The sequence below is a fragment of the Adelges cooleyi genome, unplaced genomic scaffold, assembly GCF_023614345.1.
Source record: "Adelges cooleyi isolate 19-005CV unplaced genomic scaffold, UGA_ACOO_1.1 ACOO_flye_CR_arks_rails_tigmint_CR_PRNA_26, whole genome shotgun sequence".
Lineage (NCBI taxonomy): Eukaryota > Metazoa > Arthropoda > Insecta > Hemiptera > Adelgidae > Adelges > Adelges cooleyi.
In genome coordinates this window covers 388,628-459,998 of record NW_026095926.1, presented here as the reverse complement: position 1 = coordinate 459,998, position 71,371 = coordinate 388,628, and the positions used below count along the sequence as shown (strand labels likewise).

Below are 71,371 nucleotides of genomic sequence, written 5' to 3'. Positions count from 1 at the left end.
CAAGATACATTTCTAGTGGAAAGAACCAAATAGAAAGTTAGCCCAACTAATGATTACAAGAACAAATGTGAATTAGTTATTTCAACTACATGTTTATTGTGATCCTTTAATAAACAGACTTTTAGTTGGACCTACTTTGTATTTTAGGAGGAATTACTTATTTACTTAAATTTACAGCTCTGAAAAGGTACATCTTGTGCCTAATATACTTTGATATTTGAACGGGTTGCTTTTTAAGAAACTTATTTATTAATGATACTCTGACTTGAGGATCTGTATAATAATATATTTAATATTTTAACTCATTACGATCTAATATTATGAGAAATATTCAAAGATTGGACAAATATTTTGTACAACGCTAACCAAAATTGTTTTTAACTAGAGATATATTTTACCCGGCTATAGTGTTTTTTAGAAAAATGAACGGTCTGTTACTATACAAATAACATTGCCATTTGCGACATACTTTAATAAAACGTTTTCTATGAAGTTTAAATAATATTTGTAAAATATTTTCCTACTTAACATATGGGAGAATACAGGAACAAGATAAATTTCAAGCGAAAAGAACAAAATAAGTAGTTGGCTCAACTAATGATGACAGGACCAAATGTGAATTAGTTTTTTTAAAAACAAATTTGTTGTGACCCTTTAATAAACGGACTTGAAGTTTGACCAACTTAGTATTTTAGGAGAAGTAACTTATTTATTTAAATTTACAGCTCTGAAAAGGTACATCTTGTACTTCATATACTTTGATATTTGAATGGGTTTCTTTTTAAGAAACTTATTCACTAATGACACTCTGACTTGAGGATCTGTATAATAATATATTTAATATTTTGACTCATTACGATCTAATATTATGAGAAATATTTAAAGATTGGACAAATATTTTGTACAACGCTAACCAAAATTGTTTTTTACTAGAGATATATTTTACCCGGCTATAGTGTTTTTTAGAAAAATGAACGGTCTGTTATTATACAAATAACTTTGCCATTTGCGTCACACTTTAATAAAACATTTTCTATGAAGTTCGAATAATATTTGTTAAATATTTTCCTACTAAACATATGAGATAATACAGGGACAAGACAAAAATCTAGCGGAAAGAACTAAATAAATAGTTGGCCCAACAAATGATTACAGGAACAAATGTGAATTAGTTATATCTACCACAAATATATTGTGATCCTTTAATAAACAAACTTTTAGTTGGACCTACTTAGTATTTTAGGAGGAGTTACTTATTTATTTAAATTTATAGTTCTCATAAGATACAAGTTGTGCCTAATATGGTTTGATATTTGAATGGGTTTCTTTTTATGAAACTTATTCATTAATGACACTCTGTCTTGAGGATCTGTATAATAATATATTTAATATTTTGACTCATTACGATCTAATAATATGAGATATATTCAAAGATTGGACAAATTTTTTTTACAACGCTAACCAAAATTGTTTTTTAATAGAGATATATTTTACCCGGCTATAGTGTTTTTTAGAAACATGAACGGTCTGTCATTATACAAATAACATTGCCATTTGCGACATACTTTAATAAAACGTTTTCTATGAAGTTTGAATAATATTTGTAAAATATTTTCCTACTTAACATATGGGATAATACAGGGACAAGATACAATTCTAGCGGAAAGAACTAAATAAAAATAATTGGCCCAACTAATGATTACAGTACCAAATGTGAATTAGTTATATCTGCTACAAATTTAATGTGACCCTTTAATAAATCGACTTTGAGTTGGACCTACTTAGTATTTTAGGAGGAGTTACTTATTTATTTAAATATTCAGCTCTCAAAAGGTACATCTTGTACTTTATATACTTTTAAATTTGTACGAGTTTCTTTTTAAGAAACTTATTCAAAAACGATACTCTGACTTGAGGCAATGTATAATTATATATTTAACATTTTGACTTATTACAATCTTATAGTAAGGGAAATATTTCAAAGGTTGGACAAATATTTTGTACAACGCTAACCAAAATTGTTTTTTACTTAAGATATATTTTACCCGGCTATAGTGTTTTTTAGCAATATGAACGGTTGTTTATTATACATATAACATTGCCATTTGCGTCATACTTTAATAAAACGTTTTCTATGGAGTTTGAATAATATTTGTTAAATATTTTCCTACTTATTTAGCAGCTGTTACGGTTTATTTAACATTTTGAACACGTATTTATACATTTTCAAACACGTATGAAAACCTCTTTAATATATTTGACAATTTTAATAGGAATCGTTCAGCGTTAATGTATGTACCTTTTTCATTGATATCACACTAAAATATTATAGTTTTCGCTAACTATGTTGCATTCCAACATATCATTGTGTATTATTATTGCTGTGCTTACAAACGCGGTTATAGGGCCACGAAACTTTAATAGAGAAGACACGGAGGTGGTCTTAGCTGAGCTGAACGAGATTAAACAACTCGATATGGGTTTCGTAAAAGATTTCGTCATGCATGAAAGACGGGTTAAGAATGGTAGAGAGTACGAAAGGATGATAGATTACTCGACAAATCATATTAAGCATATTTACCAGCAGCTCGAGTGCAGTTATGCATTGTTTGCGATGCGTTACATGCGATTAATCAAAGCAATCTTGGCGGACCCCATGGATTTGGTGAAAGAGGACGTTTTGGAAAAGGTTTTGTTCGACGACGAAGCTGCGGCAATGTTGGCCACCTCTATAGATATGCCAAAAATAAATGCCGTTAAGAACACCATGTGGGCGTTCTGGTTGTTTGCGGACAGACTGCACAGGTTCTTAGATGAAACCAAAAAATTTGGAACTGTCGACGAGAAAAACTATTCGGCCATCTTAGCCGCTCACCGGACCGTTAGCGTTGTGCTAGATCGGTTTTTGAATAGGGATCAGTGCGTTTTCCACGAAGCTGAAATTAAATCAAATGAGTTGGCCAGACTAATCGCTGAACTACTAAATGTGCCGAACAAATCAAAACAGTTCGTATGGTACCTTTTGAATAATAAGCACGTGTTTGATAGACAAAAGTCGGCCAACGCTCTTTTTGGGGTAAATACGTTCCGCCAACAACGAATTTCCATGACAACGTTAAACCTAGACGGCTTACTTGGGATCCAAACATTTGTGGTGCACAGCAAGGGCGCTGAATTTTGGCAAACCATAGAAAGCAAGCTAAGTGATGTATACAACACTGCTATGGAATTGGGCACGACACTAACCCAACAGACCGAGTCAGTATGCATTTTTCAAAAAGAGTTAACCGATATCGCTAAAAAAGTTTCGCTTGGCGTTGACATCAAAATCTTCGAGTCATTTAAGGAATACACGTCTTCCGATGAATGTCAACGCGTCGCTGAACTTGATAATATACAAAATGTCTAAACAATTATTATTATAAATGAAATACTTGTGAAGTCAATAAATTGCTATTAACCTATAGTCTTACGGGTGTATGTGATTTTTGTTCTACAATTGTACATGTTACTACTATGTTTAGAGTTCGACCATCAGTGTAGAATAACAACATGTAGTTAAATAATAATATGTCTTCAGACAAGACTTTTGAAAAATTTGAAAACTTGATAGGTAAAGTGATTTGATTTTCAGAAGTATACAAGCATACAATTGTGCCGAGGATTAAATAAGAAATTAGAATGAGTACAATGGTATGGGATGTGTCATACGATTAAAATTTAATAGATTATAATATATTTATTTCTTATTTGGGCAAGCTAAACCCACACGTATTTTATGGTGTTAATAAATGTATAACATACATTTAAAGCACACAAAGTAGCTTCAGGACTTTAGGAGTAAGTGGTATATTAAAAGGCGCTGTCTCACAGATGTAAATCTTATCTTATTCTTAACATTGTCCAGTTTCATTTCTGGGACATTTTTTATTTTAATGCATCAAGTACCTATATTATTCTATAAAAAACTCGAGCAATTTATGGTTAAAATTTTATTATATAATAGATAAGTTAATTTACATCCATATTTTTAATTTAACTGAGAAAGTTAAATCGGCCAGTATGGTGGGGTCGGGGCATGGTGGGGACAATGAGGTCACAGGTTAACACGAATTATTACAACTGAAAGTGATTCTCATTATCGTGTCCGGTGCTGGACTTTATTGATATTAATAATAGCTGTAATACATTAAATAGACATTAAAATAAAATATAAAGTGTTTAGAAAAATACATTTTTTTAATTTATTTAAATATTTTATTTAAGCCAATGGGTGGCTACTGATATAGCAATTGTATTAGCAAGCTCCAAGTCGTCAATTGTGCATCATGGCGGAGCAAGGACGCATTGTAGTAGGTGTTCATCGGATTGGCTCTCACCACATTCACATAGGTCCGGTCCTTCTTGGTATCCCCATTTCACCATATTGAATATTGTCTTAGCTACTCTAGCTCCTATTTATCGTTTTCCATATGGACCAAGGTAGGTTCACGCCTGGTGGTGGGCGTTCATCAGGAGGAACAGGTGTTGCATTTTGCATCTCTTCTCCCCATTTACGTAGTAAGAGCTGGTTGGGGGGTCCTATATCACATTTGTATTGGCAATACAATTTCTTTTTGATTTAAGTCTTCTTTGGGGTTCTAAGTATAACCATACAGAGAATGCCTTTCGTCTATAGCTTGTTTTATTCTTTCAATGCATGTGGCCACATAAATATACTGGTTGTTCTATGTTTTTCAGTAGTTTTCCAAGACACTCAACTTTGAGCTCCCTTTTTGCCTCACTATTTCAGAGGTGGGTAAAAGATTTCTAATATCTAATGCTCACCCAATAATCCCACATGACATTATCACAGAAAACCTAATTATAGAAGGCATTAAAACAGTGTCACCTATAACATTTATAAAAGCCGGTTTCCATGACGAACTCGCACACATCAGCAGTTTTCGTCGGCAGGTGTATATACACCCGGATGATATTGCCAATGTACCCGGATCTTTATTAATTAAATACGACAACACAGATTTCAGAATACTTTTAACTGACGACACGCTAACTTGTTTTATATGCAAACAAACCGGTCATACCTCCAATTTTTGCAAAAAACATTTAGAAAATACAAACCTTACAAACCAAACAGCACAAAGTACAAAAACAGTTGAAATTAACTCCAATGATACACAAAAAATCAACCTAAAACAACCCCATTCAGCCAACCTATTATTAGCACTATTATACCTAATGAGCAAACTAAAAGACCGTTACCATTATCGAACTGCCCTACATCACCAACATTTTCGTCAGAATTACTAGAAGATCTAGACGACGCTAAATTTGAACAGCCCAAAAAATATAAGAGAAAAACTATTAGAATCTAATAAAATAAAGGAAAAACCATCAGGCCCAAAGAAATTAAAAAAAAAGTAATTCACTGGAAAATATTTGCCAAAAATTCAACGATAAAATTCAAAATGTAGAAGGTATATTTGTAGATAAAGAAACCCATATATATCTCTCTTACCCAGTTCAAATATATAATTGAGAACTTTACAAATAAAGCAGTAAACATACACTCTCTGGACGCATGTAAAATCATGGAAAATACTATCACGGACTGTACGATTTCGAAAAGTAATTTTACGGACCGTACTAACGCGGAAAAAACCAAACCGTAAAACCACAGGCCGTACTTCTACGGAATCTTAAATGACACTGACCGTATTAGCGCGGACCGTACGACTTCGGAAAAAATAATGCTACGGACAGTAAAGTGGCAGACCGTACTTTTACGGAATCCATAAACACTCTGACCGTATTGTTACGGACCGTACAGATACGGAATCTACAGGGTAGCATGTAGTCATATGGCCGATTTTTAAATGTTTATGATATTTCAACTTGTACGTACAATTATACACTTTTACAAACATGTTTTTTAAATTGTTATTTTAATATTTTTTTAAACATATTAAAAATGTTATTCCTATTAGAGTTGTGAACTGTGACCTTACGCCGTTCTTATTGGAAAAATAACAATAAAAAAATATCGATAAATTTGAAATGGGTCAAGATGGCACCGGTACATAATGCTAAGACTAAAAAAGTCATATTGAACATTTGCTGGATTTTGAGGCCTTTTAAACTTTGTCTTAGAACTTCCTTGTTAATTTTTCTGTACTTTTAACTTTAAAAATGTTTTTATGAATTTGCTAGTTCATTGTTTACAGTTTCTAGACCTTCTAAATTGTGTACATAAACTATTTTACTGCTGTTGAAATTATACTTTAATATTGTTGGAATTAAATATTTGAACTTCATTTAAACCTTAATGTTAATCAATTTAAATTTTATCAAGATTTAACGTTTAAGTAATATTATTATTACGAAAATTCAAATCCTCCAGAACAAATGTTTATTGACAAGTCTAAATGGTTTCATGGTTATTGAGACACAGGCACACTAGAGATGGGATAAATGAATCATACAAAATGATTCGAATCATTTGAATCGATTCACTAAAACGATTTGTTCTCAAGATTCGTTCACCGACTCATTTCATTCGCTGATTCGGCGATCTTCCGCGTTGATTATGAGTCTTCTGTCTTGTTCGAATCAATGAATCGTTTTAACCCTTAACTGGGCACTGTATCTTTTTGGATACTTATAAGGAAGCGCAACAACAAGATGATCAACAATATCAAAACATCGATATTTTTGTTATGAAACGATATCATGTTATGCAGGCTGCACTAGGAATGGGCGTACAGTTCAAATGTATTGATAATTTAATATCGATACCATCCAGTTGTTATATAGTTATTAATATTATATTTTATACTTATCGATTTTTAGATATATCGTTATAGTTTTATCAAAATTTTAAATATATACATGAGTATCTAGTATTTTTAATTTTAATACTAATTATACATTTTGCTGTCGAGGTTTGTATTTCTGAGGAATGTAAAATAACTATTGATAACATATTGATCGGGTCCTAGTAATATAGACATTGACATTCAAAATTAAAAACTGCCTTGTTTTCACTTTACTAATATCTTACTTTACGAGAAAAACAATAATTTATTTTATTTCGTTGTATTTGGACTTTGGTAGTTAACAAAATTTGTTTCTTAGTATACTAGTTTATACTTAATACTGTGCAAAATTTATATTATGTAATTTTTAAATATATTATTATACAAAAAATTAAAAAAATCGAAAAATAGTGTTTTATTTTTATTACTTTACAATCAAGAAAAGAAGAACAATTTTATAAAGCTTAAGATACAAAAAACAAAATGAGTAAAATAAAAAAATAATATCTGGGTCATCCTTATCATGTAGGTCATGCTTAATGAAAATGGAATAAATAAAAATATGAAATTCATTAATAATAGTATTTATTTAATAAAACTAAATCGTTTGTCTTAAACAAACTGAGATATTATATCCCTACCTACTAATTACTAGAGAGCTTTAGTTGTAGATGCAATTAATTGCAAATTTGTGAGTAGCTGGGTCACAGTGTTACACCGCAAACGGCAACCAATTCTGCTGTGTGAAATCCTCCACTAAAGCAGATGTTCTAGAAGTGTGTCCAGAAACAAAACCGTTAACTTCAAAAAAATCTTTTAAAATTAAAAAAAAACTACTATTCAATTATTATGTTTCTTACATAAATAATATATTATGATAATCCTGTACACTTTGTTTTTGATAAAAATGAAATTGTTTGAATTACTTGTTTTACTTTGATATTATGGATTTTTGAAAACTTCAAAATCATTGAATTAAATCATTTTTGAAATATATTTTGGCGGCGTTTAGGCTAACGTACACCCGATTTTTTTGAGTACTAAATATTGGTATTAATATTTAAACAATCAAAAGATAACATTTTGGATACGATGTCATATCTCATTTTGAAAATAATAATGTGAAAAAAGTTATAGCTATTTTAAAAAAGTAAAAAATTGGTATTTACTAGTTTAATAATATGCTAAATACTATAGGTTTATCAAATAAAAGCATATGACATTCTCTACAATATATTGTCATGTTTCTTTTTTGTTAATGTAATTTTGCTCTAAATCAACATGAAGCGAGTCCTGCTTAAGTATAATTTGTACTTATAAGACTATTGTATAATAGATTGACAGAGTGACAGGCTTCCCGGTGGAGGAACTTATACAGATTTAATTAAAGATATTATTTACATTTTTTTTCTATTGAATTAGCAGGTCACAAAACCACCCCTTCTTAATCTTTTTTGGGGTTCCGTTTTTTTAATAAATATTGTCACTCGATATTTTAAATGGACAAGATTCGAGCAATGCGCTCTTTTCAAATTCTGGTTTATCCAGGGATAGGGTATAGTGTAGCTGTAGGCTACTAGTGTCTATTGTAGACCTAACTATAAACAAACGAGAAGAATAACACATTGGGTATTGTATTAAGAAAACGGTGTATATATATTATATATATATACTTAAAACATTAATCTAATCGATAATATTACAAAAGAGCTAAGACGAAATATAAAGACTTCTTTTTAGGTAAAAATAACGTTAAAAATTATTGGGTGGTAATGATTTAATATATTCTTTATTTTTTTCATTTTGGATAATCGCTTTTTATTTTTTGGAATACTTTCTATTTTAACATATATAAACTTAACTGATATATAACCTATGGTATACACTTTACACAAAAGTTGTGACAACATAAATGTACGAACTACGACTTGCAGCATAGTACTGTAGCGTGTTTGTACTATTTCATGGGACTTATTGTACTTATAAGTACAGAGTATATTTACATTCCCCCGGACTTTTGAGACAACTATTATTTATAAAACTAGAGACACAGATAAAAATGTCTAGAGGTCAGTCGGCTAAATGTCTGTTATGGTTTACCTTTGTGAAACAAAATTTGTTCAAACGTAGTATGTTATATGTCAGTACACAGCGGTTCTGAGGGGGGTGCCCGGCTACGCCGGCCATGGTGTCGTGACATATTTTATATATAATAGATAAATTAATAATACATTCATATTTTTTTGATCCATATAATTAAATCCATAAATTGATATTTTTTTAGATGGCTAACCAACAGTTCATCCTACTAAATGATCATAATTAAAAATGTTTAAATACTTTTCATTTTCATTATGTAGTATTAATTTTAAAAAATATAGCAAAATCTATAGTTTTAACTTTTTTAGGGTGGAGTGAGTACTTATATTATACTTCTATAAATAATAAAATAATAAATTAAATGTTGATGTTAACTACAAATTTATTGTGACTCTTTAATTAACAGATATTTAGTTGGACCTACTTTGTATATTGGGAGAAGTTACTTGTTTACTTAAGTTTATAGCTTTCATTAGGTATATTTTGTGCCTAATTTATTTTGAAATTAAAACGGGGTTCTTTTTAAAAAACATGTTCACTAATGATACTCTGACTTGAGGCAATGTATAATAATATAATTAATATTTTGACTCATTACGATCTAATAATATGAAAAATATTCAAAGATTGGACAAATATTTTGTACAACGCTAACCAAAATTGTTTTTTACTAGAGATTTATTTTACCCGGCTATAGAGTTTTTTAGTAACATGTACGATCTGTTATTATACAAATAACAATGCCATTTGCGTCATGCTTTAATAAAACGTTTTCTATGAAGTTTGAATAATATTTGTTAAATATTTGGGATAATACAGGGACAAGATAAAATCCTAGCGGAAAGAATTAAATAAAAATAGTTGGCCCAACTAATGATTACAGGACTAAATGTGAATTAGTTATTTCAACTACAAATTTATTGTGACCCTTTAATAAACAGACTTTTAGTTGGACCTACATAGTTATTTTGAAGGAGTTACTTATTTTTTAAAATTTACATTTCTGAATAGGTACATCTTGTACTTAATATACTGTGATATTTGAATGGGTTTATTTTTAAGAAACTTGTTCACTTATGTTACTCTGGCTTGAGGAGCTGTATAATAATATATGAAACATTTTGACTTAATACAATCTAATAATATGGGAAATATTTCAAAGATTGCACAAATGTTTTGTACAACGCTAACCAAAATTGTTTTTTGCTAGATATTTATTTTACCTGGCTATAGAGGTTTTAGTAACATGTACGGTCTGTTATTATACAAATAACTTTACCATTTGCGTCATACTATAATAAAATGTTTTCTATGAGTTTTGAATATCTTCTGTTTTATATTGTTCATCTTAAAATATGGGATAATTTAGGGACAAGATAAATTTCTAGCGAAAAGAACTAAATAAATAGTTGCCCCAACTAAAGATTACAGAAATAAATGTGAATTAGTTATTGCAACTACAAATTTATTGTGACCCTTTAATAAACAGAATTTTAGTTGAACCTACTTTGTATAATGGGAGTAGTTACTTGTTTACCTAAATTTAGAGCTTTCATTAGGTACATTTTGTGCCTAATTTATTTTGATATTTAAACGGGGGTCTTTTTAAAAAACTTGTTCACTAATGATACTCTGGCTTGAGGAGCTGTATAATAATATATGAAACATTTTGACTTATTACAATTATATAGTAAGGGAAATATTTCAAAGATTGGATAAATATTTTGTACAACGCTAACCAAAATTGTTATTTACTAGAGATATATTTTACCCGTCTCAGGTGTTTTTAAACAATATGAACGGTCTGTTATTATACAAATAACAATTTAATATGACCCTTTAATAAACCGACTTTGAGTTGGACCTACTTAGTATTTTAGGAGGTGTTACTTATTTATTTAAATTTACAGCTCTGAAAAGAAATAAATAAATAGGTGGCCCAACTAAAGATTACAGAAACAAATGTGAATTAGTTATATCTACTACAAATTTAATGTGACCCTTTAATAAACCGACTTTGAGTTGGACCTACTTAGTATTTTTTAAGGAGTTACTTATTTATTTAAATTTACAGCTCTGAAAAGGTACATCTTGTACTTAATATACTTTAATATTTGCACGGGTTTTTTTTTAAGAAACTTATTCACTAAAGATACTTTAACTTGAGGCTATGTATAATAATATATTTAATATTTTGACTTCTTACGATCTAATAATATGAGAATTGTTCAAAGATTAGACAAATATATTGTACAACGCTAACCAAAATTGTTTTTTACTTAAGATATATTTTACCCGGCTATAGTGTTTTTTAGCAATATGAACGGTCGTTTATTATACAAATAACATTGCCATTTGCGTCATACTTAAATAAAACGTTTTCTATGGAGTTTGAATAATATTTGTTAAATATTTTCCTACTTATTTAGCAGCTGTTACGGTTTATTCAACATTTTTAACACGTATTTATACATTTTCAAACACGTATTAAAACCTCTTTAATATATTTGACAATTTTAAAAGGAAACGTTGAGCGTTAATGTATGTATCTTTTTCATTGATATCACACTAAAATATTATAGTTTTCGCTAACTATGTTGCAATCCAACATATCATTGTGTTTTATTATTGCTGTGCTTACAAACGCGGTTATAGGGCCACGAAACTTTAATAGAGAAGACACGGATGTGGTTTTGGCCGAGCTGAACAAGATTAAACAACTCGATATGGGTTTCTTAGAAGAATTCGTCATGCGTGAAAGACGGGTTAAGCATAATAGCGAGTACGAAAGGTTGATAGATTACCTTAATAATCATATTGAGCATATTTACCAGCAGCTCGAGTGCAGTTATGCATTGTTTGCGATGCGTTACATGCGATTAATCGGAGCAATCTTGGCGGACCCCATGGATTTGGTGAAAGAAGATGTTTTGGAAAAGGTTTTGTTCGACGACGAAGCTGCGGAAATGTTGGCCACCTCCATAGATGTGCCAAAAATAAATGTTGTTAAGAACACCATGTGGGCGTTCTGGTTGTTCGCGGACAGACTGCACAGGTTCTTAGATGAAACCAAAAAATTTGGAACTGTCGACGAGAAAAACCATTCGGCCATCTTAGCCGCTCACCGGACCGTTCGCTCTGTGCTCGATCGGTTTTTGAATAGGGATCAGTGCGTTTTCCACAAAGCTGAAATGAAATCAAATGAATTGGCCAGACTAATCGACGAACTAAATGTGCCGGACAAGTCAAAACAGCTCGTATGGTACCTTTTGAATAATAAGCACGTGTTTGATAGACAAAAGTCGGCCAACGCTCTTTTTGGAATAAATACGTTCCGCCAACAACGAATTTCCATGACAACGTTAAACCTAGACGGCTTACTTGGGATCCAAACATTTGTGGTGCACAGCAAGGGCGTTGAATTTTGGCAAACCATAGAAAGCAAGCTAAGTGATGTGTACAACACCGCTATGGAATTGGGCACGACACTAACCCAACAGACCGAGTCAGTATGCGTTTTTCAAAAAGAGTTAACCGATATCTCTAAAAGAGTTTCGCTTGGCGTTGACGTCAAAATCGTCGAGTCATTTAAGGAATACACGTCTTCCGTTGAATGTCAACGCGTCGCTGCACTTGATAATGTATAAGATGTCTAAACAATTATTATTATAAATGAAATACTTGTGAAGTCAATAAAGTGCTAATAACCTATAGTCTTACGGATGTATGTGATTTTTGTTCTACAATTGTACATGTTAATACTATGTTTAGAGTTCAACCATCAGTGTAGAATAATGACATGTAGTTAAATAATAATATGTCTTGAGACAAGACTTTTGAAAAATTAGAAAACTTGATAGGTATAAGGATTTTATTTTCAGAAGTATACGAGCATACACTTGTGCCGAGGTTAAAAATAAAATTGGGACGAGTACAATGGTAAGATGTTAATTGATTATAGTATATTTATTTCTTATTAGGACAAGCTGAACCCACACATATTTAAAGCACACAAAGCAGCTTCAGGTTTTTAAGAGTAACTGGAATATTAAAAGGCGCTGTCTCGCAAATCTTTTATCAATGTAAATCTAATAAGGCTTCTTAGCACTGTCCAGTTTCAGATATGGGACATTTTTTATTCAATGCATCAAATACATATATTATTCTATAAAAAACTCGAGACACTTATGGTTATAATTATATAAAATATACTTAATAATATAATATAATAGATAAATTAGTTTACATCAATATTTTTAATTTAACCATGAATGTTAAAACGGCCCGTTACACGAATTTTTACAACTGAAAATGATTCTTATTATCGTGTCCGGCGCTGGGCTTTATTGATATTAATAAAAGATGACATACATTAGTAAAGGAAAACACAAAAAAAAAAAAAAAATACAAATGTGTTTAGAAAAAGAAAAAAGAATTAGTTATTTCTACTACAAATGTATTGTGACCTTTTTATAAACAGACTTTTAGTTGGTCCTACTTAGTAGTTTAGGAGGAGTTACTTTTTTACTTAAACTTATTGCTCTCACGAGGTACATCTTGTGCCTAAAGAATTTTGTTTTTTACAATCTAATAATATGGGAAATATTTCAAAGATTGGATAAATATTTTGTACAACGCTAACCAAAATTGTTTTTTACTAGAGATATATTTTACCCGTCTTAGGTGTTTTTTAGCAATATGAACGGTCGTTTATCTTACAAATAACATTGCCATTTGCGTCATACTTTAATAAAACTTTTTCCATGAATTTTGAATAATTTTTGTTAAATATTGTTGTTTACAACGCGACCGCGTTGCTCGTTGCCGTAACCGGTTTTCTCTCCCTCTGTTTCTCCGTCCAATGCGTCGCACACCTGTTAATCTTAATAATTCACTACACTGTACCTATTCTCTTTGCCTTCTAAAACATACTGTATTATCACCCATATCGTATCTTGTTTTTTTTTTTGTATATATGTTCGTTCTGTTCTAGTCTTGTGTGTGCACGTTGTTACTACACACTCAAGAAAAATATAAATCGTTTTTGTTTTCATTTATATCAAATCTCTCTTTATTTTTCTTGCCGTTACGGCCGTTAAACTGTGCAGACAACGGCGTAAATATCTGTAACAGCACATTGTACACAAACGGTGTATTGTATTTGACCCCGTGACATTGCGTCCGGGTTAGCCCAAGTCTCAGTCGACAGTGCGTCGTGTTGCTACTCCTGTTGGCCGTCACTACGACGCTGGCATCAGTCAACCGCGATCACCGCCTTCGCCCGAGGTCCAGTTTGGTGCTGTAATCCCGCGTAGGTCCGCCAGCAACAGTGCGTTGTGTGAGAGGCCGCCTAGGTCGTCCAGTTCCCAGTCACCAGGCAGCGCAATCAGCAACAAGACCAGCAGCTCACCGTCCACAAAAAAAACTTAAGTTATCGTTAAGGTCCCTATTGTAATTGTACCCTGTGGTCATTGCACCAAAACCGAACCGGCCACAGGGCCCCCTGGTCCCATAATTAACCTGTACGATCTTCTTTCCCAGTGTATAAATTCATTCCCGTTCCTTCACTTTCCTCTCTCTCTACCAAGCCGACATCGTGGTCGCAGCGCGGGCTCCGTCTCGAGCAGGACCAAGCACGTTAGGTTGCCTATCCATTTCCGAGTTAGGCGCATTGGGTGCGTGCCTGATTGGTTGCCGATTCATCGCACCATCAGGAACAAGGGTATTTTTTTTTGTCGAGTCGATCTCAACTCTTCCACATACCGTTTGTTTTCGCGACAATTGTCCTTCTTAAAATATGGGATTATATAGGGAAAAGATAAATTTCTAGTGAAAAGAACTAAATAACAAATGTGAATTAGTTATATCTACTACAAATTTAATGTGACCCTTTAATAAACCGACTTTGAGTTGGACCTACTTAGTATTTTAGGAGGAGTTACTTATTTATTTAAATTTACAGCTCTGAAAAGGTACATCTTGTACTTGTACACTTTGTTTTTGATAAAAATGAAATTGTTTGAATTACTTGTTTTACTTTGATATTATGGATTTTTGAAAACTTCAAAATCATTGAATTAAATCATTTTTGAAATATATTTTGGCGGCGTTTAGGCTAACGTACACCCGATTTTTTTGAGTACTAAATATTGGTATTAATATTTAAACAATCAAAAGATAACATTTTGGATACAATGTCATATCTCATTTTGAAAATAATAATGTGAAAAAAGTTATAGCTATTTTAAAAAAGTAAAAAATTGGTATTTACTAGTTTAATAATATGCTAAATACTATAGGTTTATCAAATAAAAGCATATGACATTCTCTACAATATATTGTCATGTTTCTTTTTTGTTAATGTAATTTTGCTCTAAATCAACATGAAGCGAGTCCTGCTTAAGTATAATTTGTACTTATAAGACTATTGTATAATAGATTGACAGAGTGACAGGCTTCCCGGTGGAGGAACTTATACAGATTTAATTAAAGATATTATTTACATTTTTTTTCTATTGAATTAGCAGGTCACAAAACCACCCCTTCTTAATCTTTTTTGGGGTTCCGTTTTTTTAATAAATATTGTCACTCGATATTTTAGATGGACAAGATTCGAGCAATGCGCTCTTTTCAAATTCTGGTTTATCCAGGGATAGGGTATAGTGTAGCTGTAGGCTACTAGTGTCTATTGTAGACCTAACTATAAACAAACGAGAAGAATAACACATTGGGTATTGTATTAAGAAAACGGTGTATATATATTATATATATATACTTAAAACATTAATCTAATCGATAATATTACAAAAGAGCTAAGACGAAATATATAGACTTCTTTTTAGGTAAAAATAACGTTAAAAATTATTGGGTGGTAATGATTTAATATATTCTTTATTTTTTTCATTTTGGATAATCGCTTTTTATTTTTTGGAATACTTTCTATTTTAACATATATAAACTTAACTGATATATAACCTATGGTATACACTTTACACAAAAGTTGTGACAACATAAATGTACGAACTACGACTTGCAGCAAAGTACTGTAGCGTGTTTGTACTATTTCATGGGACTTATTGTACATATAAGTACAGAGTATATTTACATTCCCCCGGACTCTTGAGACAACTATTATTTATAAAACTAGAGACACAGATAAAAATGTCTATTATATATAATAGATAAATTAATAATACATTCATACTTTTTTGATCCATATATTTAAATCCATAAATTTATATTTTTTTAGATGGCTAACCAACAGTTCATCCTACTAAATGATCATAATTAAAAATGTTTAAATACTTTTCATTTTCATTATGTAGTATTAATTTTAAAAAATATAGCAAAATCTATAGTTTTAACTTTTTTAGGGTGGAGCGAATACTTATATTATACTTCTATAAATAATAAAATAATAAGTTAAATGTTGATGTTGAATTTCAATATAAATTTAAAAATGCATTGTTCTTATTTTTGCTATTTTTATTCAGTGCTTCAGATATTATAATATTAATCATTTATTAAATGAAAATTATAGTATCAATAAAAATGATAATATTTTAATAATAATAATAATATTTTTTTTTTTATGTTTTAATAATGCCCAATGTCTAAAATCACACCATATTAAAAAAAAAAAAAATAAGTCAATATTCATAAGTGTCTAATTTAGTTCCATCCATAAAAAAATAGAAAATATTGCAAATCAAATATAACACAAAATACAAAAAAATAAGTTTTTTAAATTTAAAAGAACGTTTAATTCGCGTGACGTCATTGGGCCGAGCTCAATATGTAAATAATGCTCAATAATCAGTATGAGCTCTATGTGTAAATGAAATATCAATAATGAAATGTACTTCTTTACTCGTGTAAGATAGACAATTATGGCGAGCTCGGCCCAATGACGTCACACGGCTATTCTAAATATCCTAATATCTCCTTAAATAATCATTTTTTTTTTGCATCGGATTTGGAACAAATCATTTTTAATAGTTCTGACTACAATAATTTAACATTTAATTAAAATTTAAAACAATTGTTTTTTTGTGTTGTGTGCTTCTTTAAAGAAAGTGAAAAAGCGCCAATGTGATACACCCTGTAGATTCCGAATTCGTACGGTCCGTGCTAATACGGTCAGTGTCATTTAAGATTCCGTAGAAGTACGGCCCGTGGTTTTACGGTTTGGTTTTTTCCGCGTTAGTACGGTCCGTAACAATACGGTTCGAGTGTTTATGGATTCCGTAAAAGTACGGTCCGCCACATTACTGTCCGCAGCATTATTTTTTCCGAATTCGTACGGTCCATGACAATACTTTTTTTTTCCGTATTTGTACGGTCCGTGACAATATTTTCTGTGACTTTACGTCCTCCCCACTCTCTTTGCAACGAAGTCGAAGTAGATATAACTAAGTTGACAGAAACCATAGATAAAATTAGACCAAAAATCATCGACCGCACCATGAAATCCAAACTTACTAAATTATCAAATCTCTTATTTCAAGCTGCACCACGTTAAATAATTATACACACTTACTAAGAAATACATATAACCGATGAACATGAAACAACATAAGTCCCCGAAGAGCTAGCAGAAATAAATAGTTGGCCCAACTAAAGATTACAGAAACAAATGTGAATAAGTTATTTCAATTACATGTTTATTGTGACCCTTTAATAAACAGACTTTTAGTTGGACCTACTTTGTATTTTAGGAGGAGTTACTTATTTATTTAAATTTACAGCTCTGAATAGGTACATCTTGTACTTAATATACTGTGATATTTGAAAGGTTTCTTTTTAAAAAACTGGTTCACTAATGATACTCTGGATTGAGGATTTGTATAATTATATATGAAACATTTTGACTTATTACAATTATATAGTAAGGGAAATATTCAAAGATTGGATAAATATTTTGTACAACGCTAACCAAAATTGTTTTTTACTAGAGATATATTTTACCCGTCTCAGGTGTTTTTAAGCAATATGAACGGTCGTTTATTATACAAATATCATTGCCATTTGCGTCATACTATAATAAAACGTTTACTATGAGTTTTGAATATCTTCTGTTAAATATTGACCATCTTAAAATATGGGGTAGTATATGGACAAGATAAATTTCTAGCGAAAAAAACTAAAGAAATAGTTGGCCCAACTAAAGATTACAGAAAGAAATGTGAATTACTTATTTCAACTACATGTTTATTGTGACCCTTTAATAAACAGACTTTTAGTTGGACCTACTTTGTATATTGGGAGTAGTTACTTGTTTACTTAAGTTTAGAGCTTTCATTAGGTACATCTTGTGCCCAATTTATTCTGATATTTAACGGGGTTCTTTTTACAAAACTTGTTCACTAACGATTCTCTGGCTTGACGCAATGTATGTTTATATATTTAACATTTTGACTTATTACAATCTTATAGTAAGGGAAATATTCAAATATTGGATAAATATTTTGTACAACGCTAACCAAAATAATTTTTTTTCTAAATATATTATATCCGTTTCAGGTGTTTTTAAGCAATATGAACGGTCGTTTATTATACAAATATCATTGCCATTTGCGTCATACTATAATAAAACGTTTACTATGAGTTTTGAATATCTTCTGTTAAATATTGTCCATCTTAAAATATGGGGTAGTGGGACAAGATAAATTTCTAGCGAAAATAACTAAATAAATAGTTGGCCCAACTAATAATTACTGAAACAAATGTGAATTAGTTATTTCAACAACAAATTTATTGTGACCCTTTAATAAACAGACTTTTAGTAGGACCTACTTTGTATATTGGGAGTAGTTACTTGTTTACCTAAGTTCAGAGCTTTCATTAGGAACATTTTGTGCCTAATTTATTTTGATATTTAAACGGGTTTTTTTTTATAAAACTTGTTTTAATATCCATTTGCTTCATACTTCAACATAACTTTTTCTACGGAGTTCAAATAATATTTGTTAAATATTTTCCTACTTATTTAGCAGCTGTTACGGTTTATTCAACATTTTGAACACGTATTAATACATGTTCAAACACGTATTAAAACTTCTTTAATATAGTCAACAATTTTCAATAGGAAACGTTCAGCGTACATATATTAATGTGCCTTTTTCATTGATTTCACACTAAAATATTATAGTTTTCGCTAACTATGCTGCATTCCAACATATCATTGTGCATTATTATTGCTGTGCTTACAAACGTGGTGATAGGGCCAAAAAACTTTAATAAAAAAAAAAAGAATGAGCTATTAGCCGAGCTGACCAAGATCAAACCACTTGATATGGGTTTCTTAGAAGCTTTCGTCATGCGTGAAAGACGGGTTAAGCATAATAGCGAGTACGAAACGTTGATAGATTACCTTAAAAATCATATTGAGAAAATTTACCAGCAGTTCGAGTGTAGTTATGCATTGTTTGCGATGCGTTACATGCGATTAATCGGAGCAATCTTGGCAGACCCCATGGATTTGGTGAAAGAAGACGTTTTGGAAAAGGTTTTGTTCGACGACGAAGCTGCGGCAATGGTGGCCGCCTCTATAGATATGCCAAAAATAAATGCCGTTAAGAACACCATGTGGGCGTTCTGGTTGTTTGCGGACAGACTGCACAGGTTCTTAGATGAAACCAAAAAAATTGGAACTGTCGACGAGAAAAACCATTCGGCCATCTTAGCCGCTCACCGGACCGTTAGCGATGTGCTAGATCGGTTTTTGAATAGGGATCAGTGCGTTTTCCACGAAGCTGAAATTAAATCAAATGAGTTGGCCCGACTAATCGACGAACTAAATGTGCCGAACAAGTCAAAACGCCTCGTAAGTTTCCTTCAGAATAATAAGAATGTGTTTGATAGACAAAAGTCAGACAACGCTGATTTTGGTGTAAATACGTTCCGCCAACAACGAATTTCCATGACAACGTTAAACCTAGACGGCTTACTTGGGATCCAAACATTTGTGGTGCGCAGCAAGGGCGCTGAATTTTGGCAAACCATAGAAAGCAAGCTAAGTGATGTGTACAACACCGCTATGGAATTGGGCACGACACTATCCCAACAGACCGAGTCAGTATGCATTTTTCAAAAAGAGTTAACCGATATTGCTAAAAAAGTTTCGCTTGGCGTTGACGTCAACATTTTCGAGTCATTTAAGGAATACACGTCTTCCGAAGAATGTCAACGCGTCGCTGAACTTGATAATATACAAAATGTCTAAACAATTATTATTATAAATGAAATACTTGTGAAGTCAATAAATTGCTAATAACCTATAGTCTTACGGGTGTATGTGATTTTTGTTCTACAATTGTACATGTTAATACTATGTTTAGAGTTCAACCATCAGTATAGAATAACGACATGTAGTTAAATAATAATATGTCTTGAGACAAGTCTTTTGAAAAATTTGAAAACTTGATAGGTATAAGGATTTCATTTTCAGAAGTATACGAGCATACACTTGTGCCGAGGATTAAAAATAAAATTGGGACAAATACAATGGTAAGATGTTAATTGATTATAGTATATTTATTTCTTATTAAGGCAATCTGAACCCACACATATTTAAAGCACACAAAGCAGCTTCAGGTTTTTAAGAGTAACTGGTATATTAAAAGGCGCTGTCTCACAGATCTTTTATCAATGTAAATCTTATAAGATTTCTTAGCACTTTCCAGTTTCAGATATGGGACATTTTTTATTCAATGCATCAAATACCTTTATTATTCTATAAAAAACTCGAGCAACTTATGATTAAAACTATATAAAATATACTTAATAATATAATATAATAGATAAATTAGTTTACATCAATATTTTTAATTTAACCATGAATGTTAAAACGGCCCGTTACACGAATTTTTACAACTGAAAATGATTCTTATTATCGTGTCCGGCGCTGGACTTTATTGATATTAATAATTGATGACATACATTAATAAAGGAATACACAAAAAAAAAAAATACAAATGTGCTTAGAAAAAGAAAAAAGAATTAGTTATTTCAACTACAAATGTATTGTGACTCTTTAATAACCAGACATATAGTTCGACCAACTTTGTATTTTAGGAGGAGTTACTTATTTACTTAAATTTATAGCTCTCACAAGGTACATCTCTAATATATGTTGTTGTTTGAACGGGTTTCTATTTAAGACACTTATTCATTCATGATACTCTGACTTGAGGATCTGTATAATAATATATTTAATATTTTGACTTATTACGATCTAATAATATGGGAAATATTTCAATTATTTGACAAATATTTTGTATAACGCTAACCAAAATTGTTTTTTACTAGAGATATATTTTACCCGTCTCAGGTATTTTTTAAAAACATGAACGGTCTCTTATTACACAAATAACATTGCCATTTGCGTCATAGTTTAATGAATTGTTTCTATGAAGTTTGAATAATATTTGTTAAATGTTGTATATTATTCGTAAAGAGAGTTTCCACGGAATTTAACTTGTTAGCTCCTTTAAAATCTTTGTACTGTGCTCTTGTTCGATCTGTTCTAGAGTATGCTGTGGTTATATGGGACTTTAATACCGTAATTACTAAATACCAGATAGAGAGGATCCAACGGAAATTCTTGTATTTTGCTGCCAGGGTACTCCATATTGCTCACCGACCACACGACCATGAGCCAGTATTAAATAAACTTGGGTTAGCAACACTAGCTGATAGGCGTATTTTTGCTAGTCAAGACTTTTTGAGAAAGCTTATGGATGGATCTATTGATTGTCCTGGTTATTTAAGTGAACTCAACTTCAAAGTCCCTAACTTCCATTTTAGATCACCATATCCTTTCTTTGTACCGATTTGCACCAATAATTATTCATATAATAGATCTATTTTCAGGATAATGCACATTGCAAATGAGAACATCTCCACCTTCACTTTTGTATAGCTTGTTAGTTTAAATAATTATATATGTATTTCTGTGTCTACAAAATTTGTACTGTGGGCCTCGGCCTGTTTTGAAAAATAAATAAATTTAGGTATTTTTTAATAAAATCATTATATCCATTTTAATGTTATTCGACACATAATAGTTTCCAAACCAATTAATTTTTAAAGTTTTAAAAAAAAAAAACTAAAAATTACAATTATTTAAAAAAAAATATATTTTTTTTTAATTCCAATCATTACGACCATCTATTTTTTTTATTTTTACATTTTCCTTTGTGCTATTGGCGAACAGTTCTTTTATTTCTTGTATTCTTCAAATTCTGAAGAATCCACTTTAATGGGTTTTTACTTCTTACTCGATGCTTCCTATTCTTTGAACATTTTAAAGAACATTTAGCTATTACTAATTTGTGATCACTGCCAATTCCCGCACCTGGGTAGCTATGACACGATTTCATTAAGTTGTTGGAACTAGATTTTGTTAAGATATAGTCTACTTGGTATCGGTTTGTCTATCCCGGAGAGATCCACGTGTACCTCCTTCTTTTTGGTACTTCGAACATTGTGTTTTGTGCTACTAAATTGTACTGATTGCAGAAATCAATTAATCTTTCTCCCCTTTAATTCCTGGATCCTAAACCGAACTTTCCTGATCCCCTGTCAAAATAATCTTCGCTGATTATTTCAGTAAAATCTCCCATAATTACTAATCTATCGTCTGTCCTAGTAAGTTTCAAGGTATCTTCAATTTGCTCGTACATACTTTCTAATTCTTCTTCTGTGCTATTTGATGGTGGGAAATAAACTTACAGTATTATTAAACTACCTGTCTGAGTTTTTATCTTTATAAACAATATTCTATCATTCATATGTAGAGTGTTAACAATATTCTCTGCCCATTTTTTCTTCATTAATATAGCTACACCTTTCTGTCGTTCTAACGACCTGGTGAGCGGCAAAAACGGCCGAATAGCTTTGGTTGTCGACCTTACCCGATTCTTTGGTTGCCCGATTCATTAAAATCACACCATATTAAAAAAAATAAGTCAATATTAATAAGTGTCTAATTTAGTTCCATCCATAAAAAAATAGAAAATATTGCAAATCAAATATAACACAAAATACAAAAAATAAGTTTTTTAAATTTAAAAGAACGTTTAATTCGCGTGACGTCATTGGGCCGAGCTCAATATGTAAATAATGCTCAATAATCAGTATGAGCTCTATGTGTAAATGAAATATCAATAATGAAATGTACTTCTTTACTCGTGTAAGATAGGCAATTATGGCGAGCTCGGCCCAATGACGTCACACGGCTATTCTAAGTATCCTAATATCTCCTTAAATAATCATTTTTTTTTTTTTGCATCGGATTTGGAACAAATCATTTTTAATAGTTCTGACTACAATAATTTAACATTTAATTAAAATTTAAAACAATTGTTTTTCTGTGTTGTGTGCTTCTTTAAAGAAAGTGAAAAAGCGCCAATGTGATACACCCTGTAGATTCCGAATTCGTACGGTCCGTGCTAATACGGTCAGTGTCATTCAAGATTCCGTAGAAGTACGGCCCGTGGTTTTACGGTTTGGTTTTTTCCGCGTTAGTACGGTCCGTAACAATACGGTTCGAGTGTTTATGGATTCCGTAAAAGTACGGTCCGCCACATTACTGTCCGCAGCATTATTTTTTAGCGTTAATATTATTATCACAGTATCATTATAATATGGTATGAGTAAAACCATAATTGTCAAACGACAAACAACGTGTACTCGTGATTTGTGAACAGTTTTTTTTTATATATAAAGAAGAAACTAGTATAGTATTTTAAAAGATCTAATTTTGGTTAGTGACATACATTTTACAATTTATTTTGAAACTGTAATGAATGTAATGATTTCATAAATATAATTTAGTTCTCATTAGTAATAGTGAAATTTGTATTTAAGACTTGAAAAACTCAACATAACAACCAAGTTATACAATATACCTACTGATTTATTGAATAATATACGTAATATAATATTATTATATGGCCAATTAACAGTTGTTAATTATAGTTTAACTGGAATAAATGTTGATGACTAACCGCAGGAAAGCTGTAAGTACAATGTATTAAATACTAAAATTTTAATTTATAAAATTTTAATTTGTATTTTTTAGCAGGACATTTTTTAAGAAGATTACTGAAAAGATAATGATGTGTTGAAACCTTATTGTACAATTTGTCACTGATTACAATAGTCAGTATTGGTTTATCAAGCTACATATCAATATGTCATTTATGATTATTCAGTTACTAGTTAGGTATGTTTCAAATATCAATATGCACTAGAGTCTAGATGTGCAATATTTTAGTATTGAAAAACTGTATATTGTGAATAATATATATTACACTATTACTATTAGTAAATTGTTACTTTGTTTATTTTCAGTTGTGTCAACGTCTTCATTTTGAAGTCGTCTTTTGTAGATATAACCGAAAAATGTACAAAACAAAAATAATATTGTTACCTCCCCAATCTCTTTGCAACGAAGTCGAAGTAGATATAACTAAGTTGACAGAAACCATAGATAAAATTAGACCAAAAATCATCGACCGCACCATGAAATCCAAACTTACTAAATTATCAAATCTCTTATTTCAAGCTGCACCACGTTAAATAATTATACACACTTACTAAGAAATACATATAACCGATGAACATGAAACAACATCAGTCCCCGAAGAGCTAGCAGAAATAAATAGTTGGCCCAACTAAAGATTACAGAAACAAATGTGAATAAGTTATTTCAACTACATGTTTATTGTGACCCTTTAATAAACAGACTTTTAGTTGGACCTACTTTGTATTTTAGGAGGAGTTACTTATTTATTTAAATTTACAGCTCTGAATAGGTACATCTTGTACTTAATATACTGTGATATTTGAAAGGTTTCTTTTTAAAAAACTTGTTCACTAATGATACTCTGGCTTGAGGATTTGTATAATAATATATGAAACATTATTACTTATTAAAATCTAATAATATAGGAAATATCTCAAAGATTGGACAAATATTTCGTACAACGCTAACCAAAATTGTTTTTAACTAGAGATATATTTTACCCGTCTCAGGTGTTTTTAAGCAATATGAACGGTCGTTTATTATACAAATATCATTGCTATTTGCGTCATACTATAATAAAACGTTTTCTTAGAGTTTTGAATATCTTTTGTTAATAATTGTCCATCTTAAAATATGGAGTAATATAGGGACAAGAAAAATTTCTAGCGAAAATAACTAAATAAATAGTTGGCCCAACTAAAGATTACAGAAATAAACGTGAATTAGTTATTTAATCTACAAATTTAAAAACTTGTTCACTAATGATACTCTAGCTTGACGCAATGTATGATTATATATTTAACATTTTGACTTATTACAATTATATAGTAAGGGAAATATTCAAAGATTGGATAAATATTTTGTACAACCCTAACCAAAATGGGTTTTTACTAAATATATTTTATCCGTCTCAGGTGTTTTTAAGCAATATGAACGGTCGTTTATTATACAAATCTCATTGCCATTTGCGTCATACTATAATAAAACGTTTTCTATGAGTTTTGAATATCTTCTGTTAAATATTGACCATCTTAAAATATGGGGTAGTATAGGGACAAGATAAATTTCTAGCGAAAATAACTAAATAAATAGTTGGCCCAACTAATAATTACAGAAATAAATGTGAAATAGTTATTTCAACAACAAATTTATTGTGACCCTTTAATAAACAGACTTTAGTTGGACCTACTTTGTATATTGGGAGTAGTTACTTGTTTACTTAAGTTTATAGCTTTCATCAGGTACATCTTGTGCCTAATATATTTTGATATTTAAACGAGATTCTTTTTAAAAAACTTGTTCACTAATGATACTCTGGCTTTAGGATTTGTATAATAATATATGAAACATTTTTACTTATTACATTCTCATAGTAAGGGAAATATTTCAAAGATTGGATAAATATTTTGTACAACGCTAACCAAAATTGTTTTTTACTAAATATATTTTATCCGTTTCGGTGTTTTTAAGCAATATGAACGGTCGTTTATTATACAAATATCATTGCCATTTGCGTCATACTATAATAAAACGTTTACTATGAGTTTTGAATATCTTCTGTTAAATATTGTCCATCTTAAAATATGGGGTAGTGTAGGGACAAGATAAATTTCTAGCGAAAATAACTAAATAAATAGTTGGCCCAACTAATAATTACAGGACCAAATGTGAATTAGTTATATCTACTACAATATTGTTGGACCCTTTAATAAACAGACTTTTAGTTGGACCTACATAGTATTTTTGAAGGAGTTACTTATTTTTAGCTTCGATGCAAAGCGAGAAGGTATTGGTTTTACTCTGATGTGGGCTTTTTTTTTCGCTGTATACACTGTAACTTTTTTAATACTAGACCAATTCCTTCGAATAGCAACTCTATAAATCACAAATTTTGTCTAGTTTGTACTTTGGGGGGGTAAAAGTTGAAAAAATTTAAGTCTTCACAGACGAAAGTTGAAAAAACAAAAAAAAAACCGTACGAGTTTTTAAGTTAGAACTTTTACTGGCTATAGTATCGAGAAAAAGAGTCGGATCGAGTTGAAATGTTTAAAACATATTTATTTGGTATGCCCGCGCACGTCAGTTTTGTCAAATTCAAAATATACCCATTTCCCGCCCCCCTAGGGGGGGTACAAGTTTTTTTGTTTTTCGGGGTTTTTAGCCGTAATTTTAAAACTTTTGGGTTGAAAATTTGCCAGTAGTCGGAACTCATATGTACCCATAACATATTAAACGGGAAAAAAATTCGGCACTACAGTTTTTTTTTAATTGCCGGGAAACTGTGTTTTCGCAGATTATGTATATTTTAACAAAAACACTTAAAATCTTTAAAAAAAATTGATCAAATCATTAAAACAATTTTATTTATACCTATGCAGAATGATACTATTAGGTTTTGTGCTCAAGTACCACTCTTGACTTAAAGTTTACACAAATTCAACTTTTTTTTTTTTTTTACTTAAGTTCTTTCCGGATGATTAAAATTGAGAACTGATATTAAATTCGTAATCACCGACCCAAAAAACATATAATTTGACCACTTTTGATGTCTTTTACACAAAAATCCAGAAAAATGTTTTAGCTTCGATGCAAAGCGAGAAGGTATTGGTTTTACTCTGATGTGGGCTTTTTTTTTCGCTGTATACACTGTAACTTTTTTAATACTAGACCAATTCCTTCGAATAGCAACTCTATAAATCACAAATTTTGTCTAGTTTGTACTTTGGGGGGGTAAAAGTTGAAAAAATTTAAGTCTTCACAGACGAAAGTTGAAAAAACAAAAAAAAAACCGTACGAGTTTTTAAGTTAGAACTTTTACTGGCTATAGTATCGAGAAAAAGAGTCGGATCGAGTTGAAATGTTTAAAACATATTTATTTGGTATGCCCGCGCACGTCAGTTTTGTCAAATTCAAAATATACCCATTTCCCGCCCCCCTAGGGGGGGTACAAGTTTTTTTGTTTTTCGGGGTTTTTAGCCGTAATTTTAAAACTTTTGGGTTGAAAATTTGCCAGTAGTCGGAACTCATATGTACCCATAACATATTAAACGGGAAAAAAATTCGGCACTACAGTTTTTTTTTAATTGCCGGAAAACTGTGTTTTCGCAGATTATGTATATTTTAACAAAAACACCTAAAATCTTTAAAAAAAATTGATCAAATCATTAAAACAATTTTATGTATATCTATGCAAAATGATACTATTAAGTTTTGTGGTCAAGTACCACTTTTGACTTTAAGTTTACACAAATTCAACTTTTTTTTTTTTTTTTTTTTTAACTAAAAACCCAGTGTACCAGATGTGAGAAACGAACAGACACTAAAAACTATCAGTTGGTAACGTCTATCCGTGTTAGATTAGGTTAGGGTCCATGATCGGTATCATAATATTGTGTTTATTACATGATATCATAGGCGACTAAATCGTGTAACTGATTATAGTAGACACTCGATTTATTGGGAAAAAAACCTATCCGTGTACTTATTAAGACATTTAATGATTCTGATACGACAAAACCACTGTCGTTATCTCGTTATTTTATAGCCTGCGTTATATAACCTTACCGAAGGTTAACTATGAGTATTTAATGTCCAACTACCTGCAAATAATGAAGAGGACTGTTGTTTTTTGGATTCAGATTAAGTGTTGGTTTTTATGCAGTATACCGCCTCAAAATGTTTTTTTTATTACACAATTTTTTTAAAGGAAAACTTATGTTTTGTATATTGTTATACTGTTATTCATTTAAAGAGATTCACGCTTGATTGTTTAAATTGTCTAATATTAGATAATCTGCTTCGTGCTAATTTTATTTTTTTAGTTTATCAACTTGTAGCTCTAATTTTGTAAAAAATATTTCATTATTTTATTACTATGTACCATTACTATTAAGATAAATTTTAATAATAATTAAGTCATATATGATAATACTTTATTTTGTGACTAGATCAAATCTCGTGAACATTTAACATCATGATACTGCTCCTATGCTATTATTAAAAAAACACAATTTTTAAAAACTCCATAATAGGTTATTGTTAAATAACAGGCAACAGCCGACCGCTAGTGGCTATACATGTTAGTAATATTTAACTAATAAGTAATAAATGTAGGTAAAATTTATTGTTTTCTCCATCACAGTACCAGTATACGATTTATTTTAATTTAAATGTAAGAAAATCGATTTTTCTTTAGAAAATAACAAGATATTAATATACAGGATGAGGCAGTAAAACGGCGATTTTCTAATGTATTGAAATGGTAAAAACCCGTTTCACTATCCTACCCTTTACATTTTAAGGATCTATGAAAAGGTTTTTTTAGTTGCATTTTATTTTGTACATTGTCAATCTAGTAAAATAGAAGTATAATATAGCTTTGAAATAATATAATCTGTGAAGTATAAATAGTTGGTTTGAGATTGCTTTAATGGAAGTATATAATACATAAATATTAATTTTATTGAGAATAAGCGATTATAATTTAAACTATGGAGTACAAACGATTGAAACATGAATCGTCGACCATTCCAACAAAATATAACAAGACATTGTATATGTGTTATTTGGTCCACTAAGTTTTTGCAAAAAAAAAAAAACCAGTACAGTGGGGTCGGGGCATAGTGGGGACGGAGCATAGTTGGGTCGGGGCATATTGGGGACGGGGAGGTCACAGGTTTACAGGAATTTTTAAATCTGAAAGTGATAAAATCACTTTCGAAAAAACGCTTCGATGCAAATCGGTAGTTAGTATTTTCAAGCCAGTACAGTCCAAACCAAGCACAGTATAAACCAGCAAAGTTAGAAAGTTTTAAATGAAGGTTCTGTATTTACAAATGAGCATCAAAGCGTTTATTTGAAAGCGATTTTATTCAATTTTATCACTTTTATTTATAATTATTCTTGTAGACCTGTGACCACTCCGTTTCCTCATTGCTTTGATTACATTATGCCAATACTCTACTGTACTAGTCCTCTCGGATAAAATCGCTTTTAAATAAACGCTTTGATGCTCATTTGTAAATACAGAACCTTCATTTAAAACTTTCTAACTTTGCTGGTTTATACTGTGCTTGGTTTGGACTGTACTGGCTTGAAAATACTAACTACCGATTTGCATCGAAGCGTTTTTTCGAAAGTGATTTTATCACTTTCAGATTTAAAAATTCCTGTAAACCTGTGACCTCCCCGTCCCCAATATGCCCCGACCCAACTATGCTCCGTCCCCACTATGCCCCGAACCCACTGTACTGGTTTTTTTTAAATTTACAGCTCTGAATAGGTACATTTTGTACTTATATACTGTGATATTTGAATGGCTTTCTTTTTAAGAAACTTGTTCACTAATGATACTCTGGCTTGAGGAGCTGTCTAACAATATATGAAATATTTTGACTTAATACAATCTAATAATATGGGAAATATTTCAAAGATTGGACAAATATTTCGTACAACGCTAACCAAAATTGTTTTTTACTAGAGATATATTTTACCCGTCTCAGGTGTTTTTAAGCAATATGAACGGTCGTTTATTATGCAAATATCATTGATATTTGCGTCATTCTATAATAAAACGTTTACTATGAGTTTTGAATATCTTCTGTTAAATATTGTCCATCTTAAAATATGGGGTAGTGTAGGGACAAGATAAATTTCTAGCGAAAATAACTAAATAAATAGTTGGCCCAACTAATAATTACAGAAATAAATGTGAATTAGTTATTTCAACAACAAATTTATTGTGACTCTTTAATAAACAGACTTTTAGTTGGACCTACTTTGTATATTGGGAGTAGTTACTTGTTTACTTAAGTTTATAGCTTTCATTAGGTACATCTTGTGCCTAATATATTTTGATATTTAAACGAGACTCTTTTTAAAAAACTTGTTCACTAATGATACTCTGGCTTGAGGATTTGTATAATTATATATGAAACATTTTGACTTATTACAATTATATAGTAAGGGAAAAATTCAAAGATTGGATAAATATTTTGTACAACGCTAACCAAAATTGTTTTTTACTAAATATATTTTATCCGTTTCAGGTGTTTTTAAGCAATATGAACGGTCGTTTATTATACAAATATCATTGCCATTTGCGTCATACTATAATAAAACGTTTACTATGAGTTTTGAATATCTTCTGTTAAATATTGACCATCTTAAAGTATGGGGTAGTATAAGGACAAGATAAATTTCTAGCGAAAAGAACTAAAGAAGTAGTTGGCCCAACTAAAGATTACAGAAAGAAATGTGAATTACTTATTTCAACTACATATTTATTGTGACCCTTTAATAAACAGACTTTTAGTTGGACCTACTTTGTATATTGGGAGTAGTAACTTGTTTACCTAAGTTTAGAGCTTTCATTAGGTACATCTTGTTCCTAATTTATTTTGATAATTGAACGGGGTTCTTTTTAAAAAACTTGTTCACTTATGATACTCTGGCTTGACGCAATGTATGATTATATATTTAACATTTTGACTTATTACAATTATATAGTAGGGGAAATATTCAAAGATTGGATAAATATTTTGTACAACCCTAACCAAAATGGTTTTTTACTAAATATATTTTATCCGTCTCAGGTGTTTTTAAGAAATATGAACGGTCGTTTATTATACAAATATCATTGCTATTTGCGTCATACTATAATAAAACGTTTTCTAAGAGTTTTGAATATATTCTGTTAAATATTGTCCATCTTAAAATATAGGATAATATAGGGACAAGATAAATTTCTAGCGAAAAGAACTAAATAAATAGTTGGCCCAACTAAAGATTACAGAAAGAAATGTGAATTACTTATTTCAACTACATGTTTATTGTGACCCTTTAATAAACAGACTTTTAGTTGGACCTAATTTGTATATTGGGAGTAGTTACTTGTTTACTTAAGTTTAGAGCTTTCATTAGGTACATCTTGTTCCTAATTTATTATGATATTTAACGGGGTTCTTTTTACAAAACGTGTTCACTAATGATACTCTGGCTTGACGCAATGTATGATTATATGTATAACATTTTGACTTATTACAATCTTATAGTAAGGGAAATATTTCAAAGATTGGATAAATATTTTGTACAACGCTAACCAAAATTGTTTTTTACTACAGATAAATTTTACCCGGCTATAGAGTTTTTTAGTAGCATGTACGGTCTGCTATTATACAAATAACATTGCCATTTGCGTCATACTTTAGTAAAACGTTTTCTATGAAGTTTGAATAATATTTGTTAAATATTTTCCTACATAACATATAGGATAATACAGGGACAAGATAAATTTCTAGCGAAAAGAACTAAAGAAATAGTTGGCCCAACTAAAGATTACAGAAAGAAATGTGAATTACTTATTTCAACTACATATTTATTGTGACCCTTTAATAAACAGACTTTTAGTTGGACCTACTTTGTATATTGGGAGTAGTTACTTGTTTACCTAAGTTTAGAGCTTTCATTAGGTACATCTTGTTCCTAATTTATTTTGATAATTGAACGGGGTTCTTTTTAAAAAACTTGTTCACTAATGATACTCTGGCTTGACGCAATGTATGATTATATATTTAACATTTTGACTTATTACAATTATATAGTAGGGGAAATATTCAAAGATTGGATAAATATTTTGTACAACCCTAACCAAAATGGTTTTTTACTAAATATATTTTATCCGTCTCAGGTGTTTTTAAGAAATATGAACGGTCGTTTATTATACAAATATCATTGCTATTTGCGTCATACTATAATAAAACGTTTTCTAAGAGTTTTGAATATCTTCTGTTAAATATTGTCCATCTTAAAATATAGGATAATATAGGGACAAGATAAATTTCTAGCAAAAAGAACTAAATAAATAGTTGGCCCAACTAAAGATTACAGAAAGAAATGTGAATTACTTATTTCAACTACATGTTTATTGTGACCCTTTAATAAACAGACTTTTAGTTGGACCTAATTTGTATATTGGGAGTAGTTACTTGTTTACTTAAGTTTAGAGCTTTCATTAGGTACATCTTGTTCCTAATTTATTATGATATTTAACGGGGTTCTTTTTACAAAACGTGTTCACTAATGATACTCTGGCTTGACGCAATGTATGATTATATATATAACAATTTGACTTATTACAATCTTATAGTAAGGGAAATATTTCAAAGATTGGATAAATATTTTGTACAACGCTAACCAAAATTGTTTTTTACTACAGATAAATTTTACCCGGCTATAGAGTTTTTTAGTAGCATGTACGGTCTGCTATTATACAAATAACATTGCCATTTGCGTCATACTTTAGTAAAACGTTTTCTATGAAGTTTGAATAATATTTGTTAAATATTTTCCTACATAACATATAGGATAATACAGGGACAAGATAAATTTCTAGCGAAAAGAACTAAAGAAATAGTTGGCCCAACTAAAGATTACAGAAAGAAATGTTAATTAGTTATTTCAACAACAAATTTATATTGACCCTTTAATAAACAGACTTTTAGTTGGACCTACTTTGTATATTGGGAGTAGCTACTTGTTTACTTAAGTTTAGAGCTTTCATTAGGTACATCTTGTGCCTAATTTATTCTGATATTTAACGGGGTTCTTTTTACAAAACTTGTTCACTAATGATACTCTGGCTTGACGCAATGTATGATTATATATTTAACATTTTGACTTATTACAATCTTATAGTAAGGGAAATATTTCAAAGATTGGATAAATATTTTGTACAACGCTAACCAAAATTGTTTTTTACTAGAGATAAATTTTACCCGGCTTTAGAGTTTTTTAGTAGCATGTACGGTCTGCTATTATACAAATAACATTGCCATTTGCGTCATACTTTAATAAAACGTTTTCTATGAAATTTGAATAATATTTGTTAAATATTTTCCTACTTAACATATGGGATAATACAGGGACAAGATAAAATTCTAGCGGAAAGAACTAAAAAAAAATAGTTGGCCCAACTAATGATTACAGGACCAAATGTGAATTAGTTATTTCTACTTCAATATTGTTGGACCCTTTAATAAACAGACTTTTAGTTGAACCTACATAGTATTTTCGATGGAGTTACTTTTTTTTTAAATTTACAGCTCTAAGTAGGTACATCTTGTACTTAATATACTGTGATATTTGAATGGGTTTCTTTTTAAAAAACTTGTTCACTAATGATACTCTGGCTTGAGGATTTGTATAATAATATATGAAACATTTTTACTTATTACATTCTTATAGTAAGGGAAATATTTCAAAGATTGGATAAATATTTTGTACAACGCTAACCAAAATTGTTTTTTACTAGAGATATATTTTACCCGTCTCAGGTGTTTTTAAGCAATATGAACGGTCGTTTATTATGCAAATATCATTGATATTTGCGTCATTCTATAATAAAACGTTTACTATGAGTTTTGAATATCTTCTGTTAAATATTGTCCATCTTAAAATATGGGGTAGTGTAGGGACAAGATAAATTTCTAGCGAAAATAACTAAATAAATAGTTGGCCCAACTAATAATTACAGAAATAAATGTGAATTAGTTATTTCAACAACAAATTTATTGTGACTCTTTAATAAACAGACTTTTAGTTGGACCTACTTTGTATATTGGGAGTAGTTACTTGTTTACTTAAGTTTAGAGCTTTCATTAGGTACATCTTGTGCCTAATTTATATTGATATTTAACGGGGTTCTTTTTACATAACTTGTTCACTAATGATACTCTGGCTTGACGCAATGTATGATTATATATTAAACATTTTGACTTATTACAATCTTATGGTAAGGGAAATATTTTAAAGATTGGATAAATATTTTGTACAACGCTAACCAAAATTTTTTTTTACTAGAGATAAATTTTACCCGGCTTTAGAGTTTTTTAGTAGCATGTACGGTCTGCTATTATACAAATAACATTGCCATTTGCGTCATACTTTAATAAAACGTTTTCTATGAAGTTTGAAAAATATTTGTTAAATATTTTCCTACTTAACATATGGGATAATACAGGGACAAGATGAAATTCTAGCGGAAAGAACTAAAAAAAAATAGTTGGCCCAACTAATGATTACAGGACCAAATGTGAATTAGTTATTTCAACTACATGTTTATTGTGACCCTTTAATAAACAGACTTTTAGTTGGACCTACTTTGTATATTGGGAGTAGTTACTTGTTTACTTAAGTTTAGAGCTTTCATTAGGTACATCTTGTGCCTAATTTTTTTTGATATTTAACGGGGTTCTTTTTACAAAACTTGTTCACTTATGATACTCTAGCTTGACGCAATGTATGATTTTATATTTAACATTTTGACTTATTACAATTATATAGTAAGGGAAATATTCAAAGATTGGATAAATATTTTGTACAACGCTAACCAAAATTGTTTTTTACTAGAGATAAATTTTACCCGTTTTAGGTGTTTTTAAGCAATATGAACGGTCGTTTATTATACAAATATCATTGCTATTTGCGTCATACTATAATAAAACGTTTTCTTAGAGTTTTGAATATCTTTTGTTAATAATTGTTCATCTTAAAATATGGGGTAATATAGGGACAAGAAAAATTTCTAGCGAAAATAACTAATTAAATAGTTGGCCCAACTAATAATTACAGAAATAAATGTGAATTAGTTATTTCAACTACATGTTTATTGTGACCCTTTAATAAACAGACTTTTAGTTGGACCTTCTTTGTATATTGGGAGTAGTTACTTGTTTACCTAAGTTCGGAGCTTTCATTAGGTACATTTTGTGCCTAATTTTTTTTGATATTTAAACGGGGTTTTTTTTTTTAAAAACTTGTTCACTAATGATACTCTAGCTTGACGCAATGTATGATTATATATTTAACATTTTGACTTATTAAAATTCTATAGTAAGGGAAATATTTCAAAGATTGGAAAAAATATTTTGTACAACGCTAACCAAAATTGTTTTTTACTAGAGACATATTTTACCTGGCTATAGAGTTTTTTAGTAACATGTACGGTCTGTTATTATACAAATAACAATGTCATTTGCGTCATGCTTTAATAAAACGTTTTTTAGTTTTAAAAAAAGTTTTAATAATATTTGTTAATTATTTTCCTACTAACATATGGGATAATACAGGGACAGATAAAATTCTAATGGAAAGAACTTAATAAAAATAATTGGCCCAACTAATGATTACAGGACCAAATGTGAATTAGTTATATTTACTACAAATTTAATATGACCCTTTAATAAACTGACTATGAGTTGGACCTACTTAGTATTTTAGGAGGAGTTACTTATTTATTTAAATTTACAGCTCTGAAAAGGTACTACTTGTACTTAATATACTGTGATATTTGAATGGTTTTCTTTTTAAGAAACTTATTCACTAATGATACTCTGACTTGAGGATCTGTTTAGTAATATATTTAATATTTTGACTCATTATGATCTAATAATATGAGAAATATTCAAAGATTGGACAAATATTTTGAACAACGCTAATCAAAACTGTTTTTTACTAGAGATATATTTTACCCGGCTATAGTGTTTTTTAGAAACATAAACGGTCTGTTATTATACAAATAACATTGCCATTTGCGTCATACTTCAATATAACGTTTTCTACGGAGTTTAATTATTGTTTGTTAAATATTTTCCTACTTATTTAGCAGCTGTTACGGTTTATTCAACATTTTAAACACGTATTAATACATGTTCAAACACGTATTAAAACTTCTTTAATATACTCAGCAATTTTCAATAGGAAACGTTCAGCGTGCATATATTAATGTGCATTTTTCATTGATTTCACACTAAAATATTATAGTTTTCGCTAACTATGCTGCATTCCAACATATCATTGTGCATTATTATTGCTGTGCTTACAAACGTGGTGATAGGGCCAAAAAACTTTAATCAAAAAGAAATGAATGAGCTATTAGCCGAGCTGACCAAGATCAAACCACTTGATATGGGTTTCTTAGAAGCTTTCGTCATGCGTGAAAGACGGGTTAAGCATAATAGCGAGTACGAAACGTTGATAGATTACCTTAAAAATCATATTGAGCAAATTTACCAGCAGCTCGAGTGCAGTTATGCATTGTTTGCGAGGCGTTACATGCGATTAATCGGAGCAATCTTGTCGGACCCTATGGATTTGGTGAAAGAAGATGTTTTGGAAAAGGTTTTGTTCGACGACGAAGCTGCGGCAATGTTGGCCGCCTCCATAGATATGCCAAAAATAAATGCCGTTAAGAACACCATGTGGGCGTTCTGGTTGTTCGCGGACAGACTGCACAGGTTCTTAGATGCAACCAAAAAATGGGGTACGGTCGACAACAAAAACCATTCGGCCATATGGGCCGCTTACCGGGCCGTTCGCTCTGTGCTAGATCGGTTTTTGAATAGGGATCAGTGCATTTTCCACAAAGCTGAACGTAAATCAAGTGACTTGGGCCATTTAATCATCGAACTAAATGTGCCGAACAAGTCAGAACGGCTCGTAGGGTTCCTTCAGAATAATAAGAATGTGTTTGATAGACAAAAGTCAGAGAACGCTAATTTTGGTGTAAATACGTTCCGCCAACAACGAATTTCCATGACAACATTAAACCTAGACGGCTTACTTGGGATCCAAACATTTGTGGTGCACAGCAAGGGCGCTGAATTTTGGCAAACCATAGAAAGCAAGCTAAGTGATGTATACAACACTGCTATGGAATTGGGCACGACACTAACCCAACAGACCGAGTCAGTATGCATTTTTCAAAAAGAGTTAACCGATATCGCTAAAAAAGTTTCGCTTGGCGTTGACGTCAACATTTTCGAGTCATTTAAGGAATACACGTCTTCCGAAGAATGTCAACGCGTCGCTGAACTTGATAATATACAAAATGTCTAAACAATTATTATTATAAATGAAATACTTGTGAAGTCAATAAATTGCTATTAACCTATAGTCTTACGGATGTATGTGATTTTTGTTCTACAATTGTACATGTTACTACTATGTTTAGAGTTCAACCATCAGTGTAGAATAACGACATGTAGTTAAATAATAATATGTCTTGAGACAAGTCTTTTGAAAAATTTGAAAATTTGATAGGTATAAGGATTTCATTTTCAGAAGTATACGAGCATACACTTGTGCCGAGGATTAAAAATAAAATTGGGACGAGTACAATGGTAAGATGTTAATTGATTATAGTATATTTATTTCTTATTAAGGCAAGCTGAACCCAGCTATAGCTGTAATACATTAAATAGACATTAAAATAAAATATAAATATAAATGTGTTTAGAAAAAGAAAAAAGAATTAGTTATTTCAACTACAAATGTATTGTGAATTTTTTATAAACAGTCTTTTAGTTGGTCCTACTTAGTAGTTTAGGAGGAGTTACTTATTTACTTAAACTTATAGCTCTTACAAGGTACATCTTGTGCCTAAAATATTTTGATATTTGAACGGGTTTCTTTTTAAGAAACTTATTCATTAATGATACTCTGACTTGAGGATCTGTTTAGTAATATATTTAATATTTTGACTCATTATGATCTAATAATATGAGAAATATTCAAATATTGGATAAATAATTTGTAAAACGCAAACCAAAATTTTTTTTTTACTAGAGATAAATTTTACCCGGCAATAGTGTTTTTTAGAAAGATTAACGCTCTGTTATTATACAAATAACATGATAACAGAAACGAATGTGAATTAGTTATTTCAACTACAATTTTATTGTAACCCTTTAATAAACAGACTTTTAGTTGGACCTACTTTGTATTTTAGGAGGAGCTACTTATTTACTTAAAATTATTGATCTCACGAGGTACATCTTGTGCCTAAAGAATTTTGTTTTTTACAATCTAATAATATGGATAATATTTCAAAGATTGGATAAATATTTTGTACAACGCTAACCAATATTGTTTTTTACTAGAGATATATTTTACCCGTCTCAGGTGTTTTTTAGCAATATGAACGGTCGTTTATTATACAAATAATTCTGCCATTTGCGTCATACTTTAATAAAACGTTTTCCATGAATTTTGAATAAATTTGTTAAATATTGTTGTTTACAACGCGACCGCGTTGCTCGTTGCTGTAACCGGTTTTCTCTCCCTCCGTTTCTCCGTCCAATGCACACCTGTTAATCTTAATAATTCACTGCTACTGTACCTATTTGCTTTGCCTTCTAACACATACTGTATTATCACCCATATCATATCTTGTTTTTTTTTGTATGCATGTTCGTTCTGTTCTGGTCTTGTGTGTGCATGTTGTTACTACACACTCAAGAAAAATATAAATCGGTTTTGTTTTTATTTATATCAAATCTCTCTTTATTTTTCTTGCCATTACGGCCGTTAAACTGTGCAGACAACGGCGTAAATATCTGTAACAGCACATTGTACACAAACGGTGTATTGTATTTGACCCCGTGACATTGCGTCCGGGTTAGCCCAAGTCTCAGGCGACAGTGCGTCGTGTTGCTACTCCTGTTGGCCGCCCTGGTCCCATAATTAACCTGTGCCAGCTCCGTCTCGAGTTGAACCAAGCACGTTAGGTTGCCTATCCATGTCGGAGTTAGGCGCTTTGGGTGCGTGCCTGATTGGTTGCCCATTTATCCCGCCACCAGGGGCAAGGGTAATTTTTTTGTCGAGTCGATCTCAACTCTTCCACATACCGTTTGTTTTCGCAATAATTGTCCTTCTTAAAATATGGGATAATATAGGGACAAGATAAATTTCTATCGAAAAGAACTAAATAAATAGTTGGGCCAACTAAAGATTACAGGAACAAATGTGAATTAATTATTTCAACTACAAATTTGTTGTGACTCTTTAATAAACACTTTTTTAGTTGGACCAACTTTGTATTTTAGGAGGAGTTACTTATTTATTTAAATTTACAGCTATCATAAGGTACATCTTGTGCCTAATAATTTTGACATTTGAACGGGTTTCTATTTCAAAAACGTATTCATCGATGATACTCTAACTTGAGGTTATGTACGATTATATATTAAATATTTTGACTTATTACGATCTAATAGTATGGGAGTTTCTGTTATGTTAAGTTTACTTGTTTTTTATTATATTTAGCAAATTTTCTAAGTACGCGATATTAAAGATAAAGTCCTATAATTAGCGCATTCTGTCGCATAACCTTATTTGGAATTGTGACTAGCTTACTAATCGTAAAATCATTTGGTATATTTCCTGTAGTATAACATATTGTAACTTTTCATAGATAATTTTCTTGACTTTTTCATCGGCATTCTTCAATAGTTTGCTTATCATTAAATCAGGTCCTGCTGCCTTGTTGTATTTAAGTTGTTCCAATGCAATGTCAAATTCCCTCCTAATGATCGATGGTCCTTTAAAGTCTGTTTCTACTTCATCTTCTTGTTCGATGTAATCAGTCTCTTCCGTCATGCATTCTCCATTATATAACTCTTCGATATACTGTTTCCATCTATCGCTTATATCTTCCGTATCAGTTAATAGTTCACCCCCTTTTTTTTAACTATGCTGCTTTTTGTCCTATTTTGAAACGATATTGATTTAACTATAAAATATGGTTTATCCATCTTACCTTTACTTATCTTGTCCTCAATTTCTTTTGCGATGTCTTTCATCCATATTTCCTTTGCTTCTCTACATTTTGTTGCTATATAGTTTCTTGGTTTTTGGTATTGTTGATAATTTCCTTTTTTCTTATAATTGTTTCTTTCTTTGATCAAATCCAGTAACTGTTGTGTTATCCACGGTTTCCTAGGAATCAATTTTTCACTTTTCAAAGTTGTGTTGGCTGCATTTAATATACCTTCTTTTTTTTAATTCCAATCATTACGACGATCTATTTTTTTTTATTTTTACATTTTCCTTTGTGCTATTGGCGAACAGTTCTTTTATTTCTTTTATTCGTCAAATTCTGAAGATTCTACTTTAATGGGTTTTTACTTCTTACTCGATGCTTCCTATTCTTTGAACATTTTAACGAACATTTAGCTATCACTAATTTGTGATCACTGTCAATTCCCACACCTGGGTAGCTATGACACGATTTCATTAAGTTGTTGAAACTAGATTTTGTTAAGATATAGTCTACTTGGTATCGGTTTGTCTATCCCGGAGAGATCCACGTGTACCTCCTTCTTTTTAGTACTTCGAACATTGTGTTTTGAGCTACTAAATTGTACTGATTGCAGAAATCAATTAATCTTTCTCCCCTTTCATTCCTGGATCCTAAACCGAACTTCCCTGATCCCCTGTCAAAATAATCTTCGCCGATTATTTCATTAAAATCTCCCATAATTACTAATCTATCGTCTGTCCTAGTAAGTTTCAAGGTATCTTTAATTTGCTCGTACATACTTTCTAATTCTTCTTCTGTGCTATTTGATGTTGGGAAATAAACTTGCAGTATTATTAAACTACCTGTCTGAGTTTTTATCTTTATAAACAATATTCTATCATTCATATGTAGAGTGTTAACAATATTCTCTGCCCGTTTTTGCTTCATTAATATAGCTACACCTGCAGGGGTGGAGGTATAAATATTATGTAAACGATTTAATTAAGTTTTGCAATAATTATACCTTCATAGAGCCATGTCTCAGTGAGTACAAAAATGTGATAGGACAAAAGAATAAAGTTGAAATACAAATTGAATAATTTTGTTCTGAGGCCTCTAACATTCTGATATTATAGAGCAAGATTATACATACAAATATTTAATCGTGTATGGTAAATTTTAGAAAATTTATCTTTCAATAAATAAAAGTCTTGGATAAACTTATCTAATGATTAATTAACATTATTACTAATAATACATTTAACAGTATTAAAATTATTATAATCATGCAAACCCGAGGATGACATTATTAAGTATGAAGTTGTGAATGTATTAGATGTTGACTTGCAGCTAGATTGTCGATCAGCAACTAGGAATGATTGGGTGTATGATGTCGTGGCACATTCTCGTTTTGTGACATGGATGATCCAACTTGTGGTGAGCCATTTTGCAATATAACCCGTAATCCAACTTCCCCATTTTTGGATCGTCGGTCAATTTCAGCATAACATGAGCGAAACAATTCGCGCTGTAAAGGAGCTTTATCACTCACTATTCGAAACCCTTCTCTAAAGATAGTGCCAGAACGCTTTGATGTGTTGAATAGTGCTAAAAAATTGGCCGCTGTTTCTTTACAATCTAATATGATCTATAGAGGACGTGCAGAATCACCGGACGCTTTTTAGAGGAGGACTAGTTTTAAAATGTGAGGATTGACGTCACCAAGAGACTCTAGAATGTTAATAATAGTTGATCTGACATGGGTAATTCTTTGTGGAACCAAAGTCGCTGTGGATTCATGAACCCCATTGTCCATGTTTCGGTTTAATTGGAGTATCAAGTTTTGGTGATATACTAAAAATTCAGATGAAGATTACCCATACACCTAAAAAAACTCGAATAGGCAACAATAGAGAGATGTATGCCAAGTGAAAATGACAACAGGCGCCTTGATAAGTACCTTACGCCTTGAGCAGTTTGAATAGGCCACATAATTTTCGGTGCAAAAATAGTCGCCACAGATGTGTCCTTAACACGTGCCGAAAACAAAATGGAAATAGCGCGGAATGAGATAGCGAGTGTGTCGTTATGGGACTTCAATCACCAAAAAAATGTACTAAAATGTATTTACCTAATAACTTCGTACATTCTTTAACAGCTGTTACAGTTTATTCAACATTTTGAACTCGTATAATCTTACGGTATCAAGTGCTTACGTTGAAAATATCAAGTTCATATTAAACTTTTTTAATATACTCAACAATTTTCAATAGGAAACGTTCAGTGTTAATATATGTACCATTTTCATTGATACTACACTAAAATATTATAGTTCTCGCTAAAATTGTAGATTATGTTGCATTCCAACATGAAATCATTTTGTATTATTAATGCTGTGCTTACAAATGCGGTGATAGGGCCAAAAAACTCTAATAAACAAGAAATGGACAAGGTAATAGCCGAGCTGAACACGATCAGACAACTCGATATGGGTTTCTTGGACGCTTTCGTCATGTATAATAGACAAGCGTACGAAAAGTTGATAGCTTACAGGAAAAAACATGTCAAGCACGAGTGTACAGCACCAGCAGCTCGAGTGTAGTTATGCGTTGTTCGCGATGCGTTACATGCAAATAGTCCAAGTAATATTTGCGGACCTAATATATTTGGCGAAAGAAGACGTTTTGGAAAAGGTTTTGTTCGACGACGAAGCTGCGGCTATGTTGGCCGCCTCCATAGATATGCCAAATATAAACGGCGTTCAGAACACCGTGTGGGCGTTCTGGTTGTTCGCGGACAGACTGCACAGGTTCTTACATGCAACCAAAGAATCGGGTAAGGTCGACAACCAAAGCCATTCGGCCATTTTTGCCGCTCACCAGGTCATTTGCCATGTGCTAGATCGATTTTTGAAAACGTATCGGTGCACATTCCACAATACTGTAGGTAAGTTAAACCACTTGACCGAACTAATCATTCAAATAACAAACGAGGCGGACAAATCAAAACGCCTCGTAAGTTTGCTTGTGGAAAATAAGAAAGTGTTTGATAGACAAAAGTCGGCCAACGCTCATTTTGGTGTACATACTGAACGCCAACAACGAATTTCCGTGACAACGTTAAACCTTAGAAAGCAAGCTAAGTCATGTGTACAACACCGCTATGGCATTGGACACGACATTAAGCAAAAAGACCGAGGCAGTATGCGTTTTTCAAAAAGAGTTAACCGGTATCGCTAAAAATGTTTCGCTTGACGTTGACTTAAAAATCGTCGAGTCATTAAAGAAATACACGTCTTCCGAAGAACGCAGACACATCGCTGGATTGGAAAATGTACAAATGGTCTAAACAATTATTATTATAAATGAAATACTTGTAAAGTCAATAAATTGCTCTTAACCTATAGTCTTACGTGTATGTGATTCTTGTTCTACAAGTGTACATGTAACGAGGTACTATGTTTAGCATGCAGCATTAAATGCGTATACTTTAGGTCTGATGGTTTATGGGAAATTTAAAAGTTTAGAAGACCGAGGAGCAGTTAAATATTAATATGTCTCGAGACAAGTCTTTTGAGAATTTGGAAAACGTGATAGGTATAGTGATTTCGTTTTCAGAAGTATACAGACATGATGTGTCAAGGGTTAAAAATTGGAATGAGTACAATGGTATAAGATGGGTCGTATGATTAATTTTAATAGATAATATTATATTTGTTTCTTACTAGAGCGAGCTTAGTCCACACATATTTTATGGTGATTTAATAAATGTATAATATAAATTTAAAATACAAAAAGTAGCTACAGGACTTTAAGGGCGACAGTTATTTTAAAATGTGCTGTCTCAAAGACTGCTTATCAATGTAAATCGTATGAAGCAGTTCCAGATCTAGGATTTTTTTTATTCTGTGCATCAAATACCTTTATTATATTTTGACTGTTTTAATGAATTTTTTACTATAACTCATTTTTATAAACGTATTACTTACTTAAAATAATGGATGAAATTCAAAGTCAATTTTTAATTTTTAGGATTACCAATAGCTTTTATTTAGGTCACTTTAGTTTATTTTTGTATAGCTATACCTAATCTATTTAGTACCAAATTTATTTACTTTTGTTCACAAAAACCGATGAGTTTGTATGATTAAAAATAAAACAAACACCAAATCTGATGAGAACCGTAGATAAGCCATGCCGTCGTTACACCTCGTTAATGTTGTACTCATTTTTTTTTAATTCAAACAATGCGATTTTGGATTTTAATCTACCATAATTGGCGAGATAATACGAGATAATAATATATTGATATAGAATATAGATAGGTTTGTGTAAGTTAGAAAGTTAACGAAAAATCGCTGTTATATATATATATATATATATTTACACTTATATATATATATATAAAGGTAACAACAATTTAAAAGTATACAAAATAAAATTTAAAGCAAGAAATTATAATTATTTTAGTTTAAAGCGCGCATAAATCTGACTAAGGGATCATTCAGTAAGAAATTAGAACGGAATGAAGGTATATGAAATGTCTCATGAGATCTGGTATGAGCCTGGGGGACCCTTAGGCCTATACATTTAAGGAGACGTTATGAATCAATTTTACCAAGAAGTAGGTTAATTAAAAAGTTTTGATTAGTCCTAAGTCTCTTGTGTGGGAGACCCTTTTTATAGGTACACCATTAAGGAAAACAACATGACTAACGAGTTCCCGTGATCTAGAAAATGACATTATTTTACATTTGTCGGTGTTAAGATTCAGGCCCACAGCTTGACACCAGTTAGCAAAGCTATCAATTTCTGTTTGAAAAACAAGACTGTCATTTGTGGAAGAGATTCGAGTGAAAACTTTGGTATCATCAGCGAAGAGTAGAATTTATACGACAAGAGGAGATATTATCAATTACAGTATCTATAAACATATTAAATAGTAATGGGGATAAGTGTCTACCTTGGAGGACTCCAGATGTTACTTCGAACTTTCTAGAAGAAACCCCAAAAAAATGTACAAATTACTACCTGTCAGCCATATAATATTGTAACCACGACAAAAGTGGATTACCAATACCTAACTTATCCAAGATATAAATAAGAGAATTATGATCAACCGAATCCAATGCCTTCAAAAAGTCAGCGAAGACTGTGTCAACTTGCGCTCTATCGCCAAAAGCATCCCGGATAAAACAAGAAAAATCTAAGGAACTAGTTATAGTGGAACGCCCGGGGAAGAAGCCATGTTGATTAACTGATAGTATAGGGAAGAGAGACCGCTCTATACGTCTAAGTACCATTTGTTCATAAAGCTTAGGAATGAATAGAAGATTAGATACCGGTCTATATCTATAATTAGTAACTAATGTAGGATCACTGATTTTTAAGATTGGGGTTATTCGACTAATTTTCGAGATTGGTGGAAAATTACCTTCCCTTAAAGATTTGTTAAAAATGATACAGATTGGAGAACTGAGAACATCACGACATTTGAAGAGTAAAGAAGCAGGAATACCATCAGGGCAGCAGGAATATAATCAATGTTGATTTCCAAAAGATTTCAAGATATGCCTGTTGTTTTTAATACACAACATCAATGCAAAATAAAGAATTATCATAGTATAAAATCACATACACTCAGTTGTATTCATACTCTGTCCGCCGCGACTAATCTATTTATATAATGATTAGTTTGTTTAAATTTTTAAAACAACTGCCGCCCGGATCCCACACATTAAGAGTATAGAGATTATAATTTTTTTTATAACGTCTGATGACGCATACAAACACTGAATGGGCATCTATACATGTATATTATAAATCTACTGTAGCCACGCCATAGACTTACACCAAAGTGTTTGTTCGTTTTTGCAAACGATTAAGTTGTGATATGGGTTGCGGGGTGTCTGCGTTCCTCCCCCGACGTCGAGGGATAGAACATGTGTCTTACCATATTTATATATGATCAACCAAGAGTTGTGTCATCCGACTGATGTCCTCTTCAACCATAGCTTTCGAGCGTAAGTTCACACTATGCAAGGTTAGGCTCACAAAAGGTATGTGATTACCTGGTATATGATTCTATAGGTATAGTTTATCACCGTGGCCGCAGCCGGAACTGGTAGAGATACAGTAATGTTGTGCGTGATCCTCGCATTTTTTGGTCATTCTTGAAACAATAATTTGTTTTATGGTAAGTACATGAATGGAGGGGATAGACGAATGATAATTTACATATATGACATTATCACAGTGACTTTATGATAACAAACACGTCATTTTAGCAATTGACGTGTATTTTCGTTTTTTGTAACAGTTAAATAAAACTGCAGTGTACAATTGTATTGTCATTCGCATCAATTAACTAAAATTGACTTGCACTTTATGCACTTTTGTAACGTCATTGTTTAAAAATAAATGCGGTTTGACGTCACCTGTGATAACAATAGAATACCAATTGCTATCACAACAGTCGGCGAAGTCCTTTGATGTCTAGAACAATAGGTTGTGATAAAAATGCACTTGTTTACGTCACTGACCTTGACTTTGAATTATAACAATAGTGACGTCTTTCTATTGTGTCCCAGAACCGGCGTCATCATTCCATTTTATCCCAGAACCGGCATTTTATAGACTACTCTTTAATAAAACATTTTCCATGAACTTTAAATAATATATTTTAAATATTGTCCTACTTGAAATATGAGATAATAAGAGGACAAGTGTAATGAACTGTAGAGTTCAATACAAACACTATCTTAACAGTATACGAAATATAGTAATTAAATGATTTAGACTTTAGTAAAACAAATAAACTGCCAAGATAGATTTGATTCAATTTAATATAACACTTTTATAAATATGTTTTTTGGTATGTCTTCCTCATGTACTTTTATTTGATAAAATCCCTGTGCGAAATCAAGGGTAGTAAAATAACGAGAACTCCCTAGATTATCTAGAATTTCGGTAATGTTAGGGAGTGGAAAGGCTAAATTTTCTGTGAATTCATTAAGTTTCCGGAAATCTACACAAATTCGAAGTTTTTGTTCTCCCGTCCGGTCTGCCTTTTTTTTTATCGCGATGATTGGAAAATTCCAGGGTGAGTTTGAATCGCGAATAATATTGTTTCTTTTCATTTCGACTATTTGTTTATCTATTTCGGCTTGAAACGCCTGTGGAAGGCGGTACGGTTTTACGTTTATTGGTTTCGTGAGATTGGGAGTGGGGATTCTATGAGTAATTACGTCTGTTGCTTGTAATATATCGCCCTCAAGAAAGAAAACTTCCGAGTATTTAAAACAGATATCGAGTAATTTTTCCCGTTCGTCATCAAGTAGATGATCTGTTATAATAAGCTTGGCGAGCGCTTCTAACCTACTGGCCCCACTTAATTTTTCCCTGATAGACATGATATTACTTGAGTCATCATATTGGTCTGGTGTAGTATTATCATTTACCTTGTTATTATCGTACGGCCCCCAGATTAAATTATTCATTTCAATATTTTCTACGAAAGCCGGTTGTTCGCCTATGTTTATAATATTTGCTACCGTGTGTTGCCCTTTGATTGGACTTACGCTATTTGCGATAATTACATCGTCGCTTAACTCTATTTTTTCAATGTAAATGTTATCAGCCTGAATTGGCTTTTCTACTTTAATACATACTAGGCAGTTAGAGCGCTGTGGAATAATTAAATGTGACGAGTTAAGTTCTTCTGTACCCGTAGGAATAATTAATAAGTCGCGATTTAGATCAATAATGGCTTTGTTTTTTTTTAAAAATGAATTACCCAGAATGCCATCTTGTCTTATTTTAAAATCGTTATCTACTACATTGAACTTTATTTTTAAGGTACTGTTATTAATCAGAATGTCTAAAATTGTTGTTCCGATTGTGCTTACGCGCGTTGCCGATATTCCCTGTAGTTGCCGTTTTTCATCTTCGTTTATGATAAGATCGTCTTTTAGCGAGTCTATTTTAATAATGTTCATTTGCGCGCCACTATCTATCAAAAATTTAGCTGATGCATTAATAAAAGAATTAGATTTACATATTATATGTTCGTCTATTATTTCTGTAACTACTCGCACGTTATTTTTAATTTCCTGTACTGATCGGTTTGAGCCCGAGGTGCCTTCGTCACCATTATCGTTCGAATTATCATTTTTCTTTTTTCGTTAAAAATGCGTTTCCTGCAGAATTTAATTTCGTGGTTAGGCTTCTTACAATAAGCACACGTTTTAATGTTATCTTTATTTTCCCGTTTAATATTTGTACTCCTATTATATGCTGGGTTAGTAAATTTTGGTAAGTTCTCTTCTTTTGTCCTACATTCTCCTTGGACGTGACCTTCACGGTTGCATCGATAGCAGCGGATATTCTTTTTATCCCTATCATTATCTTTAGAATTTTTTGTATACTTATTATTGTTATTTTTATATTTATTTGCGCCGTTATTGTAAAAATTGCGCGGCTCAACACTTTTTTCTTCTTCTACAGCAATGGAAATGGCTCCTTCCAGAGTTGTAGGATTACGCGCTTTTAAAATAATTCTTAAATTTGAATTTATGCCATTTATAAAAACTGAAAGCGCATGAGATTTTATTGTTTCTGCTATCGCGTTTCTTTCTATGCTCGTTTTGTCTATAGTAGATGCTTGTATTAATTTTTGATATGTTTCCTCAACTCGAGAAAAATAAGTTTGCGCGCTTTCTTTATATCCTTGCCTTAATGAACTGAGTTGCGCTTGTAAGAATGTGATGGAATGAGTAGCGCCAAAATTTTCGCGCAATATTTTAAGAAGATCATTAATTGTTTTAACATCACGGTACCTAATAACTTCGAAAGCTCTACCTGATAATTGAGTTTTAATAACCTCAATAAGTTTTAATTTATATATCGGGTCTATATTATCCATGATAAATTTAAATCTAGATTCAAAACATGTTAATTCTGATTCTGACCCCCCAGAAAAATGTGGTACCATTTTAATGGCTGAATTTAAAGTTAGTAAAGCATCGTTAGCCATGTTGGTCTTGGTTCCTAGTATATTTTTTAACCTAATCACCAACTGGTCTGGGTCGTATTCAACTACCTTCCAACTATCACTATCGGACATAAGCTATATAAATCCAATGACTTACAATAATAAAGCGTTCGACATGATTTTTGTGGCTGGTATACACGACTTGACACTCTGGTTGTTGGTGGACAGCTTGGCTGTGTGGCTGGGCTGCTTGGCTGGGCTGCTTGGCTGGGCGGATTGGCTGCTTGGCTAGGCTGCTTGGCTGGGCGGCTCGGCTGGACAACGCTGTGTACCGGAACTTGAATGAAGTTTGATAGGTAGAAAAAAAAGAACCTCAAAATGGTCTTTTTGGATGGGCAGTGTAAGCTCCTGGACGATCCTGGATACTTACAGTGTAGCACGGCTTTCGAAAAGTCCTTGACTTTTCCTAACGAATATTTTTTTTTGACGTTCAAAAAAAAAATTCAAGCCGTTAACTTCTTCTGACACCAAATATGTAATGAACTGTAGAGTTCAATACAAACACTATCTTAACAGTATACGAAATATAGTAATTAAATGATTTAGACTTTAGTAAAACAAATAAACTGCCAAGATAGATTTGATTCAATTTAATATAACACTTTTATAAACAGTACTTGCACGGGTAAAACAAGTAAGAGCAATTGAATACATACTCGCTGTTTCATTGGGGTTTTATAGTACAAGAATGCAAGCTAGCATATCCTAATACTTGTGGTAAACAAGTATTAACAACGTCATTTACATAGAATTGAGTACAATGATAAAATGCTTAAATGCTAACTAAGTCTTACATCTTAATTAAAATCTACCCAAAACAACAGTAAGCAATAATGTTTTACACGTGCCATGGTCAATATTGTATCTCAAGGAGATCTGACCATTACACAAGATACATTTCTAGTGGAAAGAACCAAATAGAAAGTTAGCCCAACTAATGATTACAAGAACAAATGTGAATTAGTTATTTCAACTACATGTTTATTGTGATCCTTTAATAAACAGACTTTTAGTTGGACCTACTTTGTATTTTAGGAGGAATTACTTATTTACTTAAATTTACAGCTCTGAAAAGGTACATCTTGTGCCTAATATACTTTGATATTTGAACGGGTTGCTTTTTAAGAAACTTATTTATTAATGATACTCTGACTTGAGGATCTGTATAATAATATATTTAATATTTTAACTCGTTATGATCTAATATTATGAGAAATATTCAAAGATTGGACAAATATTTTGTACAACGCTAACCAAAATTGTTTTTAACTAGAGATATATTTTACCCGGTTATAGTGTTTTTTAGAAACATGAACGGTCTGTTACTATACAAATAACATTGCCATTTGCGACAAACTTTAATAAAACGTTTTCTATAAAGTTTAAATAATATTTGTAAAATATTTTCCTACTTAACATATGGGAGAATACAGGAACAAGATAAAATTCAAGCGAAAAGAACTAAATAAATAGTTGGCTCAACTAATGATGACAGGACCAAATGTGAATTAGTTTTTTTAAAAACAAATTTGTTGTGACCCTTTAATAAACGGACTTGAAGTTTGACCAACTTAGTATTTTAGGAGAAGTAACTTATTTATTTAAATTTACAGCTCTGAAAAGGTACATCTTGTACTTCATATACTTTGATATTTGAATGGGTTTCTTTTTATGAAACTTATTCATTAATGACACTCTGACTTGAGGATCTGTATAATAATATATTTAATATTTTGACTCATTACGATCTAATAATATGAGAAATATTCAAAGATTGGACAAATTTTTTTTACAACGCTAACCAAAATTGTTTTTTAATAGAGATATATTTTACCCGGCTGTAGTGTTTTTTAGAAACATGAATGGTCTGTCATTATACAAATAACATTGCCATTTGCGACATACTTTAATAAAACGTTTTCTATGAAGTTTGAATAATATTTGTAAAATATTTTCCTACTTAACATATGGGATAATACAGGGACAAGATACAATTCTAGCGGAAAGAACTAAATAAAAATAATTGGCCCAACTAATGATTACAGTACCAAATGTGAATTAGTTATATCTGCTAAAAATTTAATGTGACCCTTTAATAAACCGACTTTGAGTTGGACCTACTTAGTATTTTGGGAGGAGTTACTTATTTATTTAAATTTACAGCTCTCAAAAGGTACATCTTGTACTTTATATACTTTTAAATTTGTACGAGTTTCTTTTTAAGAAACTTATTCAAAAACGATACTCTGACTTGAGGCAATGTATAATTATATATTTAACATTTTGACTTATTACAATCTTATAATAAGGGAAATATTTCAAAGGTTGGACAAATATTTTGTACAACGCTAACCAAAATTATTTTTTACTTAAGATATATTTTACCCGGCGCTATAGTGTTTTTTAGCAATATGAACGGTTGTTTATTATACATATAACATTGCCATTTTCGTCATACTTTAATAAAACGTTTTCTATGGAGTTTGAATAATATTTGTTAAATATTTTCCTACTTATTTAGCAGCTGTTACGGTTTATTTAACATTTTGAACACGTATTTATACATTTTCAAACACGTATGAAAACCTCTTTAATAGATTTGACAATTTTAATAGGAAACGTTCAGCGTTAATGTATGTACCTTTTTCATTGATATCACACTAAAATATTATAGTTTTCGCTAACTATGTTGCATTCCAACATATCATTGTGTATTATTATTGCTGTGCTTACAAACGCGGTTATAGGGCCACGAAACTTTAATAGAGAAGACACGGAGGTGGTCTTAGCCGAGCTGAACGAGATTAAACAACTCGATATGGGTTTCGTAAAAGATTTCGTCATGCATGAAAGACGGGTAAGGAATGGTAGAGTGTACGAAAGGATGATAGATTACTCGACAAATCATATTAAGCATATTTACCAGCAGCTCGAGTGCAGTTATGCATTGTTTGCGATGCGTTACATGCGATTAATCAAAGCAATCTTGGCGGACCCCATGGATTTGGTGAAAGAAGACGTTTTGGAAAAGGTTTTGTTCGACGACGAAGCTGCGGCAATGTTGGCCACCTCTATAGATATGCCAAAAATAAATGCCGTTAAGAACACCATGTGGGCGTTCTGGTTGTTTGCGGACAGACTGCACAGGTTCTTAGATGAAACCAAAAAAATTGGAACTGTCGACAAGAAAAACCATTCGGCCATCTTAGCCGCTCACCGGACCGTTAGCGATGTGCTAGATCGGTTTTTGAATAGGGATCAGTGCGTTTTCCACGAAGCTGAAATTAAATCAAATGAGTTGGCCCAACTAATCGCTGAACTAAATGTGCCGAACAAATCAAAACAGTTCGTATGGTACCTTTTGAATAATAAGCACGTGTTTGATAGACAAAAGTCGGCCAACGCTCTTTTTGGGGTAAATACGTTCCGCCAACAACGAATTTCCATGACAACGTTAAACCTAGACGGCTTACTTGGGATCCAAACATTTGTGGTGCGCAGCAAGGGCGCTGAATTTTGGCAAGCCATAGAAAGCAAGATAAGTGATGTATACAACACTGCTATGGAATTGGGCACGACACTAACCCAACAGACCGAGTCAGTATGCATTTTTCAAAAAGAGTTAACCGATATCGCTAAAAAAGTTTCGCTTGGCGTTGACATCAAAATCTTCGAGTCATTTAAGGAATACACGTCTTCCGAAGAATGTCAACGCGTCGCTGAACTTGATAATATACAAAATGTCTAAACAATTATTATTATAAATGAAATACTTGTGAAGTCAATAAAGTGCTAATAACCTATAGTCTTACGGGTGTATGTGATTTTTGTTCTACAATTGTATATGTTAATACTATGTTTAGAGTTCAACCATCAGTGTAGAATAATGACATGTAGTTAAATAATAATATGTCTTGAGACAAGACTTTTGAAAAATTAGAAAACTTGATAGGTATAAGGATTTTATTTTCAGAAGTATACGAGCATACACTTGTGCCGAGGTTAAAAATAAAATTGGGACGAGTACAATGGTAAGATGTTAATTGATTATAGTATATTTATTTCTTATTAGGACAAGCTGAACCCACACATATTTAAAGCACACAAAGCAGCTTCAGGTTTTTAAGCGTAACCGGAATATTAAAAGGCGCTGTCTCGCAAATCTTTTATCAATGTAAATCTAATAAGGCTTCTTAGCACTGTCCAGTTTCAGATATGGGACATTTTTTATTCAATGCATCAAATACATATATTATTCTATAAAAAACTCGAGACACTTATGGTTATAATTATATAAAATATACTTAATAATATAATATAATAGATAAATTAGTTTACATCAATATTTTTAATTTAACCATGAATGTTAAAACGGCCCGTTACACGAATTTTTACAACTGAAAATGATTCTTATTATCGTGTCCGGCGCTGGGCTTTATTGATATTAATAAAAGATGACATACATTAGTAAAGGAAAACACAAAAAAAAAAAAAAAAATACAAATGTGTTTAGAAAAAGAAAAAAGAATTAGTTATTTCTACTACAAATGTATTGTGACCTTTTTATAAACAGACTTTTAGTTGGTCCTACTTAGTAGTTTAGGAGGAGTTACTTTTTTACTTAAACTTATTGCTCTCACGAGGTACATCTTGTGCCTAAAGAATTTTGTTTTTTACAATCTAATAATATGGGAAATATTTCAAAGATTGGATAAATATTTTGTACAACGCTAACCAAAATTGTTTTTTACTAGAGATATATTTTACCCGTCTTAGGTGTTTTTTAGCAATATGAACGGTCGTTTATCTTACAAATAACATTGCCATTTGCGTCATACTTTAATAAAACTTTTTCCATGAATTTTGAATAATTTTTGTTAAATATTGTTGTTTACAACGCGACCGCGTTGCTCGTTGCCGTAACCGGTTTTCTCTCCCTCTGTTTCTCCGTCCAATGCGTCGCACACCAGTTAATCTTAATAATTCACTACACTGTACCTATTCTCTTTGCCTTCTAAAACATACTGTATTATCACCCATATTGTATCTTGTTTTTTTTTTGTATATATGTTCGTTCTGTTCTAGTCTTGTGTGTGCACGTTGTTACTACACACTCAAGAAAAATATAAATCGTTTTTGTTTTCATTTATATCAAATCTCTCTTTATTTTTCTTGCCGTTACGGCCGTTAAACTGTGCAGACAACGGCGTAAATATCTGTAACAGCACATTGTACACAAACGGTGTATTGTATTTGACCCCGTGACATTGCGTCCGGGTTAGCCCAAGTCTCAGTCGACAGTGCGTCGATCCCGGGACTCCAATTCGCCCCGTTCGAGTGAGTACCCTGATTGTTTGTAGCTAATCCTGGTGGCCGCCACTACGCCCGAGGTCCAGTTTGGTGCTGTAATCCCGCGTAGGTCCGCCAGCAACTGTGCGTTGTGTGAGAGGCCGCCTAGGTCGTCCAGTTCCCAGTCACCCGGCAGCGCAATCAGCAACAAGACCAGCAGCTCACCGTCCACAAAAAAAACTTAAGTTATCGTTAAGGTCCCTATTGTAGTTGTACCCTGTGGTCATTGCACCAAAACCGAACCGGCCACAGGGCCCCCTGGTCCCATAATTAACCTGTACGATCTTCTTTCCCAGTGTATAAATTCATTCCCGTTCCTTCACTTTCCTCTCTCTCTACCAAGCCGACATCGTGGTCGCAGCGCGGGCTCCGTCTCGAGCAGGACCAAGCACGTTAGGTTGCCTATCCATTTCCGAGTTAGGCGCATTGGGTGCGTGCCTGATTGGTTGCCGATTCATCGCACCATCAGGAACAAGGGTATTTTTTTTTGTCGAGTCGATCTCAACTCTTCCACATACCGTTTGTTTTCGCGACAATTGTCCTTCTTAAAATATGGGATTATATAGGGACAAGATAAATTTCTAGTGAAAAGAACTAAATAACAAATGTGAATTAGTTATATCTACTACAAATTTAATGTGACCCTTTAATAAACCGACTTTGAGTTGGACCTACTTAGTATTTTAGGAGGAGTTACTTATTTATTTAAATTTACAGCTCTGAAAAGGTACATCTTGTACCTGTACACTTTGTTTTTGATAAAAATGAAATTGTTTGAATTACTTGTTTTACTTTGATATTATGGATTTTTGACAACTTCAAAATCATTGAATTAAATCATTTTTGAAATATATTTTGGCGGCGTTTAGGCTAACGTACACCCGATTTTTTTGAGTACTAAATATTGGTATTAATATTTAAACAATCAAAAGATAACATTTTGGATACAATGTCATATCTCATTTTGAAAATAATAATGTGAAAAAAGTTATAGCTATTTTAAAAAAGTAAAAAATTGGTATTTACTAGTTTAATAATATGCTAAATACTATAGGTTTATCAAATAAAAGCATATGACATTCTCTACAATATATTGTCATGTTTCTTTTTTGTTAATGTAGTTTTGCTCTAAATCAACATGAAGCGAGTCCTGCTTAAGTATAATTTGTACTTATAAGACTATTGTATAATAGATTGACAGAGTGACAGGCTTCCCGGTGGAGGAACTTATACAGATTTAATTAAATATATTATTTACATTTTTTTTCTATTGAATTAACAGGTCACAAAACCACCCCTTCTTAATCTTTTTTGGGGTTCCGTTTTTTTAATAAATATTGTCACTCGATATTTTAGATGGACAAGATTCGAGCAATGCGCTCTTTTCAAATTCTGGTTTATCCAGGGATAGGGTATAGTGTAGCTGTAGGCTACTAGTGTCTATTGTAGACCTAACTATAAACAAACGAGAAGAATAACACATTGGGTATTGTATTAAGAAAACGGTGTATATATATTATATATATATATACTTAAAACATTAATCTAATCGATAATATTACAAAAGAGCTAAGACGAAATAAATAGACTTCTTTTTAGGTAAAAATAACGTTAAAAATTATTGGGTGGTAATGATTTAATATATTCTTTATTTTTTTCATTTTGGATAATCGCTTTTTATTTTTTGGAATACTTTCTATTTTAACATATATAAACTTAACTGATATATAACCTATGGTATACACTTTACACAAAAGTTGTGACAACATAAATGTACGAACTACGACTTGCAGCAAAGTACTGTAGCGTGTTTGTACTATTTCATGGGACTTATTGTACATATAAGTACAGAGTATATTTACATTCCCCCGGACTTTTGAGACAACTATTATTTATAAAACTAGAGACACAGATAAAAATGTCTATTATATATAATAGATAAATTAATAATACATTCATACTTTTTTGATCCATATATTTAAATCCATAAATTGATATTTTTTTAGATGGCTAACCAACAGTTCATCCTACTAAATGATCATAATTAAAAATGTTTAAATACTTTTCATTTTCATTATGTAGTATTAATTTAAAAAAATATAGCAAAATCTATAGTTTTAACTTTTTTAGGGTGGAGCGAATACTTATATTATACTTCTATAAATAATAAAATAATAAATTAAATGTTGATGTTGAATTTCAATATAAATTTAAAAATGCATTGTTCTTATTTTTGCTATTTTTATTTAGTGCTTCAGATATTATAATATTAATCATTTATTAAATGAAAATTATAGTATCAATAAAAATGATAATATTTTAATAATAATAATAATATTTTTTTTTTTATGTTTTAATAATGCCCAATGTCTAAAATCACACCATATTAAAAAAAAAAAAAATAAGTCAATATTCATAAGTGTCTAATTTAGTTCCATCCATAAAAAAATAGAAAATATTGCAAATCAAATATAACACAAAATACAAAAAATAAGTTTTTTAAATTTAAAAGAACGTTTAATTCGCGTGACGTCATTGGGCCGAGCTCAATATGTAAATAATGCTCAATAATCAGTATGAGCTCTATGTGTAAATGAAATATCAATAATGAAATGTACTTCTTTACTCGTGTAAGATAGGCAATTATGGCGAGCTCGGCCCAATGACGTCACACGGCTATTCTAAATATCCTAATATCTCCTTAAATAATCATTTTTTTTTTGCATCGGATTTGGAACAAATCATTTTTAATAGTTCTGACTACAATAATTTAACATTTAATTAAAATTTAAAACAATTGTTTTTTTGTGTTGTGTGCTTCTTTAAAGAAAGTGAAAAAGCGCCAATGTGATACACCCTGTAGATTCCGAATTTGTACGGTCCGTGCTAATACGGTCAGTGTCATTTAAGATTCCATAGAAGTACGGCCCGTGGTTTTACGGTTTGGTTTTTTCCGCGTTAGTACGGTCCGTAACAATACGGTTCGAGTGTTTATGGATTCCGTAAAAGTACGGTCCGCCACATTACTGTCCGTAGCATTATTTTTTCCGAATTCGTACGGTCCGTGACAATACCTCTTTTTTCCGTATTTGTACGGTCCGTGACAATACCTCTTTTTTCCGTATTTGTACGGTCCGTGACAATATTTTCTGTGACTTTACGGCCTCCCCACTCTCTTTGCAACGAAGTCGAAGTAGATATAACTAAGTTGACAGAAACCATAGATAAAATTAGACCAAAAATCATCGACCGCACCATGAAATCCAAACTTACTAAATTATCAAATCTCTTATTTCAAGCTGCTCCACGTTAAATAATTATACACACTTACTAAGAAATACATATAACCGATGAACATGAAACAACATCAGTCCCCGAAGAGCTAGCAGAAATAAATAGTTGGCCCAACTAAAGATTACAGAAACAAATGTGAATAAGTTATTTCAACTACATGTTTATTGTGACCCTTTAATAAACAGACTTTTAGTTGGACCTACTTTGTATTTTAGGAGGAGTTACTTATTTTTTTAAATTTACAGCTCTGAATAGGTACATTTTGTACTTATATACTGTGATATTTGAATGGCTTTCTTTTTAAGAAACTTGTTCACTAATGATACTCTGGCTTGAGGAGCTGTCTAACAATATATGAAACATTTTGACTTAATACAATCTAATAATATGGGAAATATTTCAAAGATTGGACAAATATTTCGTACAACGCTAACCAAAATTGTTTTTTACTAGAGATATATTTTACCCGTCTCAGGTGTTTTTAAGCAATATGAACGGTCGTTTATTATACAAATCTCATTGCCATTTGCGTCATACTATATTAAAACGTTTTCTATGAGTTTTGAATATCTTCTGTTAAATATTGACCATCTTAAAATATGGGGTAGTGTAGGGACAAGATAAATTTCTAGCGAAAATAACTAAATAAATAGTTGGCCCAACTAAAGATTACAGAAAGAAATGTGAATTAGTTATTTCAACAACAAATTTATATTGACCCCTTAATAAACAGACTTTTAGTTGGACCTACTTTGTATATTGGGAGTAGTTACTTGTTTACTTAAGTGTATAGCTTTCATTAGGTACATCTTGTGCCTAATATATTTTGATATTTAAACGAGACTCTTTTTAAAAAACTTGTTCACTAATGATACTCTGGCTTGAGGATTTGTATAATTATATAGGAAACATTTTGACTTATTACAATTATATAGTAAGGGAAAAATTCAAAGATTGGATAAATATTTTGTACAACGCTAACCAAAATTGTTTTTTACTAAATATATTTTATCCGTTTCAGGTGTTTTTAAGCAATATGAACGGTCGTTTATTATACAAATATCATTGCCATTTGCGTCATACTATAATAAAACGTTTACTATGAGTTTTGAATATCTTCTGTTAAATATTGACCATCTTAAAGTATGGGGTAGTATAAGGACAAGATAAATTTCTAGCGAAAAGAACTAAAGAAATAGTTGGCCCAACTAAAGATTACAGAAAGAAATGTGAATTACTTATTTCAACTACATGTTTATTGTGACCCTTTAATAAACAGACTTTTAGTTGGACCTAATTTGTATATTGGGAGTAGTTACTTGTTTACTTAAGTTTAGAGCTTTCATTAGGTACATCTTGTTCCTAATTTATTATGATATTTAACGGGGTTCTTTTTACAAAACGTGTTCACTAATGATACTCTGGCTTGACGCAATGTATGATTATATATATAACATTTTGACTTATTACAATCTTATAGTAAGGGAAATATTTCAAAGATTGGATAAATATTTTGTACAACGCTAACCAAAATTGTTTTTTACTAGAGATAAATTTTACCCGGCTATAGAGTTTTTTAGTAGCATGTACGGTCTGCTATTATACAAATAACATTGCCATTTGCGTCATACTTTAATAAAACGTTTTCTATGAAGTTTGAATAATATTTGTTAAATATTTTCCTACATAACATATAGGATAATACAGGGACAAGATAAAATTCTAGCGGAAAGAACTAAAAAAAAATAGTTGGCCCAACTAATGATTACAGGACCAAATGTGAATTAGTTATTTCTACTTCAATATTATTGGACCCTTTAATAAACAGACTTTTAGTTGGACCTACATAGTATTTTTGATGGAGTTACTTTTTTTTTTAAATTTACAGCTCTGAGTAGGTACATCTTGTACTTAATATACTGTGATATTTGAATGGGTTTCTTTTTAAAAAACTTGTTCACTAATGATACTCTGGCTTGAGGATTTGTATAATAATATATGAAACATTTTTACCTATTACATTCTTATAGTAAGGGAAATATTTCAAAGATTGGATAAATATTTTGTACAACGCTAACCAAAATTGTTTTTTACTAGAGATATATTTTACCCGTCTCAGGTGTTTTTAAGCAATATGAACGGTCGTTTATTATACAAATATCATTGCCACTTGCGTCATACTATAATAAAACGTTTTCTAAGAGTTTTGAATATCTTCTGTTAAATATTGTCCATCTTAAAATATGGGATAATATAGGGACAAGATACATTTTTAGCGAAAAGAACTAAAGAAATAGTTGGCCCAACTAATAATTACAGAAATAAATGTGAATTAGTTATTTCAACTACATGTTTATTGTGACCCTTTAATAAACAGACTTTTAGTTGGACCTTCTTTGTATATTGGGAGTAGTTACTTGTTTACCTAAGTTCGGAGCTTTCATTAGGTACATTTTGTGCCTAATTTATTTTGATATTTAAACGGGGTTTTTTTTTTAAAAAACTTGTTCACTAATGATACTCTAGCTTGACGCAATGTATGATTATATATTTAACATTTTGACTTATTAAAATTCTATAGTAAGGGAAATATTTCAAAGATTGGAAAAAATATTTTGTACAACGCTAACCAAAATTGTTTTTTACTAGAGACATATTTTACCTGGCTATAGAGTTTTTTAGTAACATGTACGGTCTGTTATTATACAAATAACAATGTCATTTGCGTCATGCTTTAATAAAATGTTTTTTAGTTTTAAAAAAAGTTTTAATAATATTTGTTAATTATTTTCCTACTAACATATGGGATAATACAGGGACAAGATAAAATTCTAATGGAAAGAACTTAATAAAAATAATTGGCCCAACTAATGATTACAGGACCAAATGTGAATTAGTTATATTTACTACAAATTTAATATGACCCTTTAATAAACTGACTATGAGTTGGACCTACTTAGTATTTTAGGAGGAGTTACTTATTTATTTAAATTTACAGCTCTGAAAAGGTACATCTTGTACTTAATATACTTTAATATTTGCACGGGTTTTTTTTTAAGAAACTTATTCACTAAAGATACTTTGACTTGAGGCTATGTATAATAATATATTTAATATTTTGACTTCTTACGATCTAATAATATGAGAATTGTTCAAAGATTAGACAAATATATTGTACAACGCTAACCAAAATTGTTTTTTACTTAAGATATATTTTACCCGGCTATAGTGTTTTTTAGCAATATGAACGGTCGTTTATTATACAAATAACATTGCCATTTGCGTCATACTTAAATAAAACGTTTTCTATGGAGTTTGAATAATATTTGTTAAATATTTTCCTACTTATTTAGCAGCTGTTACGGTTTATTCAACATTTTAAACACCCATTAATACATGTTTAAACACGTATTAAAACTTCTTTAATATACTCAGCAATTTTCAATAGGAAACGTTCAGCGTGCATATATTAATTTGCATTTTTCATTGATTTCACACTAAAATATTATAGTTTTCGCTAACTATGCTGCATTCCAACATATCATTGTGCATTATTATTGCTGTGCTTACAAACGTGGTGATAGGGCCAAAAAACTTTAACCAAAAAGAAATGAATGAGCTATTAGCCGAGCTGACCAAGATCAAACCACTTGATATGGGTTTCTTAGAAGCTTTCGTCATGCGTGAAAGACGGGTTAAGCATAATAGCGAGTACGAAACGTTGATAGATTACCTTAAAAATCATATTGAGCAAATTTACCAGCAGCTCGAGTGCAGTTATGCATTGTTTGCGAGGCGTTACATGCGATTAATCGGAGCAATCTTGTCGGACCCTATGGATTTGGTGAAAGAAGATGTTTTGGAAAAGGTTTTGTTCGACGACGAAGCTGCGGCAATGTTGGCCGCCTCCATAGATATGCCAAAAATAAATGCCGTTAAGAACACCATGTGGGCGTTCTGGTTGTTCGCGGACAGACTGCACAGGTTCTTAGATGCAACCAAAAAATGGGGTACGGTCGACAACAAAAACCATTCGGCCATATGGGCCGCTTACCGGGCCGTTCGCTCTGTGCTAGATCGGTTTTTGAATAGGGATCAGTGCATTTTCCACAAAGCTGAACGTAAATCAAGTGACTTGGGCCATTTAATCATCGAATTAAATGTGCCGAACAAGTCAGAACGGCTCGTAGGGTTCCTTCAGAATAATAAGAATGTGTTTGATAGACAAAAGTCAGAGAACGCTAATTTTGGTGTAAATACGTTCCGCCAACAACGAATTTCCATGACAACGTTAAACCTAGACGGCTTACTTGGGATCCAAACATTTGTGGTGCACAGCAAGGGCGCTGAATTTTGGCAAACCATAGAAAGCAAGCTAAGTGATGTGTACAACACCGCTATGGAATTGGGCACGACACTATCCCAACAGACCGAGTCAGTATGCATTTTTCAAAAAGAGTTAACCGATATCGCTAAAAATGTTTCGCTTGGCGTTGACGTCAACATTTTCGAGTCATTTAAGGAATACACGTCTTCCGAAGAATGTCAACGCGTCGCTGCACTTGATAATATATAAGATGTCTAAACAATTATTATTATAAATGAAATACTTGTGAAGTCAATAAATTGCTATTAACCTATAGTCTTACGGATGTATGTGATTTTTGTTCTACAATTGTACATGTTACTACTATGTTTAGAGTTCAACCATCAGTGTAGAATAACGACATGTAGTTAAATAATAATATGTCTTGAGACAAGTCTTTTGAAAAATTTGAAAATTTGATAGGTATAAGGATTTCATTTTCAGAAGTATACGAGCATACACTTGTGCCGAGGATTAAAAATAAAATTGGGACGAGTACAATGGTAAGATGTTAATTGATTATAGTATATTTATTTCTTATTAAGGCAAGCTGAACCCAGCTATAGCTGTAATACATTAAATAGACATTAAAATAAAATACAAATATAAATGTGTTTAGAAAAAGAAAAAAGAATTAGTTATTTCAACTACAAATGTATTGTGAATTTTTTATAAACAGTCTTTTAGTTGGTCCTACTTAGTAGTTTAGGAGGAGTTACTTATTTACTTAAACTTATAGCTCTTACAAGGTACATCTTGTGCCTAAAATATTTTGATATTTGAACGGGTTTCTTTTTAAGAAACTTATTCATTAATGATACTCTGACTTGAGGATCTGTTTAGTAATATATTTAATATTTTGACTCATTATGATCTAATAATATGAGAAATATTCAAATATTGGATAAATAATTTGTAAAACGCAAACCAAAATTTTTTTTTTACTAGAGATAAATTTTACCCGGCAATAGTGTTTTTTAGAAAGATTAACGCTCTGTTATTATACAAATAACATGATAACAGAAACGAATGTGAATTAGTTATTTCAACTACAAATTTATTGTGACCCTTTAATAAACAGACTTTTAGTTGGACCTACTTTGTATTTTAGGAGGAGCTACTTATTTACTTAAAATTATTGATCTCACGAGGTACATCTTGTGCCTAAAGAATTTTGTTTTTTACAATCTAATAATATGGATAATATTTCAAAGATTGGATAAATATTTTGTACAACGCTAACCAATATTGTTTTTTACTAGAGATATATTTTACCCGTCTCAGGTGTTTTTTAGCAATATGAACGGTCGTTTATTATACAAATAATTCTGCCATTTGCGTCATACTTTAATAAAACGTTTTCCATGAATTTTGAATAAATTTGTTAAATATTGTTGTTTACAACGCGACCGCGTTGCTCGTTGCTGTAACCGGTTTTCTCTCCCTCCGTTTCTCCGTCCAATGCACACCTGTTAATCTTAATAATTCACTGCTACTGTACCTATTTGCTTTGCCTTCTAACACATACTGTATTATCACCCATATCATATCTTGTTTTTTTTGTACGTATGTTCGTTCTGTTCTGGTCTTGTGTGTGCACGTTGTTACTGCACACTCAAGAAAAATATAAATCGTTTTTGTTTTCATTTATATCAAATCTCTCTTTATTTTTCTTGCCATTACGGCCGTTAAACTGTGCAGACAACGGCGTAAATATCTGTAACAGCACATTGTACACAAACGGTGTATTGTATTTGACCCCGTGACATTGCGTCCGGGTTAGCCCAAGTCTCAGTCGACAGTGCGTCGTGTTGCTACTCCTGTTGGCCGCCCTGGTCCCATAATTAACCTGTGCCAGCTCCGTCTCGAGTTGAACCAAGCACGTTAGGTTGCCTATCCATGTCGGAGTTAGGCGCTTTGGGTGCGTGCCTGATTGGTTGCCCATTTATCCCGCCACCAGGGGCAAGGGTATTTTTTTTTGTCGAGTCGATCTCAACTCTTCCACATACCGTTTGTTTTCGCAATAATTGTCCTTCTTAAAATATGGGATAATATAGGGACAAGATAAATTTCTATCGAAAAGAACTAAATAAATAGTTGGGCCAACTAAAGATTACAGGAACAAATGTGAATTAATTATTTCAACTACAAATTTGTTGTGACTCTTTAATAAACACTTTTTTAGTTGGACCAACTTTGTATTTTAGGAGGAGTTACTTATTTATTTAAATTTACAGCTATCATAAGGTACATCTTGTGCCTAATAATTTTGACATTTGAACGGGTTTCTATTTCAAAAACGTATTCATCGATGATACTCTAACTTGAGGTTATGTACGATTATATATTAAATATTTTGACTTATTACGATCTAATAGTATGGGAGTTTCTGTTATGTTAAGTTTACTTGTTTTTTATTATATTTAGCAAATTTTCTAAGTACGCGATATTAAAGATAAAGTCCTATAATTAGCGCATTCTGTCGCATAACCTTATTTGGAATTGTGACTAGCTTACTAATCGTAAAATCATTTGGTATATTTCCTGTAGTATAACATATTGTATCTTTTCATAGATAATTTTCTTGACTTTTTCATCGGCATTCTTCAATAGTTTGCTTACCATTAAATCAGGTCCTGCTGCCTTGTTGTATTTAAGTTGTTCCAATGCAATGTCAAATTCCCTCCTAATGATCGATGGTCCTTTAAAGTCTGTTTCTACTTCATCTTCTTGTTCGATGTAATCAGTCTCTTCCGTCATGCATTCTCCATTATATAACTCTTCGATATACTGTTTCCATCTATCGCTTATATCTTCCGTATCAGTTAATAGTTCACCCCCTTTTTTTTAACTATGCTGCTTTTTGTCCTATTTTGAAACGATATTGATTTAACTATAAAATATGGTTTATCCATCTTACCTTTACTTATCTTGTCCTCAATTTCTTTTGCGATGTCTTTCATCCATATTTCCTTTGCTTCTCTACATTTTGTTGCTATATAGTTTCTTGGTTTTTGGTATTGTTGATAATTTCCTTTTTTCTTATAATTGTTTCTTTCTTTGATCAAATCCAGTAACTGTTGTGTTATCCACGGTTTCCTAGGAATCAATTTTTCACTTTTCAAAGTTGTGTTGGCTGCATTTAATATACCCTCTTTTTTTTAATTCCAATCATTACGACGATCTATTTTTTTTTATTTTTACATTTTCCTTTGTGCTATTGGCGAACAGTTCTTTTATTTCTTTTATTCGTCAAATTCTGAAGATTCTACTTTAATGGGTTTTTACTTCTTACTCGATGCTTCCTATTCTTTGAACATTTTAAAGAACATTTAGCTATCACTAATTTGTGATCACTGTCAATTCCCACACCTGGGTAGCTATGACACGATTTCATTAAGTTGTTGAAACTAGATTTTGTTAAGATATAGTCTACTTGGTACCGGTTTGTCTATCCCGGAGAGATCCACGTGTACCTCCTTCTTTTTAGTACTTCGAACATTGTATTTTGAGCTACTAAATTGTACTGATTGCAGAAATCAATTAATCTTTCTCCCCTTTCATTCCTGGATCCTAAACCGAACTTCCCTGATCCCCTGTCAAAATAATCTTCGCCGATTATTTCATTAAAATCTCCCATAATTACTAATCTATCGTCTGTCCTAGTAAGTTTCAAGGTATCTTTAATTTGCTCGTACATACTTTCTAATTCTTCTTCTGTGCTATTTGATGTTGGGAAATAAACTTGCAGTATTATTAAACTACCTGTCTGAGTTTTTATCTTTATAAACAATATTCTATCATTCATATGTAGAGTGTTAACAATATTCTCTGCCCGTTTTTGCTTCATTAATATAGCTACACCTGCAGGGGTGGAGGTATAAATATTATGTAAACGATTTAATTAAGTTTTGCAATAATTATACCTTCATAGAGCCATGTCTCAGTGAGTACAAAAATGTGATAGGACAAAAGAATAAAGTTGAAATACAAATTGAATAATTTTGTTCTGAGGCCTCTAACATTCTGATATTATAGAGCAAGATTATACATACAAATATTTAATCGTGTATGGTAAATTTTAGAAAATTTATCTTTCAATAAATAAAAGTCTTGGACAAACTTATCTAATGATTAATTAACATTATTACTAATAATACATTTAACAGTATTAAAATTATTATAATCATGCAAACCCGAGGATGACATTATTAAGTATGAAGTTGTGAATGTATTAGATGTTGACTTGCAGCTAGATTGTCGATCAGCAACTAGGAATGATTGGGTGTATGATGTCGTGGCACATTCTCGTTTTGTGACATGGATGATCCAACTTGTGGTGAGCCATTTTGCAATATAACCCGTAATCCAACTTCCCCATTTTTGGATCGTCGGTCAATTTCAGCATAACATGAGCGAAACAATTCGCGCTGTAAAGGAGCTTTATCACTCACTATTCGAAACCCTTCTCTAAAGATAGTGCCAGAACGCTTTGTTGTGTTGAATAGTGCTAAAAAATTGGCCGCTGTTTCTTTACAATCAAATATGATCTATAGAGGACGTGCAGAATCACCGGACGCTTTTTAGAGGAGGACTAGTTTTAAAATGTGAGGATTGACGTCACCAAGAGACTCTAGAATGTTAATAATAGTTGATCTGACATGGGTAATTCTTTGTGGAACCAAAGTCGCTGTGGATTCATGAACCCCATTGTCCATGTTTCGGTTTAATTGGAGTATCAAGTTTTAGTGATATACTAAAAATTCAGATGAAGATTACCCATACACCTAAAAAAACTCGAATAGGCAACAATAGAGAGATGTATGCCAAGTGAAAATGACAACAGGCGCCTTGATAAGTACCTTACGCCTTGAGCAGTTTGAATAGGCCACATAATTTTCGGTGCAAAAATAGTCGCCACAGTTGTGTTCTTAACACGTGCCGAAAACAAAATGGAAATAGCGCGGAATGAGATAGCGAGTGTGTCGTTATGGGACTTCAATCACCAAAAAAATGTACTAAAATGTATTTACCTAATAACTTCGTACATTTTTTAGCAGCTGTTACAGTTTATTCAACATTTTGAACTCGTATAATCTTACGGTATCAAGTGCTTACGTTGAAAATAACAAGTTCATATTAAATTTTTTTAATATACTCAACAATTTTCAATAGGAAACGTTCGGTGTTAATATATGTACCATTTTCATTGATACTACACTAAAATATTATAGTTCTCGTTAAAATTGTAGATTATGTTGCATTCCAACATACCATTGTGTATTATTATTGCTGTGCTTACAAATGCGGCGATAGGGCCAAAAAACTCTAATAAACAAGAAATGGACAAGGTAATAGCCGAGCTGAACACGATCAGACAACTCGATATGGGTTTCTTGGACGCTTTCGTCATGTATAATAGACAGCCGTACGAAAAGTTGATAGCTTACAGGAAAAAACATGTCAGGCACATTTACCAGCAGCTCGAGTGTAGTTATGCGTTGTTCGCGATGCGTTACATGCAAATAGTCCAAGTAATATTTGCGGACCCAATTTATTTGGCGAAAGAAGACGTTTTGGAAAAGGTTTTGTTCGACGACGAAGCTGCGGCTATGTTGGCCGCCTCCATAGATATGCCAAATATAAACGGCGTTCAGAACACCGTGTGGGGGTTCTGGTTGTTCGCGGACAGACTGCACAGGTTCTTACATGCAACCAAAGAATCGGGTAAGGTCGACAACCAAAGCCATTCGGCCATTTTTGCCGCTCATCAGGTCATTTGCTATGTGGTAGATCGGTTTTTGAAAACGTATCGGTGCACATTCCACAACACTGTAGGTAAGTTAAACCACTTGACCGAACTAATCATTCAAATAATAAACGAGGCGGACAAATCAAAACGCCTCGTAAGTTTGCTTGTGGAAAATAAGAAAGTGTTTGATAGACAAAAGTCGGCCAACGCTCATTTTGGTGTACATACTGAACGCCAACAACGAATTTCCGTGACATCATTAAACCTTAAAGGCTTATTTGGGTTACAAATAATAGTCGAGCGCAGCATTGGCACTGAATTTTGGGAAACCATAGGAAGCAAGGTAAGTCATATGTACAACACTGCTATGGCATTGGGCACGACACTAAGCAACCAGACCGACTCAGTATGCATTTTTCAAAAAGAGTTCACTGATACGTTAAGCCTGATAGCATTACATTTTGGTAGACTTTTCTTGTTGGCGACGGCCAATGCTGTTAACTTGGAAGTTGACCGATTGGAGTCACTCAAAAATAGAGTGAAAGCCGTTTACGAGAACCTCGACAAACTCATAAGAAATGTGAACTTGGACCTGGATGTCGACACCATATATCGCATATTCTGTTGTATTGACACTTGCAAAACATACAGTGATGTAGTAACGAGAACTGCAGGTGTCGAGGAAATAGAGAATAAAATAACAGATATCTTGTCGAAATCAAAAATTACAACATTGGCTTTATTCAAGTTTTCAATTGATAACAACCACAATAATGCGAAAGTCTCTTATGAGTTTCACGAATCGGTAGTTGAACAAATCGGCTTGTTTTTCGATATCATTCAAGAAGTTTTGTTTAACGTTGACTTCAAAATCGTCAAGTCATTTTTGGAATACACGTCTTCCGAAGAACGCCGACACGTCGCTGGATTGGAAAACGTACAAATGATCTAAACAATTATTATTATAAATTAAATACTTGTAAAGTCAATAGATTGCTCATAACCTATAGTCTTACGTGTATATCATAATATCATAATGTTTTGTATTTTATAACTAAATACATGTGACCTAAGTATGGTCCGTTACAACTATGCCCTAATCTCACTGCACTGGCTCGTTTTTTACCAATTTTTTAGCAGCTGGTACGGTTTATTCAACATTTTGAACACGTATTAAAACCTCTTAAGTATAATCAACAATAGGAAACATATGTACCATTTTTATTGATACTACACTAAAATATTATAGTTCTCGCTAAAATTGTAGATTATGTTGCATTCCAACATGAAATCATTGTGTATTATTATTGATGTGCTTACAAACGCGGTGATAGGGCCACAAAACTTTAGTAGAGAAACTTAGTAGGAGCTTAGTAGAGGAACTTTAGTAGGGTCAAAAAACTCTAATAAACAAGAAATGGGCAAGGTAATAGCCGAACTGAACACGATCAGACAACTCGATATGGGTTTCTTGGACGCTTTCGTCATGTATAATAGACAGCCGTACGGAAAGTTGATAGCTTACAGGAAAAAAACATGTCAGGCACATTTACCAGCAGCTCGAGTGTAGTTATGCGTTGTTCGCGATGCGTTACATGCAAATAGTCCAAGTAATATTTGCGGACCCAATTTATTTGGCGAAAGAAGACGTTTTGGAAAAGGTTTTGTTCGACGACGAAGCTGCGGCTATGTTGGCCGCCTCCATAGATATGCCAAATATAAACGGCGTTCAGAACACCGTGTGGGGGTTCTGGTTGTTCGCGGACAGACTGCACAGGTTCTTACATGCAACCAAAGAATCGGGTAAGGTCGAACACAAAGCCATTCGGCCATTTTTGCCGCTCACCAGGTTATTTGCCATGTGGTAGATCGGTTTTTGAAAACGTATCGGTGCACATTCCACAACACTGTAGGTAAGTTAAACCATTTGACCGAACTAATCATTCAAATAACAAACGAGGCGGACAAATCAAAACGCCTCGTAAGTTTGCTTGTGGAAAATAAGAAAGTGTTTGATAGACAAAAGTCGGCCAACGCTCATTTTGGTGTACATTTTGAACGCCAACAACGAATTTCCGTGACAACGTTAAACCATAGAAAGCAAGCTAAGTCATGTGTACAACACCGCTATGGCATTGGACACGACATTAAGCAAAAAGACCGAGGCAGTATGCGTTTTTCAAAAAGAGTTAACCGGTATCGCTAAAAATGTTTCGCTTGACGTTGACTTAAAAATCGTCGAGTCATTTAAGAAATACACGTCTTCCGAAGAACGCAGACACATCGCTGGATTGGAAAATGTACAAATGGTCTAAACAATTATTATTATAAATGAAATACTTGTTAAGTCAATAAAGTGCTAATAACCTATAGTCTTACGTGTATGTGATTTTTGTTCTACAAGTGTACATGTAACTAGGTACTATGTTTAGCATGCAGCAATAAATGCGTATACTTTAGGTCTGATGGTTTATGGGAAATTTAAAAGTTTAGAAGAACGAGGAGCAGTTAAATATTAATATGTCTCGAGACAAGTCTTTTGAGAATTTGGAAAACGTGATAGGTATAGTGATTTCGTTTTCAGAAGTATACAGACATGATGTGTCAAGGGTTAAAAATTGGAATGAGTACAATGGTATAAGATGGGTCGTATGATTAATTTTAATAGATAATATTATATTTGTTTCTTACTAGAGCGAGCTTAATCCACACATATTTTATGGTGATTTAATAAATGTATAATATAAATTTAAAATACAAAAAGTAGCTACAGGACTTCAAGGGTGACAGTTATTTTAAAATGTGCTGTCTCAAAGACTGCTTATCAATGTAAATCGTATGAAGCAGTATAATATTGTAACCACGACAAAAGTGGATTACCAATACCTAACTTATCCAAGATATAAATAAGAGAATTATGATCAACCGAATCAAATGCCTTCAAAAAGTCAGCGAAGACTGTGTCAACTTGCGCTCTATCGCCAAAAGCATCCCGGATAAAACAAGAAAAATCTAAGGAACTAGTTATAGTGGAACGCCCGGGGAAGAAGCCATGTTGATCAACTGATAGTATAGGGAAGAGAGACCGCTCTATACGTCTAAGTACCATTTGTCCATAAAGCTTAGGAATGAATAGAAGATTAGATACCGGTCTATATCTATAATTAGTAACTAATGTAGGATCACTGATTTTTAAGATTGGGGTTATTCGACTAATTTTCGAGACTGGTGGAAAATTACCTTCCCTTAAAGATTTGTTAAAAATGATACAGATTGGAGAACTGAGAACATCACGACATTTGAAGAGTAAAGAAGCAGGAATACCATCAGGGCAGCAGGAATATAATCAATGTTGATTTCCAAAAGATTTTAAGAGGAACAAAACGATGAATAGAATCAAGGAGAGAGTTTTGAAGGATGAAAGCGGAAAGGTCTGCTGACTGATCATTGGAGGAGGATACCCAGTCATTGTTAGACAGAGCCTGGATTATTGGTTTATAATCTGCGTTTTTAAAATCACCATAGATATGTT

At 31.9% G+C, this 71,371-nt stretch overlaps 1 protein-coding gene across 1 annotated transcript; it reads left to right on the top strand.

Annotated features, from left to right (window-relative positions):
• Positions 1-11,420: 11,420 nt before the first annotated feature.
• Positions 11,421-52,826, top strand: LOC126837604 (uncharacterized). The gene is made up of 2 exons (XM_050571535.1): positions 11,421-12,184; positions 52,437-52,826. The coding sequence occupies exons 1-2, from the start codon at positions 11,513-11,515 to the stop codon at positions 52,824-52,826; spliced, it is 1,062 nt and encodes a 353-aa protein (XP_050427492.1). The 5' UTR covers positions 11,421-11,512.
• The last annotated feature ends 18,545 nt before the right edge of the window (positions 52,827-71,371 follow it).

What these genes read in the sequence shown, in the direction of transcription:
- LOC126837604 (XM_050571535.1), top strand. Translation starts at nt 11,513, where the DNA reads ATGTTGCAATCCAACATATCATTGTGTTTTATTATTGCTGTGCTTACA. An exon ending in CAAAACAGCTCGTATGGTAC is followed by an intron (nt 12,185 to 52,436) that starts CTTTTGAATAAT and finishes TTCGTATGGTAC; the next exon opens with CTTTTGAATAATAAGCACGT.